Genomic DNA, 72,089 nt, shown 5'->3' on the forward strand with positions numbered 1-72,089 from the left:
ACTCAGCACGCGTCACCCTAGAATGTTTACAAAATGAGGTTCCTCGCTTCGTTCCCAGCGCACAATGGCCACCAAAATCTCCGGATTCCAATCCGTTGGACTATTATGTCTGGAGTATTTTGGAAAGCAAGGTTGGCATTAAAAAATACCAAATTGTCAATCACCTCAAGCAAGCGCTTCGCCGGGAATGTGCCAAAATACCGCAGAGCAACATTCGGGCAGCGTGTGACGGTTTCATAAACTTATGATATGATGCTATTCCAACATTTTTTGCTTTCATTCAATAAAATTAAAAAAATGTAAAAATTATGGAGTTGGACTTTGTTGCAGTTATTTTTATCTCACTCTGTATGTGTACTAAATGGTTCAAAATTTGGTACAGTTTAAATTTTGGGCCAACCGGCAGATTTGGAATCCTGGAATTTGAATATAAGATTTCTATTGGATTGTATGATGGAGGTATTTATGAAAATTATTATTTATATTTTTTTTAAATGGTATTAAATTTAGTACAATTTAGATTTTGGTGAACCAATAGTGCTGGTATCCTGAAAAATTGTAATAAGATTAATGTCGGATTGGGATATGCTGGTAGTTTGGAAAAATGTAGTACGGTACAATTTGGATTAAGGTAAATCCTGATTTTTGGAATTAAGATTACAGTTGGAATGTATGATTAGGTTGTGAAGGAAGTTTTGGAAATTCGTACTTATCTATGGCGAATCGATAAGGATGGAATGCTGAACTTTGGAATTGGGATAAATGGGGCATATAGGAAACGTTTGAAATACGCACTTATCTGTACTATATGGTGCTATATTTGCTACAATTTGTACCTAGGCGAAACGATAGGAATGGAATCCAGAATTTTACAATTGGGGCGGAAGTTTTGGAAGTGCGTGCTTAGTGTACTAACTAGTACTTAATTTGGAAAAATTAGGATTAGAATGAACTTATAAGGCTGTAATTCCGATATTGCGAAATGCGATTTCTGGATTATATGATGCAGGTTGTTATGGAAATGTGTACTTATGCATACTAAATGGTACTAAAATTTGTACAAATTGGAATTATGGTGAACCGATAGATCTGGAATTCTGAAATTTGGAAATAACATTTCCAAGGGGAGAATGATTGAGTTATGAAGGTGCTTTTGGAAATTTGAGTGTAGGTTTGAAAATTCGAAATTGTGTGTGATAAATTTGGTACAATTTAGATTTGTGCGAACCGATAGGGCTGGAATCTTAAAATTTGGAATTAGAATGACTGTAATGTATGTTGGGAGTTTTAGAAATACTTATTAATGTGCACTAAAATTAAAATTATTTTTTAGAAAAAATTACTGCAATAGTTTAAAAGGTAATAAATGGTACACAATTTAGTAATCAGTTTTGAATTTTGGTGTTGGAGTCAGAATTGGTGTGTTATATAAGTTATGGAGGTGGTATTGGAGAGACGAAACGTACGAAATGATAAATGAATTATGGTCGATATTGGTGTGTAGTAGTTTTGGAAATGAATACTTGGTAAACGAAAAGTACTAAAAGGTGCTAAATTTGGTATTGGGTCAAGGGCTAGGGGTGAAACGCTCAAATTTCATATTGAGATCTCTGTTGGTATATGGAATTGAGACATGTGGAAATGTGTCCTATAAAGGAATATAGCTGAGTCCTCAAATTTTATATGGGTGTCACTGTTGGTGTCTGTGGAGATATGGAAATTGTTTTGAAACTGTGTTGATGTTGAAATGGTTTTGGACAAAAAAATTTGATTTGAAACCATTGTGCAATGGTTTTACTAATATCCTGGTCCGTAAATTTTAAAACGAAAGATTTTGAAGACTTTTTGGTATAAAAGGTAAACATTTTCCTATTATTCTTTCCGAAAAAGGATATACTTGAATAATATCACTAAATCCTTCCAAGTCTGAAGATGTAGTCAAACTAAACCAATTTAGGTAATACATTGCTTTACGGGAAGAAAAATTGATCGCAATCCTTTAAAATCAACATTTCAGCCAATCAGAAGCTGACAATAATTCTACCATTGTTTTCTCGGACAAATTTGTCTGTTAAAAAGTTTAAAAAAGTTCTTTATTCGCCGCATTTTTAGCCCGGTTTGGCTTAAATTTCAATAAACGATATACTACTTTTTCGGAATATGAACTGTCTTCTAGAAAAAAGTTAAAAAAAATTGCAGGAATAGCAGATTCTGGCAAGTCCTAAAATGGAGTTATTATTCAAATATTTACTCTCATAGAGAGATATTCTTGCAAATTAGCTTATAGAGAAACTTATATATAATTATTATATCATGTTATAAATATATATTTTAACAAAATATCAACTTATTTTCTTTACAGCTTTCAATAACAAAACAATAAACCATAAAATTCAACTTCACCACTGAACTCTACCCCCCAAAAGTGTCAAATCAATAATTCGATGATATGAAGGCAACGGCCATAACCAACAGTCTAACGGCTCAGACGGCTCCCACATTACAACAGCAACAGCAACAACAATCAACAGATAATGCCACACCACTTGTAAGTCACATTGCAGCTGCCGCCTCGGCGTCAAGTAACGTTGCAACACCCACGAATTCCACCGCCTCTTCATCGACCTCATCAACGGCGAATACAACGAAATTAAAATCGGCCCTCAAGGCGCCGAAAGTTAGTTTTGCTCCGATTGATTTTATGCCCCCGCCGCACATTACGTGATACGAAAATATGCCGCACAACAATATTGTTTGCGAATGGCTGCGGGCCCTCGGACTGCAACAATATGCGGAAAGTTTTCTCGAGAACGGCTATGACGAACTGGAGATATGCAAACAAATCGGGGAAATCGATCTGGACGCCATTGGGGTCGATAATGCCCAGCATCGTAGCAAACTGTTGAAGAGTGTGCGAACGCTAAGGGAGAAGGGCGCAGCACTGGTCTATGTCATGATCAACGATCCCAAGGCGTTGAGTAGTAGTAATGAGATTTTGGCCACAGAATGTGATACACCGACGACAATGAAGGAATTGGAGGCGCTGGTTAAGCGACATCTTGAAGCGGATGGTATACGTTTGACGGCGCATCCGTATTCGACACCGGTGAGTAGGATTCAACATGGAAGTTAATTAAAGAAGATAAAGAAACGAGGTATAACAACTCCTTTATCTAAAGAAAAATGCATCTCCCAATATTAGGGCCGTCCAGTGTTTTTTTGGAAAAAGTTAGAGATTTAATATGAAATTTTTATAAGATTTTATATAAGATTTCCAGCAAGAATTTTAGGTTTTCTTCATAAAACGACATTGCGTTTTATTCATGGAATACCATTAGGCCTTCGATAAAGAAGGCGAATAAGATTTCATTGGTGGAATCCACATAGTCAGCTTTTCTGAATCTGGAGATAACATTTGTTTGGCAAAATATATGCATACATATACATACATACAGGGTGAGATAAAAAAAAACTGCAACAAATTCAAACGCCATTAAAAACAAACTAGTAAAAAAGCTATAAGTTCGGCCGGGCCGAACTTTTAATACCCTCCACCATTTGGCACAAATTTGGCAATTTCCAAAAAAAAAAAAAAAATAAATAAATAAAATCCGTTAAAAATTCTTAATCTTAAAAATACCGCATGCCTATACGACGACGTGGACCTCCATAGGCAACATTTGTCATAAGTTATTACAATATTTAAATACGAAACTTAAAGAAAAATCTCTTTACAATTTAGCTAAAATCATCCAAATAACGATTATAGGGGGGGGGGGGGGGTACTGTTATATGGGGGCTATACGAAGACGTGGACGAGCACAGACAATTTTCTGGCATGGGATGAAGTATCTATTACGAACTTCACATGCGAAATTTGAAACAATTCCGGTAAATAATGTCGCTAAAATCATCCAAATACTGAATATCGGAGGGTACCGTTATATGGGGGCTATACGAAGACTTGGACCTACATGGCTCATTTTCTATTTTATGCTGCACTATCTATTACGAACTTCAAATACCAAATTTGGAACGATTCCGTTAAATAATGTCGCCAAAAGCATCCAAATACCGAATATCGGAGGGTACCGTTATATGGGGGCTATATGAAGACGTGAACCTACATGGTTCATTTTTGGACTTAGGCTGTTGTATCCATTACGAACTTCAAATGCCAAATTCGAAACAATTCCGGTGAATAATGTCGCTAAAATCATCAAAATACCGAATGTTGGGAGGTACCGTTATATGGGGGCTATATGAAAACGTGGACCTACATGGCCCATTTACGAACTTAACCTGCCTACTGGCAAAATATACATGTGTGCAAAATTTTAGCCTTCTATCTCAATTTGTTCGAAAGATAGCGTGATTAAAACAGACAGACAGACGGACAGACAGACAGACAGACGGACATGGCTAAATCGTCTTAGAATTTTACGCTGATCAAGAATATATATACTTTGTTGGGTCTGACATGAGTATTTCGAGGAGTTACAAACGGAATGACAAAATTAATATACCCTCCATAGTATGGTGGAGGGTATAAAAATGTCGGAAATAGTATCAAATTTGAGAATAAGTTTAGATTTGTTCGAATTGGTCACCTTTGGCACGAATTAAGGTCTGCAAACGGCCAATGAAACCGTCACACGCTGCCCGAATGTTGCTCTGCGGCATTTTGACCCATTCCAGCGAAGCGCCTGCTTGAGGTGATCGACACTTTGGTATTTTTTAGTGCCAACCTTGCTTTCCAAAATACTCCAGACACAGTAGTCCAACGGATTGATATCCAGAGATTTTGGTGGCCATTGTGCGCTGGAAATGAATCGAGGAACCTAATTTTGTAACCTTTCATGGGTGGCACGTGCTGAATGGTCTGCAGCCGAAACGTTTGCGTGCCCAAGGCTTTAATATACCCTCCAAGATATTTTCGCAATAATATTCGAATGGAATATTGCGATATGTTCAGCTCACGAGCCATTTTTCGGCCACTGCGACGTGGGTTTCGATCAAGCCGCTTCTTAATTTTTGAACCATTTCTGCTGATGTTGCTATTTTCTTCCGTCCAGTTGCTTGACGTCGGGCTACGCTACCAGTATCACGGTAACGAGCGATGGTACGAGACACAAAAGATTTATTCACATTTAAATGCTGGAGTGCCCTAATGATAGCCACATGCGATTTTCCTGCCAAATATAAAGAAATCACACTATCACGCTTGAATTCCATCACGAATAACTTTTTTTCTGGAAAATTCTCACCAAAATGTTTTGTTCGCTTGTAGACAATAAAATGAGCTGTCACTGGAATAAATTTAACAGCTGTTGGACGGATGGCTTCGAAATGACAGCAGTCTGAAGTTGGTTGCAGTTTTTTCACCTCACCCAAATTACTGTGTTATACTGACCTTCAGTCGACCTTATTAAAATCCCTTAAACAACTATCAAAATTTCTTTCTCCTCTCCTCACTAAAGTTTTAAACAAAATGCGATAATAATTACTTAACAAGTTAATAGTTCTTACTAACTTCATTAAACGCCACGAACTTCATTGTAGCAACGCCGAAGTTAATATCCATTGTGATGTGAATAACTTGCAATTTATGACTTATTTTTTGTTGCTGCTGCACGTATTTTTAGCACAAATCCACAAAATCCCATAGTGTATTGACGACATCATTCTACAATGGCCAAGTCCATAAACATATGGCTTAAATAGGCCAATGGCTACTGAGGCAAATGCCCAAATGTTTTTATGGTAAGAGTATGGTAGCACGAACTAAGAGTAGCACATTAAAAAATTTCACAAAACTATCGAAAAAGATTATCGTTTACATGTATTAGTGGTCGAGACAGTGGAACAGGAAGCTGGAAACACAAGTTAGAAGGCATATAGACCTTTTAAATTTACAGACCATAGGCAACCCCAGATGTCCTTAGTTTGCTTATATTGCAATTTTGCAAAATTTGATAAACTAGGGCGACAAAATGCCATTTTCCAGCAGATTATGAAAGTAGAGGTAAAAACAGATGACAGCTTTATTGGCGCTTTGAAAGTTGCCATCACAAATTATCCACAATTGAGGGGTTAAATTCACCCCAATTTTACAATTTTTATTATCGGATTAAGATTCCCTGGAATCCTTAGATTTTAGGTAATCTGTGATATTTGAGAAAACAATACGAGGATTATTTTGGTGAAAATTTTGAACCCTTATTCCAGCCAACTCTCAGCCCTATGGCTAGAGAGAGTATATATCATTTGATACGGCCATAACGGCCCTCATCGAAATAACGGTTTTAGACCCTAGGTCTCTTTGGACCAAATTCGTTTCAGGACATTTGGAGTTGATCTAGCGATGTCCTACCGTCCATCTATCTGACTAGTGCGCACGATAACTCTCGAAGATTGTAGAGATCGCCCCATTTCTTCTGGTACCTCCCTCACAAAGTGTAAAAATTTTGAATAATTATAACTCTTATAAAATGCAATGTAAAAGAGCGATTGTCTTCAGATTACACACATCACAATATTTTTATTAAAAAAAGGTCTAGTGTGAAGATGTGATATATAGGTCTACTCCTTCTGGTATCTGCCCCACAAAGAGTCACAATTTTGAATATCTATGAAGCTCATACAACACGAAATTAACATCCGATCCCGTTTAGACTTGGTACATCTCAATATCTTCATAAACATAAGATCTGTTATAAAGATGGCAGAGATCGGACCATTTCTTCTGGTACCTGGCCATATAGGGTTCAACATTTTGAAAAATAAAGCGAAATAAGCATCCCACTCTCTTCAAATTTCACACACAGCTCATTCGATTTCTTATTTAAATGGTCCATAATCCTAATATGAACTCCATAACAGCGGTATTTGGAAAGAGTTATCCAATACAGTTCAGAAATACATTTGCAAAATGTTATCGATGTCAGTTCCTATTTGAGAGTAGCTTCAGCTGTGCACCAAGTACTCGAATTTAGCGGATTTGGCTCAGAATTGGTATGAGCGAAAGTGTGTCATTTGTGTGATTCTGTGAAAATCGGTTCAGATATAGATATATGTATTCTTGACGCGATCTGCTCAGAAACACATTTACTAAATACTATATAGTTCCGATTTGTATCCCACTCAGCCACCAGCAGTGACCCCAATACAAATATTTCAAATGTCCATCTCCTTTCGTCCAAATTTTACAAAGTTTAGTACCATTTACAGCTCTTAGTTACACTCTTACGAATTTCCAAACACACCTTCTCATTTCAACCCTACTTCCCACAACTTCACTCTCATACCAAATGTCTAGATTTTATAGCTATCCTTTCACATAATTCCAAAGGGTACCAAATTTTGTACTTTCACTGCACTTATAGTTTGAATGTCCACAAAAAATTTTGTTACCTCATAATTCCTAACTTCGGATTTGTAGCTTCATCCGTTTGCTCAATACAAAGGATCAAATTTATGGATCATTTAGTATACTTTTAGTGCGAATTTCGAAAAAAAAAAAAAACTGTGCGAAAACCGAAAAACCCCGAATTTCGAATGACCCGGTCTTATCTATTACCTACACGCCAACAGTGACCTACATGAAAATTTCGAAATTGTAGCTTCAACTGTATCGCCTGAGCTTTGATGAATCAGTCAGGCACTCACCGAACTATATTTCGAAATTAATGTACCAAAATCGCTGTAACCTATAAATCAATACACGTACCATTTGTACACATAAGCCTCGGAATTGACACCACCTTTCATATAAAGTTTGCAGAAGCAAAGTCGGCTCACACATTCCAGAGAACTTCAATTACTAACAAAGTGCACATTACTTTTGTATATGTGGATTGCTTATGTAGATCATCCGATGGGATATTATATTTTTTGGGTTTTCTTAAACATAAACGATGTACTCACAAGAACTTCCAACGTTCTTCTCTACATAGAATACCTCCTAAATTTGTTCTCTGCACTGAAAGTTAATTTATACATGTAAAACCTCCCAGATCACTGGGACATAAAAAGGTATAGTTTATATGTAAAATCTCTCAACTCTTTTTCATAAATAGCAAACTACCCGGTCATTTATACAGAACTACTTTCATCGGTCTTCTTTACAAAGACACTATCAATCAGCTCCTTTCAAATAAGCTTTACTTACGAAGCAAAATTTCCAACGGTCTTCCATATAAAGAAGACCTCCCCAAGGTCTTTACTTACAAAGGAAACCTCACAATGGTATTCTGAGTATGGGAGACCTCTTTACAATCTTCTTACCAACGTTCTTCTCTACACTGAAATTTTCTCGAAGGTCTTCTATACTTAAAAGTCTTCCCTATGGTAATGCGTGACAAAATCTAAACCTCCCCAAGGGTTTCCTCCTAAAGAATGTCGAAATCCTTCTCTAGACCGTCTACACATACAGGGTGAGATAAAAAAAACTGCAACAAAGTCAAAGGCCATAATTCTTAATTTTTTTGTTTTAATTTTGTTGATTTAAAGCAAAAAATGTCGGAAATAGCATCGAATTTTAGAATAAATTCAGATTTTTCCGAATTGGTCACCTTTGGCACGAATTATGGTCTTCAAACGGCCAATGAAACAGTCACACACTGCCAGAATTTTGCTCTGCGGTATTTTGGTCCATTCCGCGCGAAACACTTGCTTGAGGTGATCGACACTTTGGTATTTTTTAGTGCCAACCTTGCTTTCCAAAATACTCCAGACACAATAGTCCAACATATTGGTATCCGGAGATTTTGACGGCGATTGTGCGCTGGAAATGAAGCGAGAAACTTCATTTCGTAACCATTCTTGCGTGGCACGTGGTGAGTGCGATGGTGCTGAGTCCTGTTGTAATGTCCAAGGTCTGTGGGCAAATTGTTTGCGTGTCCAAAGCGTTAATACACCCTCCAGAATATTTTCGCGATGATATTCGTCATTTATGCTGATGCCAGTCGATTAATACGACCGGAAAGCGACCACCAGCTGGCCGGCGCTTGAGTTCTGGTGGCCAACCGAAGGTGCACATTTTCAGCTGACCTCTTTGGTGAGTAAACACGATCATTTTGTTTGTTTACAAACTGGTGGACAACTAACGTTTTCTCATCGGAGAAAATCAAATTCGACAGTTCACCACTTTCAGCCAAGCGAAGCAACTCCTTAGCTCTTTTGAGTCTATTTTCTTACTGTTGCGGTGTAAATTCTTGCACTTTTTGGAATTTCAACGGCTTTACCCTTAGCTCATATTTCAATATTTGCCGAATGGAATATTGCGATATGTTCAGCTCACGAGCCATTTTTCGGCCACTTCGTTGCGGGTTTCGATTAAGTCGCCTCTTTAGTTTTCGAACCATTTCTGCTGATGTTGCAGTTTTCTTCCGTCCACTTCCTTGACGTCGGGTTACGCTACCATTATCACGGTAACGGGCGATGGTACGAGACACAAAACATTTATTCACATTTAAATGCTGGAGTGCTCTAACGATAGTCACTTGTGGTTTTCCAGCCAAATATAAAGAAATCACACTATCACGCTTGAATTCAACCACGAATAACTTTTTTCTGGTAAATTCTCACCAAAATACTTTTGTACGCTTGTAAACAATATAATGAACTATCACTGGATAAATTTTAACAGCTGTCGGACGAGTAGCTTAAAAATGACAACAGTCTGAAGTTGGTTGTAGTTTTTTATCTTCTAAGCTTCATCCATATGTAACGGCCTTCCTTGGGGTCTCATAAAAGGCCCTTCTCTTTACATAAGAAATTCCTTTGTGTAATTTTAAGTAAGACATTCCGCACTAAGAATACGTCCTAAATGTTTTCTATACAAGGAAGTCATCTTCATGATGTTCTATAAATAGAAGACCTAATTGTTTTTTATGCTTAAAAGGCTTATATGATACGCTTAGGATACAAAAAGTTATCTACCTACAATACCCCATAAAGAACTTTCAATTCCAAAAATTCCATATATTTTACTAATTTCACACTTCTCTCCCCTCTGTCACCACTGTGCCCAACTTAAATAATGACTGGCTGCTACTGTCGGCCAGGGCATTCGGTTACTGATGTTGGTCACTTGGCGGACGTTGTAATAAATTTATCACATTCACAAAACTGTGAAGAAAATCACCAACAGCCATGCCACCGCCACAACTTATGGCCAAGAACGGAAATAATCCTGAGGGACATAGATGTATGGAACGAGTGGAAAAGCGACACGTTGCACGATCACGTCGCTGTAAATGAAGAAGAAAAACTATTCTTTGTGCTGGAAAGAGAGAGAGGGAGGGAAGAGAAAAAACGACCGAAACAAACTTTCGATGCCAAGAGGGGTTTAAGTGAAAATTTATTGCCAGAACTTTATTAAGCAGTTGGTAGATGAACAAATTTTTTTTTGGAAAACACAAAAAAAAAAAACTTGGAGGCCATAAAAAGTCAAAGTTCATCAACTACTAGAGACGGATGGCTTGTACAAAGTTAAAGCAATAATCCACTTTACAGGAGCTGAAAAAATGGTCAACATAATTAGCTTTATAGAAATTAAATACTAGAAAAGGATTCAAACAGACATGCTCACCTTATGGATGGCTAAAGGACCTGCTGTTAAAAAATTTTGTTTATTTTATTTGTCAAACTCAAAAAGAAATCCCGGAAATGCATCCAAGATATTTAGCCATACTTGTTGGGTATCGAGGCATTTTTCAATCAAATTTATTGAACATTAGTTTAAGACTAAGCTAGGTACTTTTACGAAATCACTGCTGGTAATATGCATCTTCTCCATCCATACATCATACTCCCAAGGTGTAGACCTGGCAAATGTCAACAGTAAATCCTCCATCTTATCATTTCCTCAACCGAGTCTTAAGAAATGGATATATCTTTCATCAAATTCAAATGAATGACAGGACAGAATGCGTCGACATATCCTTCGCATATTTTCATTCATATTCCTCTCTTTCATTTTGTTTGTTTTGATTTGCCATGGTTTTCTTAATCGAGCCTTGCGACAGCCATTGCTTGTAATTATGTGAGTGAGCAAATGTGTTACACGCATGTCAATGACCGTAATATTGTGGTAGGTTGGCTTGTTTGGTGAGACAAACAAAAAAACGTTCACAGATTTTAATGTTGTTTTTGTCAGCTTTTCTGAAACGTTTCGTTTGTTTTCTCTTTGATTCTTCGTTTCTCACCATTAGTCCTTTAATCCTTTGCTGCGCCTTTTTTATTTGACAACTTATTCATATGCGGATGTTCTTAAGTGTCGGTGCGTGTATTTGTGTAATATACATGAATATGTGCAGAGATTTTTTGTGTTTGTATGTGTATGGTTTTTAAGTGGAATCAATTAAACAGTGTTGCATATTACACTCAAAGAAAAAAATCTAATCAATTAGTGCACAAAAAACTTGAAAGATATACATTTGGTGCACAATAAAACTGATATCGAATAAAGGTATATATGGGAGGTATATCCTAATCTGAGTAATCAGAGGTTATTTTTGAGCTCCATAAGTAATCGGGTACCAAATATTATTGTTGTGGAGTGCATACCGATTTTCTCCAAATTTTATATACTCGTTTCTAGACTGAATTGGGTCTGATGTGCCAAGATTCAGGTCATTTGGACATATATTAGGCATTTGGTGCACAAATAACCTGAAATCGGTTGAAGATATGAATGGGAGCTATACCCAAGTTTGAAGCAATTCCTACCAATTTCAATTTCGAAAAATTTCACCTCAATCGGATAATACATGCGACCTGCATTTTATTCACAAAAAATACAAGGTGAGATAAAAGTACTGTAACAAAGTCAGATTTTATTTTTTTTTTAATTTATTGAAGAAAGCAAACAATGTCGGAAAAAGCATAACAACACAATAGTTCAACGAATTGGTATCCGGAGATTTTGGTGGCCATTGTGCGCTGGAAATGAAGCAAGGAACCTCATTTTGTAACCATTCTTGGGAGGCGCGCGATGGTGCTGAGTCCTGTTGGAATGTCCAAGGTCTGCGGCCAAAATGTCTGCGGCCAAATGTTTCGCTATAATATTCAACAATTTATTCTGATGCCACGGTCGATTAATACGAGCGGAGAACCACCATCGGCTGTTGTGGAGGCACCATCACCATGGCTGACGCTTGAGTTCTGGTCGCCAGCCGAAGGTGCACATTTTTAGCTGACCTATTTGGCAAGTAAAAACCATCATGTTGTTTGTTTACAAACTGCTGGACAACGAATGTTTTCTCAACGGAGAAACCCGAATTCGGCAGTTCACCCGCAGTTTTGAGTCTATTTTCTTTCTGTTGCGTTGTAAGTTTTTACACTTTTTGGAATTAAAATGGATTTTCCCTGAGCTCATTTTTCAATATTTGCCGAATGGAATATTGCAATATATTCAGCTCACGATCCATTTTTCGGCCACTGCAACGCGGGCTTCGATCAAGTCGCTTCATTAAATTTCGAACCATTTCTGCTGATATTGCTGTTTTCTTCCGTCCACTTGCTGGACGTCGGGCTACGCTACCAGTATCACGATAACGAGCGATGGTACGAGACACAAAAGATCACGAGCTATTTTTCTGCCACTGCGACGCGGATTTCGATCAAGTCGTTTCTGTACTTTTCGAACCATTTCTGCAGATGTTGCTGTTTTCTTCCGTCCACTTTCTTGACGTCGGGCTACGATACCAGTATCACGGTAATGAGCGATGGTACGAGACACAATAGATTTATTCACATTTAAATGCTGGAGTGCTCTAACGATAGCCACTTGTGGGTTTTCCAGCAAATATAAAGAATTCGCATTATCACGCTTGAATTCCATCACGAATAACTTTTTTCTAGGAAATTCTCATCAAAATGCTTTTGTGCGCTTGTAAACAATATGAGGAGCTATCACTGGAATAATTTTAACAGCTGTCGGACGAGTGGCTTAGAAATGACAGCAGTCTGAAGTTGGTTGCGGTTTTTTCATCTCACCCTATATGACCTTGAAATATGGAGATTGTTCTGAAAATGCATACTAAAATGGGTCGAAAAATACTTAATGCTACTAAATTTGGTACTGAGTGAATTCAATATAGAGCTGAAATCCCTGTTGGTATCTTGTGGTGGTTTTTCAAAGGTGTACTAATAAATCACTAAATGGTACTATATACATTTAGTATCGTATATCTAAATGTAACTAAATTTGGTATTGGTGAAGGTGGAATCGTTGAACTGGTTTCGGACAGAAAATGTGAGTGTGTGTTCATTGTGCAATTATTTTAATAATATCCTCCAAGGTAAACTTAAAATTGGAAGATTTTGATGACTTGCGAAAAAGATAAACATTTCTCTATGCTTCATATTTTCGTGCTTTATATTTTTAAATGGTGTTTCGCATAGGTTTACGTTCCCATAGTTCCCATATTGCGGTACCTCCAGATTTTCGGTATTTGGCCATATTTTTATACCTCAGCCATATGCCTATTGACAATATCGGTCAACTCCTTCTGGTACGTCCCCCCCCCAAAGGGCAAAAATTTAGAATCATTACAACTCTTAGAAAATGTGACGTAAGAGACTAATTGTCTTTAAATTTCACATATCCCAATATTTATATTAACCCAAAGTCTGGTGTTAAGATGGACAATATCACAAAGGTCGAAATTTTGAATATCCATTAAGCTCATAATACGCAAATTTAACATCGGATTCCATTTACTTTTGGCACATCTGAATATTTCTATCGACACAGTATCTGTTATAAAAAGGTAGAGATTGGACCATTTCTTCTGGTACCTTCCCCACAAAGGGTCAAAGTTTTTGAATAACAAAAAGGTTTATAAAATCCGAAACAAGCATTAGGTTATCTTTATATTTTACACATCCCATTATTTCCACTAACAAAAGGGCCGTTGTGATATTATATTATAAATATTATTATATTTATTAAGGTCCGATACGAAATGGCCGATATTGGCCCATTCCTTCGGAACCTACTGCATAAGGGGTTAAACATTTGAATAATCACAACAGAAGTCAAAATATTTTGAAATAATCGAACATTGGCTGAGGGTATACATCTATCGGCAAAACCGACCGATACTTTTATACTTGTTTTTAATGGGTTCTGTCTTCTGTCGCAGTCTTCTGCTTGAATAGCAACATGATTTCTCATATCACCCATAAAGCGGATCTGAATTGTTGGTACCATTTTAGCAGGAGATCGGTACCATCGGTACGGTATATTTTCTTTATCTCATGATTGATGCTGTTAACAGTTTAGCCGGCCGAACTTAAAACGTTTTTACCTGTAAATGTTCAGATATACAGGCTTTTGAAAAAATAGTCCTTCTTTAACGTTCTTAAATTGAGTTACTTTGTTGCGGCGAACATTTTCTGAGTGTTGCATGTACTACTTAAAAATTTCGTTTCTTTTTTGTTCTCAGTGGCAACTTCTCTTCCGTTTCGACTGCAATTCGAAGAAGAGGAAACACACACTTGCAGCCTGGCGAAAACAATGTAATTATTTTTTCAAGTTGTCGAACGTGCGTGATTATCTTCCCATTTGTTGTTCGTGTTCGCCATCAACCTCCACCACCTACCACCTACCGACAACCAGCAACTTGCTGTTGATGTTTTCTTTTACCGCGTATTTTTGCGTAGAACTTAACGATTTTTGGGTTATTCTTTACTTACAATTCATGCAATTCCATCCGTATGTATTTCTGGCCCCTGCCCCATGAGGAGAGGAAGAAGAAGAGAAAGGAGATTGTCTTAAGAGATTTTTAAGTCAGCTAAAACAATATTTACAAAAGTAGAAAAGTTTAAAGTGCATTATGGCATAATGGGCACGTTGCAGCTTAACAACAGCGACGTCGAACAAGTGAACGCGGTAAAGTTGTTGAGTTAACCGCTGATGCAGGGGGTGGCCAAGAGAGAGCAGCAGCAGCAGCAGAGGATGGTTAAAAGTTGTGGCATAAAGAAATTAATAACAAGATATTTATTTCTTCTTTGTAGCAAAAGAAGTCGAAGAAGAACAAAACAAAAAAAACGGAACTTTGTGGCTTCCTTTTTTTGGGGGAGGGGTTGGGTTTCAAACCGAGTTAGTTACAACAATTATTTACTGCAAAAAACTTGATAATTATATTTATATAACCGCAAGCCGGCAACGAGAGACCGTCAAGCCGTCATTATTACTACTCTGCTGCTTCTTCATTCATCCATCCGTTCGAGAATTTGTGAAAGTAAAGATTTAATCTTTAACTTGCTGCAACCTAAAGCCATTGGCAGTCATTTTTGTTCTCAATTCGGTCTAAATGTGTATTTGTGTGAATGTCAATAGATTTGAAATATTCATTTGTATACTCAAATGGACTTTCGTTCCACATTCATTCATTCATTCATTCGTGATGCATTAGGCCATTGAGCCATACAAAGAAATGCATGAATTGCAAGATGTCAGGCAGGTCACCGGGTGTGTGTGTGTGTGTCTTCTTCCTCTTCACAGGCCAAATTGCTGCTGACTGGCCCTGAACCAGTGACATATTTCATATTCATACGACAACGGTCCAACATACATTTCAAAATTTGTCTTCTTTTGTGGACGCAGCAGAAAACAAGCAAGTCAACTGTCACTCGATTCCTTAAAACTGCAGCTCAAAGACTTAGAGACACTAGTTTTTATGTTGTTGTTGTTTTTTTTTTCATTTCAGTTCATAGTCTCTTTTCTGGTTTATTTTCTCGTCAAGAGACGCACTTGCTATTACATTTGTATTCGCATTCATCATAATTTCAATTCAAGTTGCCATCGTCATCATTGACATATCCATGAGATGGCATACATTTGTGATGGTTATTCATTAGCCTGCACTTGGTTCAAAAAAGATGACGTCGCACAATGGGTCAGTTGGGTACAAGTTATAAAACTCCGGATAGTGGAGAAAAATTAATTAAAACCTTTTTTTTAAGAAGGGACCTCTAAGCGACATACCTTGGACAGAATGCCTCAAGAAGTCATCAGAGATAATGAGCTCATATAAATGGTCTGCTATGGTTCGAGACCCTCAAAGTGGCATTCAATTGACAGACAACTTCTAGGTTTTATTTAATGGATAAGCATTATCTAACGTCTCTACTAAGGATAAGAGACCTCTAAGAATGGCCTTCTATGAGAAAAAAGAATCTAAGCAACTTATTTGAGATGGGCGGTAAGCGGTGTTCTACGAATATAATACTTCTAAATGGTCTAAAATATATAGAAGATCTCTAAAGAGTATTCAATGAATAGAAGTCGTATACGCCCTTCATATGAATAGAAGAATTAAAAGGAAACATCAATCGTTTTGAATTGAATACCTTTTAGACATTCTATATTTTTATACCCTACACCACAAGGAGGTCAGGGTATTATGTCTTTGTGCATTTGTTTGTAACAGGCAAAAGGAAACGAGATAGACCCATAGTTCTTTTGATGATCTGCATAGAATCACATTCTGAATCGATTTATGCATGTCCGTCCATCTGTCCGTCTGTAAACCAGTCCGTCTGCCCTATCCAGACGAAATGTTGCACAAATCATTTGTTTGGCCCAAGGATGAACCCTATTGAAATTGGAGATAATCGGTCAAAATTTAGATATAGCTCCCATATATATCTTCTTCCGATTTGCTTTTTATTGTGCACCAAACGTGTAACGTGTTCAGATATAGCTATAGCACCCATATATATTTTTCATCCGATTTGCTATTTTTGTCCTCCGCAGCCCTAATATGCACTCTATAATATACAATATTTGAGGAAATATATCAAATGCAGCTCAGAAATTCCTTTGCTAAATTTTATCAAGATCGGTTCAGATTTGGATATAGCTCCCATATATAACTTCGTCCGATTTACTTTTTATTGTGCACAAAACGTCTAATATTTGTCCAAATGAAATGGAATTTGGCACTTACGAACGAATTGAGTCTAGAAGCTAGTATGTCAAATTTGGGGAAGATAGGTTCAGATAAAGCTATAGCTTCCATATATACTGCTCATCCGATTTGTTACCCACAGCCGTAATATGCACTTCGTAACAACCATATTCAGGGAAATATATCAAATACAGCTCAGAAATATGTTTGCCAAATTTTATCGAGATCGGTTCCGATTTGGATATAGCTCCCATATATATCTTTATCCCATTTCAAATTAATTGTGCACCAAATGGGCAATACAATTCCGAATTTAAAAGATACAAATGCTTCGGCATATTTAGTCCTTTGAACTTTAAATTATAATTAAAATCATAGCGTGTTTGATTGAATTCTCCCATAAAAACGTTTAATTGTTATGCGGAGCTCTACTAAATTAGCAAAGTGGCGTAGGGTACCATAAAGTCGGACCCGCTCGACTTTAAGACTTTATTTACTGGTTAAGGTCTTCTATGTATCAATAAAGCATTTTCTAACTAGAATATCCCTTTTTTCCATTGATAGATGATAAATACAGGGTGAGATAAAAACAAGAAAAAAATGCTGTAAGTTTGGTCGGGCCGAACTTTGAATACCCTTCACCATTTGGAACGAATTTAGCAATTCTCAAAAACAATAAAATCCGTTAAAAATTCTGTTAAAATCTTACAAATACCGAATGTAGATGTTATATTAGGGTCTATACGACGACATGGACCTTCATATGCAGCTTTTGTCATAAGCCAATGCATATAAATTATTATAAAAAATCGGTGAATAATGTAGCTAAAATCTTCAAAATACCAAATATCGGGAGGTACCGTTATATGGGGGCTATACGAAGTCGTGGACCAGCATAGACAATTTACTGTCACAGGCAATAACATTCATTACTGACGTCAAATACGACATCTCAAAAAATTTCATTGGGTATTGTACCTACCTGCATAGACAATTTTCTGTCTTAGGCTGTAGTATTCATTACGAACTTCAAATACCAAATTTGAAAAAATTCCGGTAAATAATGTTGCTAAAATCATCAAAGTACGGAATATAGAGAGGTACCGTTTATGGGGACTATACGAAGACGTGGAACTGCACAGACAATTTTCTGTTTTGAGCTGCATTAGCCATTACGAACTTTAAATGCCAAAATTTGAAACAACTCCGATAAATAATTTCCCTAAAATCTTCAAAGTACCGAATATCGGAAGGTTCCGTTATATGGGGGCTATACAAAGACGTGGAACTGCACAGACAATTTTCTGTTTTGAGCTGCATTAGCCATTACGAACTTTAAATGCCAAATTTAAAACAACTCCGATAAATAATTTCGCTAAAATCTTCAAAGTACCGAATATCGGGAGGCTCCGTTATATGGGGGCTATACGGAGACGTGGACCTGCATAGACAATTTTCTGTCTTGAGCTGTAGTAGCCAATACGAACTTTAAATACCAAATTTGAAACGATTCCGGTGAATACTGTCGCTAAAATCATCAAAATGCCGAATATCGGGAAGTACCGTTATATGGGGGCTATACAAAAACCTGGACCTATATGGCTCATTTTCAATACCGAAAGTCCTGCAGACATATACATTTGAGTAAAATTTTACCAATCTACTTCATTTCCTTCGGAAGCTAAAGTGATTTACACAGACGGATAAACGGACAGATGGACACACAAACGAAGGAACCTCATTTTGTAACAATTCTTTGGTGCGTACTGAATGTGAAGGTGCTGAGTCCTGTTGGAATTTCCAAGGTCTGCGGCCAAAATGTTTGCGTGCCCATGGCTTTAATACACCCTTCAGAATATTTTCGCGATAATATTCGGCATTTATTCCGATGCCACGGTCGATTAATACGAGCGGAGAGCGACCATCGACTGTTATGGCGGCCAACACCATCACCATGGCCGGCGCTCGAGTTCTGGTGGCCAACCGAAGGTGCACATTTTCAGCTGACCTCTTTGGCAAATAAAAACGATAATTTTGTTTGTTTACAAAATGCTGGGAAACGAATGTTTTCTCATCGGAGCGGAGAAAACCTAATTCAACAGTTCAGCCTTTTCGGCCAAGCGAAGCAACTCTTTAGCTCTTTTGAGTCTATTTTCTTTCTGTTGCGGTGTAAGTTCTTGCACTTTTTGGAATTTCAATGGATTCTCATTCTCATTCAATATTTGTTCCGAATGGAATATTGCGACATGTTCAGCTCACGAGCAATTTTTCGGCCACTTCGACGCGGGTTTCTTTACTTTTCGAATCATTTCTACTGATGTTGCTGCTTTCTTCCCTCCACTTCCTTGACGTCGTGCTACGCTACCGGTATCACGGTAACGAGCGATGGTACGAGACACAAAAAATTTATTCACATTTAAATGCTGGGATGCTCTAACGATAGCCATATTTTTTTCCAGCCAAATATAAGGAAAACACCCTATCACGCTTGAATTCCATCACGAATAACTATTTTTCTGGAAACTTCTCACAAAAATGCTTTTGTACCTTTGTAAACAATATAATGAGCTGTCACTGAAATAATTTTAACAGCTGTCGGACGAGTGGCTGAGAAACGACAGCAGTCTGAAATTGGTTGCAGTTTTTTCATCTCACCCTGTATATATTTATCCAAATTTAGGTTTATTCTACACCAAATGTGTAGTACCAGTATAAATTGCTTGGATTTTAGTACATGCGCCCGAATTCAGTCTAGAATTGTGTTTATCGAAAATCGGCATAGAGGTCGATGGTTTAGTTTGTTAAGGGCTCTCTGAATTTTCAACCGAATTTTCGGTAAATTGGTAGTTTATGGAATATGAAGGAAAAACCTTAGAAAGAACTGCCCATGAACCTAACATGTTGTGGTGTGAAGTACCTACCCGTACTCGTTATTTCGATGATTTTGGTCTCATTTGAGTTCACAATAGTTACTATGGCAGATATTTCTCTAAACAGATCCATGTTTTCGTACATATCCCTTTTAACGATATCCCTCCATGCTCGGCATATTCTTATGGAATTGTTTAGAAGTCTGAGTTCGGCACGCCCGAACTTAAGTGTCACATTAAATATTAAAATTGACTGTACACCATGGACTGTTTTCTTTAAATACCATAATAATACCTCTTTTTGAAGATCCCTCCACTGTTTCTATTGGTAAAAATCGACAAAAGATTAAATTTAATTCTAAGGGGATAAACTTTTTCCATTGTCTTCCACTGTGCATTTCGCATTTCATGTGAATATAATAAACCTCGTGAGTGTATCCCCCTCGCAACAGCTTTGTCGAATCATCCCGCACAAATTGTGAATGTAAACAAAATTTAATTTTCATGTACAAATCTTATGGCGACATGACGTGTGGCACCCATGTAAACACGCACTCTTGAATGCAACGCTCCCTTGATGCACCAAGATTCGAACGATGTTCCACAAATATCCAGCCATCCAAAACTGGCGCCCAATGCACTGCGAGACCACCACTCTCACACTTTGTTGTTCATTCGGTGAGCAGTTATGAATTCCGACCATTTACTCTGATTGGCATTGCGTAGCTAGGTTTTGACTTGGATCTGTACCCACATAGCCATATACCACCCTGTTGGTGTGTGTGTGTCATGGAGTAAACATTGAATTTACGTCCGTGTTTTTCCTTTTCGTATTCTCATGTTTACATTAATCCATCTTTCTGATGTTTGGGGCAGACCAAGGACTTGCCATAAGCCAATGGCTGAGTGTTGTTGTAACATTCTGATTGACCTGTACCAAACAGTTGGGAAACGTGGGGGGAGGGGGTTTGGCAATCAGTTTTTTAGACTATTTACTTTGTGTGTGTGTGTCATGCCGGTGCAGATGTAAGTAATTGGGTGTTGATGTTGCATGTTTGCAGGTACCAAACGTGGGAGAAGCCTTTGCACAGTGTTGCGACATATATGAGAATTTCGGTAAAGGTCTTTTATCTTTTGAAGACCCTTGAAAGGCCTTCCGTTGAAGTTTCCTTTCTATATTTTGAGCCTAAGTAGTCTATTATTTTTTAGAGTTTTGGTTTCGGACCACTGTGATAAGTTTCATAGCCAGCTTTAATGAAACTCTTGTATTTTGACAGTCTTCACAGTCAGAGAGTATTCGTTTAAAATTCCCACTGTATTGAAATCCATTTTTTTGGAATGGTTTCCCTACACCCCATGAATGTGGGTGGGATGGGTTCATTGATTTTCCTGCCAGTTAGTGTCACATCCGCATGTCCAAGGGATTATCTTCATCGGCAGGGGCAGTTGGTGTGGTTAGCTGTGTGTATGTGTTTCTTTACATTGCGGTTTTCAATACCAACAGAAAAAATTAAGTAAATCTTACTGACCTGCCGACCGTGCTTGGACGGCTTCGGCAAATTGTAACAACAATTACGTGTACTCAGCAGTGGTAAAAATTAAAAAAAAAAACAAACACAGAGGTAAGGTTGTACCATATTTTCAGTTGAGGCTTGGGAGAATTATTTTCCTTGTTTTTGCGTACTTTTGTCCGTGGTTAGGTCATTTGATAATTTTTCGAAAAAGGATATTTTTGGCCTAGGGAAATGAGACAATTTTTTAATATAAAAAAAGCTCTTTTCATAGAAGAGCACAAGCCTCTTCATGGAAGAGCAGAAGACCTCCTCATAGAAGAGCAGAAACCCTTCTCATAGAAAATCAGAAGCCCTTCCCATAGAAGAGCAGAAGCCCTTCTCATAAAAGAGCAGAAGCCTCTCTCATAGAATGAGCAGAAGTCTTCTCATAGAATGAGCTGAAGCCCTTCTCATAGAAGAGCAGAAGCCCTTCTCATAGAAGAGCAGAAGAGCAGAAGCCCTTCTCATAGAAGAGAGCAGAGGCCCTTTTCACAGGAAGAGCAGAAGCCCTTCTCATAGAAGAGCTCTGAAGCCCTTCTCATAGAGGAGCTCTGAAGCCTTTCTCATAGAAGAGCTCTGAAGCCCTTCTCATAGAAGGGCTCTGAAGCCCTTATCATAGAAGGGCTCTGAAGCCCTTCTCATAGAAGGGAGCAGAAGCCCTTCTCATAGAAGGGAGCTGAAGCCCTTCTCATAGAAGGGAGCTGAAGGCCTTCTCGTAGAAGAGAGCTGAAGCCCTTCTCATAGAAAGGAGCTGAAGGCCTTCTCGTAGAAGAGAGCTGAAGCCCTTCTCGTAGAAGAGAGCTGAAGCCCTTCTCGTATAAGAGAGCTGAAGCCCTTCTCATAGAAGGGCTCTGAAGCCCTTCTCATAAAAAGGGATCTGAAGCCCTTCTCATATAAGGGCTCTGAAGCCCTTATCATAGAAGGGTTCTGAAGCCCTGAACATAGAAGAAAGCTGAAATCTTTCTCACAGAAGAAGAGCAGAAGCCTTTCTCATAGAAGAGCTGAAGCCCTTCTCATAGAAGAGCTCTGAAGCCCTTCTCATAGAAGAGCTCTGAAGCCCTTCTCATAGAAGAGCTCTGAAGCCCTTCTCATAGAAGAGCTCTGAAGCCTTTTTCATAGAAGAGCTCTGAAGCCCTTCTCATAGAAGAGCTCTGAAGCCCTTCTCATAGAAGAGCTCTGAAGCCCTTCTCATAGAAGAGCTCTGAAGCCCTTCTCATAGAAGAGCTCTGAAGCCCTTCTCATAGAAGAGCTCTGAAGCCCTTCTCATAGAAGAGCTCTGAAGCCCTTCTCATAGAAGAGCTCTGAAGCCCTTCTCATAGAAGAGCTCTGAAGCCCTTCTCATAGAAGAGCTCTGAAGCCCTTCTCATAGAAGAGCTCTGAAGCCCTTCTCATAGAAGAACTCCGAAGCCCTTCTCATAGAAGAGCTCTGAAGCCCTTCTCATAGAAGAGATCGGAAGCCCTTCTCATAGAAGAGATCTGAAGCTCTTCGCATAGAAGAGTCGTGGCCGAAGAGGAGCCGAAGCCCTTCTCATAGAAGAGAGCAGAAGCCCTTCTAATAGAAGAGCAGAAGCCCTTCTCATAGAAGATAAAAAGCCCTTCTCATAGAAGATAAAAAGCCTTTCGCATAGAAGAGCTGAAGCCATTCTCTCAGAAATAGTCTATTTTTAAAGGCTCATTTTAAAATCTCTATAAACCGAATACTTGTATTATAGTACCTAAGAAATTTCTTTAAATAATTGACAACCATTTCATTATTCCATCTTTTCGACAGGAAGGAAAACGCGGCTATTTGGAGGGCTTGGCCAGCCACTATAGCAAAGAAATCAATATGCCTTATGAAGATGTTCTGGATGCCATCGAGCTGGCGCGTGTCTCAAAGTGGAAAGAGCGACACATTCGTATGGGCAATACGAATACGGGCGGTTCAAATACCTTGCGAAGGGGTGCCAGTGCAGGTGCGGGCACAAGCTGTGGCATGGGCGTTAGCGCCATGATAACCGGTAACATCGCCCATCAATCGATGATGCCATCGAGTCACAGTCAGCCGTTGTATGTGCCTGGCAAATATCTGGTAAGTGGTTAAGTGAGCTTCAATATCCAATTAACCATCATTCATTGAACGTTATCTCTCTCTGCTCCGTTTCTTTGTTATATTTTATAGCCCTCCAGCTGTTTGTCGAATCGTGAAGAGAATGAAATCTATAGCTATGCTCAAAATGATTTGGCCAATCGCATGGCACGTAATGTTATCGATTCCAAATCAACGGTTAATTTGAGCAGTGGTACGACGGGCGTTGGTGTCGGCGGCGGTGGTGGTATTGGTGGCATGCAGCATAGTTATCCTGGAGCACGGTCAAATTTCTTTTATGAATTCTCGGCAACAGGTAGAGTAGAGCGTAGCTCAGTTGAGCAAGCCTCCGGGCATTTTCACGAAATTATTATTTTTGAAATTGTTATCATTTCCGTTTCCGTTGTGACATTTTTGTTGGTGCCCCTCGTCTCATGCTTTGCCCTTTTTTGCAGAAGGACGTAATAAACGTAAACGACACACCACAGTATTTGCCCGTTTCCTGAATGGTTTACGGCAGGGTGCCGACGAACTCAATCCAGCCGAAGGCATGCAATTAAAGGTACGTGGAACGTGGAAGTGTGAGTGTGTATATGAAAACAATGAATTTGACCAGGAGTGCCAGTACCAGAATAAAACAAGTTAATTTTAGAATTACAATGACATGCTTTTTTTGAGGACAATAAGGCATTGAGTTTAGTGGATGGGAATGAAGACATTATTTTCAATTTAATTGCTTCTTATCACAAACTACTGTATTATTATTATTTTTTATACCCTCCACCATAATATGGGGGGTATATTAAGTTTGTCATTCCGTTTGTAACATCTATATATAAATACACATTTTAGACCAGACAATCAGCATAAAATTCTATGTCGATTTAGCGATGTCCGTCCGTTTATTCGTCTGTGGAAATCACTCTAGCTTCCGAATTGAAGAATTGAAGTAGGTTGATAAAATTTTGCTCAAATGTATGTTATGTCTGCAGGTCCACGGTTTGATATAGCCCCCATATAACTGTACCTCCCGATATTCGGTATTTTGATGATTTTAGCGAATTTCTTCACCGGAATTGTTTCAAATTTGGTATTTGAATTTCATAATGAATACTAAAGCCTAAGACAGAAATTTATCTGTGCAGGTCCACGTCTTCTTAGAGCTCCCATATAACGGTACCTCCCGATATTCGGTATTTTGATTTTATCGACAATATAACCGATTTTTTTAAGTTTCGCATTTGAATATTGTAATGGCTTATGACAAATGTTACCTACGCAGGTCCATGCCGTCGTATTGACCCTAATTAAACGGCTACATTGGGTATTTCTAAGATTTTAACGGATTTTATTGTTTTTGAGAATTGCCACATTCGTTCCAAATGGTGGAGGGTATTCAAAGTTCGGCCCGGCTGAACTTGTTTAAGTTATTAGTTAGTTTACTTTTGTGTTACTTTAATACTATATTGGAAAGCATGAGGAGTCTTTATTGCCCTTAAATTTAAACATATCTCATCATAAACAGCATGTCTAGGTATGGATTAGTCCCACCATGATAGCCTGTTGTATTTTCTTATCAGATCATCTCGAATCTTTGAAACGTTTCGATTGGTATTAAATCAAATCAAAAATATATTTAGAGTATTGAACTCCAAAAAAGTCAATTATACATATTTCCTGCCTGTATCATGTGGTTTAAAAAAAACTTTAAAATATGTCAGCCAATATCACAACCCGGAAAAATCGAAAAAATTTAACATAAAATTCTATGTCCATTTAGTGGTTTCGGTCCGTTTATCGTCCATGAAAATCACTCTAGCTTCCGAACATAATGAAGCAAGTTGAACAAATTTTAATCAAATGTTTTTTATGTCTGCAGGACTTTTGGTATTGAAAATTGGAAATGTAGGCCCACGTTTTGGAATCGCTTCCATATAACTTTACCGGCATATTTAAGGTGGTGTCTTAGGCTCCGAATTTAACCCAAATTTGCTGTAATTTGACAGTTTGTTTTTTCAGCATGTAGGCAACATCCTTGCATAGAACTGTCTATATAAGTCTAAGTTGTGGTATAATCCCCAAGTTTTAGGGTAGTAATGGTAATAACAAATGTTAAATTACCAATCTTTTAATGAAAATATGCGCCTTCATCAGGCCAGAACTACCAGTTCTACCGTTCTCATGCTTTTACAATGCCTAAGAGAGTTTTTTTGCTATTGTCTTGGCTACAATATTTGTGTTAATGTTAGATCGAAAATTTCAATGATTTGGCTGTTAAAGCCAAAATTATTACAAACAAGTTTAAAAGTATCAGTCAGTTTAGCCGACAGGTGTATACCCGGAGCCAATGTTATATTATTTAAATATATTTTGACTTCTGTTATGATTTTTCAAATGTTTGACCTTCTATGTAGTAGGTTCCGAAGGAAAAGACCAACCATGTCCATTTCGTATTGGAGCTAAATAAATATGATATAAATATTGCGAAGTGACAGGTTTGGTTACTTCCTTCACTATACATGAGATATGTGATAATTTTTAGAAAATGTTAAAATATGCGTGAGGTACCTGATGTAGTCGACCGAGGTAATCCATTTCATTCCATTTCATTCTTCATCTGAAACAGATAAATTGATAGATATTGGTATGGGCAAAATTACAAAAAAATCGAACATTTATATCAAATTTTAAGCGAAATCATAAATATCATATTGATCCCAGTTTTTTGGTTGAGAGAAATATTTAGGTATAGCAAGCTGTATAGAATCGCTTGCTTGTTTCGCAAGCTATGGCAAATAAGAGTATTGAAAATTGTGACCCCTCGTGGGTGAGGTACCAGAAGGGGTTCACAGATATATAATATCTTCAGAACAGATCTTGTGTTAGCGAAAATGTATGTATGAAATTTGAAGAGGGTTATATGCTTAATTCGCTTTCTTTAAGCGTTTTGTGTGTTCAAAATCTTGAACCCTTTGTGGGGGAGGTACTAGAAGGAATGGCTCGATCTTGAATGGTGCTGATAAAAATATTGGGATGTGCCAAGTCCGCATGGAAGTGGATGTTAATTTGACGTTTTATGAGCTTAATGGATATTGAAAATGTTGACCTTTTTGTGGGGGTGCTACCAGAAGGAATGGTCTGATCTTCACCTTCTTTATAATAAACCTTGTGTTCATAGAAGTGTTGAGATGTGCCAAGACTGAATGGAATCGGATGTTGATTTCTCGTTTAATGAGCTTCATGAATATTCAAAATTTTTGACCCTCTGTGGGGAAGGTTCCAGAAGGAGTGAGCTCATATATTTCATCTTCACACTAGACCTTGGGTTAATAAAAATATTTCGATTTTTGAAATTTGGTGGCTCTTATTGTGCAATGTGCAATATTGTGCAATATTTTATAACAATAACCGATTTTCCCTTAATGATATCAAAAATTCAATATTCTATATTAAAGCAATATTTTATTGAAAATTTTCGGCAATATGAAAGTGTCAGCCACATTTACTGGTTGTAGTTTGGCATTTTAGTCACTAAATATATACTCCACCTTCGAAAATATCTGTAATATAGATCAACTATAAAATTCATTAAAATATTCTACTTAAATGTGCGTCGATTCAATTAGTTACCAAAGTCCCGAAGCATTTTCCTGTCAAAGTATCAATAATTTTTTGTCGACTCATTCCAAAAATTATTAATTCATGATCAGTATAGATATTTAGAGTTGTGTCAATCTAGTACGATCGAACGAACTAGTTCCTTATCTAGTTCCGTAGAGTCCGGTCGTTTCTATGAAAAGTCTGCGTATGAGTGATATGAAATATATGAAATCACTCATACGTTTAGGAACTGGTTTACTGAATTATGAAAAGGATTGTCAATTATAAAAAACATTTGGCCTATGTCAACCTCTTTTAAAATTGAGATAATACACACATTATTTTATGAATTCGATGAGATTCCCATTCTGTTCATTTTTTTATATACGAACCCTTCAGCGGTAAAGGTACTTTTAGGTGTCTTAATGGTCCTGGCCACATCCTTCTACCCAAAAAGCTTTAATTTAATATGTTAATAGTCAGAACACATCTTCCGAGAATGGCCCCTTAGCCTGACATTTTATTTATTTTATTTTTTTTTTGTTTTCTTTTCTCATCTCAAAGACACCTATGAGAGGACTCCGTTCTGTAGAGAAGGTCTACTATTCGGAAAAGACCTTTAAAGCCGTTTTATTTGCAGAAGACCATTCTCCTATTTATAAAGGATATACGCGATTTGGAAAAGTAAGATATCTTCTTACTTTTACTCCGGTCATCCTGATAAAAGATCCTGGTCTTACTTTGCTTTTTACTTTTTCTTAATAAATAAAATATTAGTATAACTTTGGTATAACTTTTTGAAGATTTATATATATATATATATATATATATATATATATATATATATATATATATATTTGCCAAAGACCTATTAGTGGCCTTCTGTTTGTAAACTGGCTGTTAGAGGTATTCTATTCATATAAGGTACGTGGGATGTATTGTGGCAGGTTTACTACAAGACCAGCAGAGCCTTGTCAGACATATGTATATTCTGTAAGAGATTTGAGATCTAAAAAGGAAGTGACGTTCCAGTTTTAGAAGATTTGTTAAAGGTAGTCTTTCTATCGAAGATTTGTAAAATCATAGAAAAAAAACTTTGAGATTATTCAGGTAAAGAAGATATAAACGAGATCTTCGCTGCGAAGCATATCTGTGCGATGTTAAGAGTAATAAAAAGTCTTATTACAAAAAAATTTACGAAACAATATTTTAATAAAAAATCTACTATTATAGCTTGGTTTTCTTTAAACCATTCGTAGTGGCGATATTTGCTTAAATTTTTTTATTTAACGTTTCACGTTTACAAAATTTGGTCTGCTGTTTTTTTTACTCAAAATTCAAAAAGCAAAAAAAAAAAAACAAAGAGAAATGGTTTTTGAAAAAAAAAAAAAAAAATAAATAAAAAAAAATTGAAAACGTTTTAGAAAATGTTACAAAATTATGGGAAATAATTTAGAAAATACATTAAATTTAACACCCTCCACCTTAGGGTAAAGGAAACATTAGAATCCATTATGACCCACAAATTCCAATTTTTCGACATATTCGTGCGAAAATGTGGCAAAAATCATCAAAATATCAAATATCGCGAGTTATCGCTATATGAGGCTATACAAAAACGTGAACCTAAACATACAATGTTTCGCCAACGTTATATGGGAACTATACTAAAACGTGGACCTATACATACAAGGTTTCGCCAGCCAGAACCCAACAAATACCAATTTTTAGATAAACCCATGAAAAAATATGACAACAACCATCAAAATACTGAATACTGGGAGGTACCGTTATAAGGGGCTATACCAAAACGTGGACCGATAAATCTAATTGTCAATACAAACCCTCGTAGACACAATACAAATTACTCTTCTAAATTTTGACGCTCTATGTTAAATTATGTTGGCTGTATCGTGATTTCAACAGACAGACGGACAGACAGACGGAAGTGTTTTAATCGTCTTAGAATTTTATGCTGATTATGAATATTTATACTTTACGGGGTCTACGACGAATATTTAGGGATGTTACAAACGGTATGAAAAAGTTAATATACCCTCCTTTCAAAGGTGGAGGGTATAAAAATATCCTCAAATTCATTTTCATACTTCAACTAATACAAATAAAACAAGTAAGCAAATGCTATAGACGTGCGGGCCGACCATGTGATACCCTACAACATAACAATATATTAAAAGGTCACTTATGTCCAAATCCATTTTTGATATGATGTCATAGAGCATTACTTAACTATCTTCTCATGCCGTGTCGATAAAATTTTAATTGTGACCTGTAGAGCGACTGCAAAATCATGGAAATTTTAAATTTTTTGATCCATTTGAACCCCTTAGGTACATCTTCACACCTTATGTACATCTTCTAACACCATGCAAAATTTCGTGAGCATTCGCGATTTTCTTAGATATTATCCTTTTCTGGCGAGGAACCATTCCGAATTGATAAGATTTGTGAAAATCTGTCCAACGGTTCTTAACCTATAGAATTTTTTGCTGATTATGAATATATATATATGTTATGGGGTCTACGACGAATATTTAGGGATGTTACAAACGGTATGAAAAAGTTAATATACTCTCCTGATGTTAATTGGAAAAATATTTCTGATAGTTCTCGACAAAAGGGTTTTAGAAAAATCATTCCATAGTAATAGAAAAATATATATTTTATTTGATGTTGCTTTTTCTTGGGATTCGACATCTTTGTTATCCTTTTCTGCTCTGAATGAACAACAAATACGCAAGTGTGTGTGGTGTGTTTACGTTACCACCAATGTATGCTTCGTTGAACATTTCATCCATTCATTTTAAAATTACTTAACGAACAAATTGGTTTCTCCTTCACTTGCAAATGCATTCATTGCCTGGAATTTTCAATTCTTGGCCAACCATTCTTGGTTTCTTTGTTGGTGTTGGTGTTGACGTTGTTGTTGCTGTTGTGTTTTCTCTCTTTGAATTCACATACCATGAAAATGGTCAAAGTGTTAAGAATATAGATTATTACAGCACTTTTGATATTATTATCTAACAATGGGAGTGAACGAAGCGAAAACGCAAAAAAAAATTGGATCTCAAGCATAGAAAGCAACTATGTATCTACACAGCTCAGCTCAATGCAGCTCCGCAAAATATCCTTTTGGTTGGAAAAGCCAAGTCCAAAAAACGAGGCAAAGGGAAATCAAATAAGCGATGCATGAACACCAACAAACATATACGCACACCCAGAGAAATTGTGCTTAAATAATAAATGTGTAGTGTAGAGTAGAAGGACAAAAACAACGACAACAGCAATAACGTCAGGCAAACAACAACAACTACTGCTACTACAATGAGAATAAGATTGCAACAAAATGTGGCACAAACAGCAACAACAACAACAGTAACATCGACACAGCATTAATTACAAAGATAGTACATTCAAACAGCCAGCCATGGACCAAAAGACAGAAGGACAGACAGACCAAACAAAAAAAAAAAACAAACAAAACACTTTAATGGACTGCCATTCGACACACACTGACACTTACAAACACAAACTTTGGCCAGCATCCATCCAAACTTACACACACACTCACACACACAAACAATTTATCGACTCACGTTAAAGGACATACTGGTCGGTTGGGATGCGCGTTAAATAAATAACTGCGAACGAATACAAAAGGACAACGGGCGCACACAAACACACACAACAAACCTTTATGTCTTTCTTGTGTTGTTGTTGCTGTTTTTTTCCTCTCTCTCTCCATCTGTAGCGGTAAGGATATCCGAACCGAGATATCCTACAACAAAAAATTGAGACAATGCAACAACAAACAAATGGTTACATTGACAGCAAAAACCATAACAAAAGAAACAACTTTTGAGCAACAAAAAGGCAGGGAGAGAGAGCGGGAGTGTGAGAGAGAGAGCGAGTGAATGCCAAAGCGAGAGAAAGAGTGAAAACACTTGTAGACAAAAATGTACTTGAGCGGCAAATGTTTCCTCTACAATATCCTGGACATTTTCACAGTAAATTTCAAAGGGCACTAAAGGACATCAACAGAGGAGACAGGCACCTTGGACAATGCATCCGCAGGACTGTCTGTTGTGGTCATTTGCATGCACTGTGCATGCAACAACAAAAACAATAATTAAGAAATAACTTTAATTTACTGGAAGACATAATTGAATGACAATTACTAGGTTGTACTTTTGGGTATGTTTCTCCTGTATAGGGTGGGAAATAGGATTAACTGATATCTATGAACAAGTACAAATAGAAAAGAAATAGTTGGACTTGCTGATGTATATTTTTGAGGCGAGATTTACGTGGGTAGACAATGTCGGCCCACAATTTTAAAAATTCTAAAATAATCACATACCTTAAAAAAGGCAGGGACCATTTGATTTGTTTCATAACAATTGTACCAGATTAAGCTAAGATGACTTTTAGTAAGTTTGGAATAATAACTCAACTTTTTTTAACTAATTGTTATTCAATATTGTTTTTCATTTGAGATAAAACCACTCTTACTGGTAACTTACCATTAACCGGTTATAAACTCAAATACCTTATAGGATGCGAAGTATGTGCACTCTATTTTGTACCTACCCTACAAACCTTCAACATTTGTACCAAATATAACTCAAATCAAATGAATTCCATTCCAAATAATCTTAACTTTTACGAAATAGTTTCAAATAACTACATACAAATTTAAAAGATTATAAGAGTAGAGCTATCAAGTAAAAAAGCAGTTAAGTTCGGTCGTGCCGAACTTTTTATACTCTATCTGGGGTGGATTTTAAGAAAATTTCATTGAAAAATTTGGCTAAAATCATCGAAATACCGAATATCGGGACGTGCCGTTATATGGTCGATATACGATATCGTGGATCTATTAGACAATTCTTTATCAGGGGGTAAAGTACTCACAAGGAACTCCTTGTGTGGATTTTCAGGCAATTCCGTTGAAAAATGTGGCTAAAATCATCAAAATACTGAATATGGCTGGGTACCGTTATATGGGGGCTATACGATATTGTGGGCCGATGAAGTCCATCTTCGAACTTGATCTGCCCTCAGACAAAATTTGCAAAATTTTAGCTTCCTACCTTCTTTCGTTTCGACTCCAGCAAGATTACAACAGACGGACAGGTCTAAACTGTCTTAGAATTTTACGCTGATCAAGAATATATTTACATTGTTTGGGTATGACGAACTTAATATACACTCCATACTATGTATGGTGGAGGGTACACAAATAACAGACTATGAAAGAAGAGCGTTTTGAAATATTGCATTAGGTCACTTTCTAAATACAAATGGATAAAGATTTCTTCGAATATATACATTTTAAGTCCCATTTTAAGTTCGCCAAAGCGATTTTTTATTCATTTTTCAAAAAATTATTTAAAAGTTCCTTTTAACGGGATCGGATCAAGTCAAAACATTCAACAAATGTATTTGTCATTTAAGAAAGATTCAGACTTTTAATGTCTTTTAGGACCTGTAATAGAACTGTATGACAAATAAATTTACGAACTTGGCTTTAAAAGGGTGTTTAAACGAATTAATTATTAAAAAACGAACCAAAAACCTCATTTGTTGATTCACTTTCAAGGTTTGCAATTTTTATACCCAATACGTGCCTCATGGAAATAACTGTTTTAGACCCCAGGTCTCTTTGGACCAAATCCATTCGTCCATCGTTCTGTCTGACTGTAACTCTCGATGGGTTTATCGGATTTGACAGTGGTACATTGTAGTATTATTGTCAAAATTAGATCTAGTTCAGAGATAAGCAATATCTTTTTACTCTTACTGATACCTCCCCCATCCAAGGTCAAGATTTTCAAAGATAATTTGCCTCATAGAAATTGATAAGATCATTCGATTTTGTGCAAACTTTGCAGATCCCAATGCTTTTGAAAGTGCTCGGTCAGGTGTGAAATTTTCTTTAAAGTTCTTTGTCAGCAAATTAATCATATATATGATGAGGATGAGATAAAAAATGCAACAAAGTCAAACGACATAATTTTTACATTTTCTTTAAATGTTATTGAATGAAAGCAAAAAATGTCGGAAATAGCATTAAATTTAAGAATAAGTTTAGATTTTTTCGAATTGGTCACCATTATGGCCTTCACGGCGGTATTTTGGTCGATTCCCGGCGAAGCGATTGCTTGAGGTGATCGACACTTTGGTATTTTTTAGTGCCAACCTTGCTGTCCAAAATACTCCATACACAATAGTCCAACGGATTGGTATCCGGAGATTTTGGTGGTCATTGTGAGCTGGAAATAAAGCGAGGACCTCATTTTGTAACCATTCTTGGGTGGCGCGTGCTGAGTGCGATGGTGCTGATTCCTGTTAGAATGTCCAAGGTCTGCGGCCAAAATTTTTACGTGCCGAAGGCTTTAACCGTCCACTTCCTTGACGTCGGGCTACGCTACCAGTATCACGGTAACGAGCGATGGTACGAGACACAAAAGATTTATTCACATTTAAATGCTGCAGTGCTCTAACGATAGCCACTTGTGGTTTTCCAGCCAAAAATAAAGAAATCACCCTATCACGCTTAAATTCCATCACGAATAACTTTTTTTCTGAAAAATTCTCACTCAAATGCTTTTGTACGCTTGTAAATAATATAATGAGCTGTCACTGGAATAATTTTAACAGCTGTCGGATGAGTGGCTTAGAAATGACAGCAGTCTGGTTGCAGTTTTTATACCCACCACCATACTATGAAGGGTATATTAATTTTGTCATTCCGTTTGTAACTCCTCGAAATTCTCATGTCAGACCCAACAAAGCTTATATATTCTTGATCAGCGTAAAATTCTAAGTCGATTTAGCGATGTCCGTCTGTCTGTTGTAATCACGATATCTTTCGAACGATTTGAGATAGAAAGCTAAAATTATGCACACATGTTTATTTTTCCAGTAGGCAGATTAAGTTCGTAAATGGGCCATGTAGGTCCACGTTTTCATATAGCCTCCATATAGCGGTACTTCCCCATATTCGGTATTTTGTAGATTTTAGCGACATTATTCAGCGGAATTGTTTCAAATTCGGTATTTGAAGTTCGTAATGAAAATTTGAAGTTCTGACAGAAAATTGTCTATGCAGGTCCAGGTCTTCGTATAGGCCCCATATATCAGTACCCCCTCTATTCGGTATTTTGACGAGTTTAGGTACAAAACTCACCGAAATCGTTTGGGTTTTCGTATTTGAAGTTCGTAATGGACGCTACAGCCTGTAACCGAAAAATTATCTATGCTGTTCCAGGACTTCGCACAGCTCCGATATAACGGAATATACGATATTTTGATGATTTTAGCTACATTATTCACCGTTTATTTCAAATTTCGAATTTGAATATGGTAATGGCTTATGACAAACAGTGCATATGTAGGTCCACTTCGTAGAGACCCCAACATAACGGCTATATTCGGTATTTTTAAAATTTTAACAGAATTTTTTAAGAATTTTATTTTTTAAAAATTTCCAAATTCGTTTCAAATGGTGGAGGGTGCGCAAACTTCAGCCCGGCTGAACTTACTGATTTTTAACTTGTTTCATCTTACCCTGTACATGTAGAGAACTCTATGCTGAGCAGAAATATGAGGTCACATATGCATTTTTGGAAGAGTTAACAACTGAATTACAATGAAATTTTTATATGCTTTGTTCCAGAACATGCGCGAATGTAAAAATGTTAGTACGATAACAGATTTTCCCTATCAAAAAAAGTAGATTTTTGCTGGTATTGGAACAGAGCAATAATACTTAACAAAATTATTTATGTTTTTTTTTTATATTTATTCGGGTGAGACTTGCTCACAAAATTTAATGGGCTAAAATCCTGTCTTAAGACACTGTGAATCTATTCAAAATATCTTTGTCTACCGTGACAGTTTTAGGTTAGCTGGACATGTGTATGGGGTACTGTATTATTATTATTTTGTTTTTTTTATAATGAACTTCAGGTGGTTATTGTTGGTGCTTTGTTTATTGTTGTTGCTGTCGTTTTTTTACGGTTTAGGTTACATGGTTTACAGGACATTGGTCAAAAAATGACAGGAAATAAATAAGAAGACAAATGTCCACACCAACAAGAAACAAAAAAAGGCTACGTAGCATAAAATTGAAAACGAACAACGAAAACAAAAAACAGCAGCATCCCAACAAACGACACACCGACAAAGGTTGCAGGTGATGATCATAAAATACTCACTCATCAGAGAACCAAGCGTAGTAGTAGTAAGCCTAACCAACTGATGGCTTACTACTACTACACAAAAAACAAGACAAGACAACAAAACAGCAACCATCAACAGCATCGCCATCATCATCCTCGGCCAGCCAGCCATCCAACGATGAACGACCACAAACCCAACCACAACAAAAAAGGACATTAATAAGACGACCAAAGGTATTCATATTTCCAAAGCAGGACCCGGACAGCCAGACCACCAAAAGACGACGACTGTCACTCCGAACACACAGTTGGCAACAATTGAAGCCATACAATTGTCATCATAAAACTAGTTAACACTTTTTAACATTGAAAGTTGAGTGGTAGTAATTAGTGGAGTGTGCAAAGTAGGGGTGGGGTTGGTGCTGGTGGTCATTTTCAGTTTTGCAAAAAAAAAAATGTTTTAGGGATTCTTCTCAAAATCCTGTGTTTTTTTTTTGTTTTTGATAACTCCCTTTTTAATCTGTTTCGTTTTTATGTGTTTTTTTTTTGTTTCTTCTTCTTACAGACATCGGAGAAACTGAAAAGCTGTGGCACCATGAAACGTGTAGAACCCCATCAGAATTTTGAAGAAACGATACAAAGGGTAAGGGTAAATAAGCAAAACTTTTAAATGAAATTTATCTGTAATTTAATATAAACACATTCGGAATTATCAAAGCATATCGTTGGTATTGGTGGTGGGGGGAGGATTGGGAATTTTTGGGGATCGGAGGTTTTTTTTTTTTTTTTTTGTTTTTGCTGTAGTCCGAAAATTCCAACCACAAACAACGGAATAAAATAAAATAAAAATACTTTCAAATAGGATTAAATGCTACATCAAAGTGCCTGTCAAAAACATATTTTGAATATTCGCCATTGTAATGGGATTTTAACATTTCACAGATCTACCCTTGCGGTTGGTGGCAGCCGAATAAGATTTTATCGTAATTTTTAAATTTAATTTTCATATTTTTCAAAATGCTATTTTGGTAATTAAATTGATAAAAGGAAAACAGCGATATGAACGAATTGTGGTAAGGGAGAGCTGCTATTGTTGGTTCAGACGTATTAGAGGTTATCTAAGGACATACACTCTATTGATTTTAGGATGGTTGGTATTGAAAATGAGGTATATCGGCCACGTTTTTGTATAGTCCCCATATAACGGTACCTCCCGATATTCAGTATTTTGCTGATTTCAGCAACATTTTTTCACGGATATGTCTAAAAATTGGTATTTGAGGGTCGTAATGGGTCATAGCTCCTGTGGTTAAATATTGTATGTTTGGGTCCACGCTTTGGTATAGCCCCCATATAACTGTACCTTCCGATTTTTGGTATTTTTATGGCATTGCTCCCATATAACGGTACCTCCAGATATTCGGTATTTTGATGATTTTTGCCACATTTCTTCGCGGAGTTGTTTAAAAATTGATATTTGTGTATCCTAATGGGTTCTAGCTCCGTTGGCGAAACATTGTATGTATAGGTTCACGTTTCGGTATAGTCTCCATTTAACGGTACCTCCCGATATTCGGTATTTTGATGGTCTTTGTCACATTTTTTTGCACGGATTTGTCTAAAAATTGGTATTTGTGGGTCATAATGGGTTATAATGTTTCCTTTAACCTAAGGTGGAGGGTATTAAAAGTTCGGCCCGTCCGAACTTAATGTTTTTTACTTGTTTTATTTAGAACACTGTTTCTGAACATAAAACCATATTTTTGGTCAACGTTGATATTTTTGAAATAATGTGAATAACCCCGCGAAAATTATGGGAAAAGTACTGATTTAATACTCAACTTTTTGACAGGCTTCTAGGGTGGCCTGATCCCCAGTGCGTGGGCTCTTTCGTTTCAAGTTATAGGAATGTTTAAATGATTATTTTGGCTATACGATGGTATGAAGCCAGAGGAAAGCGTATGTACAGAGTGAGATGAAAAAACTGCAACCAACTTCTGACTGCTGTCAGTTCTAAGCCACTCATCCGACAGCTGTTAAAATTATTCCAATGACAGCTCATTATATTGTTTCCAAGCATACAAAAGCAGTTTGGTGAGAATTTTCCCGAAAAAAGTTATTCATGTTGGAATTCAAGCGTGATAGTGTGGTTTCTTTATATTTGGCTGGAAAACCACAAGTGGCTATCGTAGGAGCACTCTAGCATTTGAATGTGAATACATTTTTTGTGTCTCGTGCCATCGCTCGTTACCGTGATATTGGTAGCGTAGCTCGACGTCTAGGAAGTGGACGGAAGAAAACAGCAACATCAGCAGAAATGGTTCGAAATGTAAAGAAGCGACTTGTTCGAAACCCGCGTCGCAGTGGCCGAAAAATGGCTCGTGAGATGAACATATCGCAATATTCTATTCGGCAAATATTGAAAAATGAGCTCGGGGTAAAGCCATTGAAATTCCAAAAACTGCAAAAAATTACACCGCAACAGAAAGAAAATAAACTCAAAAGATTCGAAGAGTTGCTTCGCTTGGCCGAAAGTGGTGAACTGCCGAATTTGTTTTTTTATCCGATGAGAAAACACTCGTTGTCCAGCGGTTTGTAAACAAACAAAATGATCGGGTTTACTTCCCAAAGAGGTTAGCTGAAAATGTGCACCTTCGGTTGGCCACCAGAACTCAAGCGCCGGCCATAGTGATTGTGTGGGCCGGCATAAGAGCCGATGGTCGCTCTCCGCTCGTATTAGTCGACCGTGGCATCAGAATAAATGCCGAATATTATCGCGAAAATAATCGGGATGGTGTATTAAAGCCTTGTGCACGCAAACATTTTGGCCGCAGACCTTGGCCATTCCAACAGGACTTAGCACGCGCCACCCAAGAATGGTTACAAAATGAGGTTCCTCGCTTTATTTCCAGCGCACAATGGCCACCATTTACCATAGGTAAATGGGCTATGTACGTCCACGTTTTCATATAGCCTCCATATAACGGTACCTCCCGATATTCGATATTTTGATAATTTTATCGGCATCATTCTTCGGAATTGTTTCAAATTTGGTATTTGAAGTTCGTTATGTATACTACAGCCTATGACAGAAAATTGTCTGTGCAGGTCCCTCCCGATATTCGATATTTTGATAATTTTATCGGCATCATTCTTCGGAATTGTTTCAAATTTGGTATTTGAAGTTCGTTATGTATACTACAGCCTATGACAGAAAATTGTCTGTGCAGGTCCATGTCTTCGTATAGCCCCCATAAAACGGTACCTCGTAATATTCGGTATTTTGATGATCGTAGCCTCATTATTCAGTAGTAGTATTCGAATTCAGAGTAGTTTCGAATGATGTATTTAGGGTTCGGAACTACAGTTTGTGGTAGAAAATTGTCTGTGCAGGTCTTTGTATAGGCCCAATTATCAGTACCTCCCTATATTCGGTATTTTGACGAGTTTAGGTACAATACTCACCGAAATTGTTTGAGATGTCGCACTTTTTTGTGACAGAAAATTACCTATGCAGCTGTATTTTTATGACTTTAGCTATATTATTCACCGTTTGTTTAAAGTTTCGAATATAAATATGTTATGACAAACAATGCCTATGTAGGTCCAGGTATAAATCCCAACATAACGGCTTTATTCGCTATTTTTAAGATTATAACAGAATTTTTAACGGATTTATTTTTTTGAAAATTTCCAAATTAGTTCAAAATAGTGGGGAGTATTCAAAATTCGGCCCGGCCGATCTTACTGCTTTTTAACTTGTTTTATCTCACCCTAAGCGAGCTCTTACTTTGGTTGGTCTATACCTGGACCTTTAGTTTGCGGCATTCTATGAGGACTATATTTTTATATACTACTCCGCACTGTGCTACAGGGTTTTATGTTTGTGTGAATATATTTGTAACCTTAAAAAAAACGAAATTGACCCATAGTTCCTCTGATGATCTGCATAGAATCACATTCTGAGTCACTTTGTGGACGTCCGTCTGTGGGTGGTGGTAATCGGTCCCAATTCAGATATTGCTCCCATTTATACCTTAGCCAGATTTTTCTTGTACCCAACCTCAAATATATGACTAAGTAGAACAGATTAAGTCACGCAAGAACTGATTCAGTTGAAAAGTAAATTTGTAAAATTTGGTGAAAGTCGGTTTATATATAGATATGGTTCCCATATTTGTTTCATCAGATACCGCCTATAATAATGTTTGTCATACTTTGAAGAAATCGGTTCAAATTTAGTTGTCTTCTATAAGGTTCTGGCTAGAATAAGGTCTAAATAAGGTTGATATAAAGGGTCACATGTGGCGGAATAAAATACCTCTTTAGCCCATATATTAATACCGTCCGATTTTGTAGTTCACCCGCGCTCTAAAGCTGTAATACTCATTCAATGCCGATCAGGGTGTAAATAAATCACAAATTTCCAAAATATATTTTTTTACAAAAAAAAAACTGATTAACATGTATAGAGGTGTAACCTATCTTGTAGACGAACTCGTCCTATATTCAGCTCTCCTTACAGGTGGGTTATAGAGTGGGTGCCGTATCATAATCCCCATTACAATTATGGGGATTATGCCGTTTTTTTCGGTCATAACCCGGTCATAGAGATTATGTCCAAGAAAAAATCGGTCAGATTTTTTCCCCAGAAAATAGAAGACATAATCCCCAAAACGAATGCGGATATAAAAGGTTGTGCGAAAAAATCGAGATTTTTATACCCCTCACCACAAGGTGGTCAGGGTATTATGTCTTTGTGCATTTGTTTGTAACAGGCAAAAGGAAACAAGATAGACCCATAGTTCCTTTTGATGATGCATGTCCATCCGTCCGTCCGTCCGCCTGTCTATTCATGTATTCTTGTATCCATATGAAATTTTGCACAATAATTGGTTTGGCCCAAGGACGAACCCTATTGAAATTGGAGATAATCGGTCAAAATTTGGATATAGCTCCCATATATGTCTTCGTCCGATTTGCCTTTTATTGTGCACCAAACGTGTAATATCAGCCCAAATAGTATGGAATTTTGCACATACAACCAAATTAGTCCTGAAAATAAGCATGCCAAATTTGATCGAAATCGGTTCAGATATAGCTCCCATAAATACTGTTCATCCGATTTGTTATTTTTGTCATCCGCTGCCGTACTATGCACTCTGTAACAACAATATTTGGGGAAATATATCGAATACAGCTCAGAAATACATTAGTAAATTTTATCGGAACTGGTTCAGATTAGAATATAGCTCCCATTTATAACTTCGTCCGATTTACCTTTTATTGCGCATCAAACGTCTAATATTTGTCCAAATGGGATGGATTTTGGCACTTATGACCGAATTCTAGTATGTCAAATTTGGCGGAAATCGGTTCAGATATAGCTATAGCTTCCATATATAATCTTCATCTGATTTGTTATATTTGTTACCCACAGCCGTAATATGCACTCCGTAACATCGATATTCAGGGAAATATATCAAATACAGCTCAGAAATATCTTTGCCAAATTTTATCGAGATCGTTTCCGATTTGGATATAGCTCCCATATACATACAAGTCCGAATTTAAAAGATACAAATGCTTCGGCATATTTAGTCCTGTGAACTTTAAATTATAGTCATAGCGTGTATGATTGAATTCTCCCACAAAAACTTTTAATTGTTACGCGGAGCTCTACTAAATTAGCAAAGTGGTGTAGGGTATCATAAAGTCGGGGCTGCCCGACTTTAAGTCTTTCTTTACTAGTTTTCTCTTGGTATGTCCAGTATCGACTAACGCGAACCTAAGTTTTCTACATTTTAAACTTCCTCTGGGAATGTCCGGCTAAGGTGAACCCGAGTCTTCTAAATTTTAATTTTTTTTGGAAGTAGTCGGTCTTTGGTCGGATCCTAAGATTTTTTCCTCTAAGTATGTCCAACAGCAGCTAACGCGAGTCACAGTTTTCTAAATTTATTTCATTCTGTAGGAAGAGGGCCTTCGCCGGGGCTTGGGATTTTTTCCTATGAATATGTCCAACAGCGGCTAGATGCTTTTCTAAATTTGCTACATTTTGTAAGAAGAGGGCCTTCTGCCGACGACTAACGCGAGCCATAGTTTCTAAATTTATTTCATTCTGTAAGAAGCGGACCTTCGGCCTGGGCTTGGGATTTTTTCCTTTAAACAGTGGCTAAGGCGAACCAAAGTTTTTCTAAATTGGATATATTTTTTGTTTAAGAAGCAGGCCTTCGGCCGGGTCTAGAAAATTTTTTTCTGAGTTGCCAACTACGGCTGACGCGAACCGAGGTTTTTTAAATTTATTCCACTTTGTAAGAAGACGGCCTTCGACCCTTGTGGGAGCGGACATAATCCCTACTTAACTATGGAGGTTATGACCGAAAGAACACGGTCATAATCCCCATAATTGAAATGAGGATTACGTTCGGGCGCCATAGAGTCTCTCTCCCTTAAAGACGTACATTCTGCGTTTTGTTAGCCTAAAAAGTTGAACAGTTTCGGCCATCCCTGAAAAAATATAACTTAATAAAGCCTCCGAATTTTCCTAAATTTTAATATTTATTCCACATTTGCATTTGCAACAGCTAATCAAAATTATTTAAAGCACTCATCTGATGTGGCATGCAGGAAATCACCGAATTCGCATTTGATGAATCAGGTTGGCATATTATTCCACTGCAGCAAAACTATAAAAATTCTCCAACCGCCCCATAAAATATTTACCATAAGTTACTGGTCAATGTTTTTCCTCCTCCTCCCTTTGCCAAGTGACATCCTTTGGCGATTGATATGATATTTACTATTCGATTAAAAACTACTTTATTTAACGACACAGATTCATTCATGCGATTTTAACTACTTTCTCGCCTTCTTCTTTTTCATATTCTCTCTTCCTCTCTCTCTCTTTTCCCTTTGCCTTCCATTGCAGCTAAAAAATCAAAATGCACGAAAAAAGTCACAACATGACCGAGGAATACATGACCGCAGTAAGGATATCAACACGCATAGTGTGACAACAAATGACATGTCCTTAAATAACTACACCAAGCATCCATAGGCCGGTGATGGCCAAGTGAAGGAGGCCGAGGCGGATGGGCAACAGGGAGGAGCTGAAGGAGGAGCAGTAGCAGCAATAACGGCAATACAACGTTGATGGAGAAGAAGATGAAGACGAGGATACATTTTGAATTGACAAATGTGAATGCAATTACTGTGGGCCAAGAGATGCGAAGCAACAACGGGGACAACAACAACAACAACAAGGACATCAACATTCGTTCATTATGTAATCATAATCATTCATTCGGACAATGACAACAAGAAGGATAACCGAACGGTAGGTTGACATGTAAACACTTTCGAGAGACACACACACACACAAGATAGTACACAAACACACACACACACACACACACAGAGATATACACCCATACACCTTAAACAAGAATCATATGCAGCGGTAGGATAAACAAAATCCACACATGCAACAGAATCAACAACATTTCATCGTCCTGCCTATGTTGATGTTGTTGCTTTTTGCTGTACAACAACACCCACAACATGATAAGTAGAGAAACCATATCTCGGTAGTATCACCATAGCTTTCCGTTTCGAGATGCAAAATCAATAAAGTCCTTTTTATGACTTTATCATCAGCCGGCAACCGAAGCCATGAGTCCTTGGGATCGATCGCTCGTTTCCTGGTGAACTGATGATTGAGTTGTTGGCTTGATTTGTTATAACTATGATATGTTTTCAGTTTATTCAAGCAGATCCTTTCCGTCTCTCTTCCCTCCTCACTTCCTTCCTTCCTCCTTTGGCAATATATGCGTAAAACGCACTGCCAACAAACATAGCCAAAGAAGTGTCAATGACTGGAAATATCTAGTGCATGCCAAAAAGCCTCCTATGCCTTGGTCCACACTATAATTTTTTGTTGTTTTTTTTATGCGTCTCTCTCCGGTCGATGAGGCCTGCTCTCACCCTGTTTGTGTTAGTGTGGTCGTAATAATTTCATTTCATTGCATAATCTCATCGAAAATTGAATGTCTGTTGCTGTTATTTATCGACTTAACTGTCTGCTCACATGCATGCATGGCTGAAGGACGAAGATTTGGATGGATTTTGGCAACCGCAATTTATTATGCTCAGGTTGGGCACTGTGGTTCGGGATAGCACTTGGGATGGGAGGTATTCTATTTAGGTCTTAAAAATGTATTTTCTGGAAGGAAGAACTTTTACAAGCCTTGAACGGTCAGATGTTTCCTTAGCGTCTTCTTCATGTCCATGTCCTTTAAGATGTCCTTTATTCATGTCCTTCATTTCGTTTATAAGGATGTGCTCCAGGTCGTCTATAGCGACGTCCTTCAGGTCGTCTATATCAGAGACGTCCTTCATGTCGTCTATATCAGAGACGTCCTTCAGATCGTCTACATCAGAGACGTCCTTCAGGTCGTCTATATCAGAGACGTCATTCAGGTCGTCTATATCAGAGACGTCATTCAGGTCGTCTATATCAGAGACGTCCTTCAGGTCGTCTATATCAGAGACGTCCTTCAGGTCGTCTATATCAGAGACGTCCTTCAGGTCCTCTATATCAGAGACTTCCTTCAGGTCGTCTATATCAGAGACGTCCTTCAGGTCGTCTATATCAGAGACGTCCTTCAGGTCGTCTATATCAGAGACGTCCTTCAGGTCTGTCTATATCAGAGACGTCCTTCAGGTCGTCTAGATCAGAGACGTCTTTCAGGTCGTCTATATCAGAGACGTCCTTCAGGTCTGTCTATATCAGAGACGTCCTTCAGGTCGTCTATATCAGAGACGTCCTTCAGGTCGTCTATATCAGAGACGTCCTTCAGGTCGTCTATATCAGAGACGTCCTTCAGGTCGTCTATAGGGACGTCCTTCAGGTCGTCTATAGAGACGTCCTTCAGGTCGTCTATAAAGACGTCCTTCAAGTCGTCTATAGAGACGTTGTTCAGGTCGTCTATAAAGACGTTCTTCAGGTCGTCTATAGAGAAGTCGTTCAGGTCGTCTATAGAGACGTCGTTCAGGTCGTCTATAAAGACGTCGTTCAGGTCGTCTATAGAGACGTCCTTCAGGTCGTCTATATCAGAGACGTCCTTCAGGTCGTCTATATCAGAGACGTCCTTCAGGTCGTCTATAGAGACGTCGTTCAGGTCGTCTATAAAGACGTCGTTCAGGTCGTCTATATCAGAGACGTCCTTCAGGTCGTCTATATCAGAGACGTCCTTCAGGTCGTCTATATCAGAGACGTCCTTCAGGTCGTCTATATCAGAGACGTCCTTCAGGTCGTCTATAGAGACGTCCTTCAGGTCGTCTATATCAGAGACGTCCTTCAGGTCGTCTATATCAGAGACGTCCTTCAGGTCGTCTATATCAGAGACGTCCTTCAGGTCGTCTATATCAGAGACGTCCTTCAGGTCGTTTATATCAGAGACGTCCTTCAGGTCGTCTATATCAGAGACGTCCTTCAGGTCGTCTATATAGAGAAGTCCTTCAGCTCGTCTATAGAGACGTCCTTCAGCTCGTCTATGGAGACGTCCTTCAGTTCGTCTATGGAGACTTCCTTCAGTTCGTCTATGGAGACGTCCTTTAGATCGTCTATTAAGAAGTTCTTCAGGTCGTCAATACTTGCAGTCAATCTTACAGTGCTTCTGAAAGATTGGATTGACTCCCTCTCTTTTGCAACGTATCCTAATTATTCTTTATGAGGCTCCTACACAACTTATCCTATTTCACCTCAAAATCGTTCCCACTATATCGAAAAATGTTCGTTCCCAAAACACATGTTGATATCTACCAAAGTGCCCAAACTCACTCGCCCAAAAAATGTCGGAACACTCCACCAGACCAAAGTGTTACCACAACTATTTTTCTATTCGTAGTTCGTGCTGCTTAGCTGAAGAGAGCTATATATGCGGCCCGAGTTGTGAATGTAAATTAAGTCGAAATGTGGTTGTGCGCGAATGCTGTAGACATCATAGGTTCTCCGCATAAATGCCCAGACAGCTGGAAAGCACGCACACCACCAATACCCCAACGTTGCGCCGCCAGCCATGGTTATGGTGTATGGCCACGGTTTGTTGTGTACCAGTAAAATCAACCAACCAGCAGCCGAAGCAACAGCAGCAACAATAACGCATTATCAGCAATTGCATCAAAGCTATTTGAGTTCTATTTGCAAATTTTAATTGCATCCATGTACAATGACTGTTTGGAACTTTAATGGTGCATCGATGGTATAACATACAAATACGGTTGGTTGTCTAAAATATGGGGTGCTGCATGTAAGGCGAATGGATGTGGACTATTGCCAGACAAAAGGGTCTATTAGAGGGCTATTCTAGCTTTTTTACTAGCCTTTTTAATTCCTACAGTGATTCCTTTAACAGTTCTAAGTCAGTTCACAGACATCTTTAGAGACTACCTTCTGATAGCTAATATTGCCTTTATTTTAGAATCCGTCACAGAACCTTCTGATAGCATAAGTAGACTCCCTTTTGGTTGTCTTTACATGACGTCTAGTTCGACAGCCTTCGGGATGTTTATATGATTCCTTTTTATCACCTAAAATATGCCCTAATTAACATCTATACCAAAACTTTCTGGTCGTCTATACCGATGACCATGAGAGGTATCCCTATTGTCCCGACTCTCTATTGATCGTCATTATAGACATCGTTCTGATCGTCTATTTAGACAACCTTCTTGTTATTCATGCATATTTCGTTGAAATCGTAACAAAAGGCGTCCTTCGGTCGCTATTATTATACGTCCTTCTGGTTGTCATTATTTATTCTGTTCGTCTTTATAGACCTTTGAGTCATCCATATAGATGTCCTTCAGGTCGTATATATAAACCCATTCTACCGGTTGTCATTTATGCATACATCCTTCTGGTCGTAGACATCCTTGTAATGATCTATATGGACTTTTGAGGTCACTGATGCCCTCCTGGTCGTCTATACATAGGTCCATCTTGTCGTCTATATCATCATCTATATAGACATCCTTTGATTCGTACATATATGCGTCCTCCTAGTTATCCATATAAATGCCTTGTAGTCATCATAAATGACGTCCTTCTGGTCGGCATTATGACATCTGGTCGCTTGTACAGACATCCTTGTAGTTATCCATTAGGATAACCTTTTGGACGTTCTTTTTGTCATCTATATAAACGTCCTTCTTCCATTTCTTCTGGTCGTCCATTTGGACGTCTTAGTAGCTGTTCATATAGACTTTTAAGGTGTTTTATAAGAATCTGCGGGAAACTTATATAGGAGTCCCTTTAACATCATTACAGATACGCCCTCCTGGTGGCTGATAGAGACGGGTTTCTAGTTGTCAATACACCACCCTCCTTGTTAAAAAAAGGAAGTCTATCTCTGGGATCGTATATACATACCCTCCCAGAGTGATCTGTACAGTCTTTTTCGGGCAGGTCTTCAGAGGTTCAAAGTTTCAGGCCATCCACAGAAGTAGTTCGTATACGGAGATTGCCACACATGTCCTCTTTAAAGACTCCCTATTTCAAAAGCAACTTCGAAGTCTCTCTGCTTACATTAAGTCGTCTGTGGAGACTTATTGTAGGAAGTATTCTTTAATTACCTCCAGCTTTGTCTACGTCGATTTCCTTCTTCAACATTCACGACCGTTCATTGAATCAACAGCTCGTCTATGGAGAGTTCCTGGAGACTCTCTACTCTCTTTTTAAGCAGGTTTTCTATGGAAACCCTTTCTTCACCCTGTCATCTATGGAGGTTTTCTAATTCGATAGTTCGTTACTGGAGATTGTCGAAGGCTCTCTACTTCACCAAATCGTCTATGGAGACTCCCTGTATCGATAGCTCCTTTATGAAGATTCCCTGCTTCAGTAGATATTCTCTGGAAACACTTTGCTTCAGCAGATCCCCTGAGGAGACTTCCTGATTTAGTAGCTTATTTATGAAGACTCCCAGCTCCAATATCTCCTTTATGGAGACTTCCTGTATCACCGGATGCTCTGTGAAAATTCCCTGCTTCAGCAGATCCCTTGTAGAGACTTCTTGCTTCAGCTGTTCCTCTATGGAGACTTCCTGCTTCAGCACCTCCTTTATAGAGATTCCTGCTTCAGAAGCTTTGTGGAGACTTCCTGCTTTAACCGGACCTTTGTGGAGACTACCTGCTTCAGCAGATCTTTTGTAGAGACGGCCTGGAGATTCTCTGATTCATCAGATCGTTTATGCTCCAGCGGCGTATCTGTGAAGAGTGCCTAGGGACATCAATAGCTTGTCTATGGAGACTCCCTGTTCTAGCAGTCTTCTATGGAGACAGCGGCAAAACAGCTCATTTATGTAGATTTTCTGTTTCAACAGTTCGGCTATGGAGCCAGCCCATTTCAGCTGCTCGTTTGTGGAGACTTTCAGCTTCAGTAGTAGTAGAAACTGACTGATTCAACAGCTCATCTGTGAATAATCTCAGAATCTATGGAGACACCCTGAATCAGCAGCTCTCATATGGAGACTCCCAACTTCAGAAGCTCGTCTATGTAGATTTCGCCGCATCAGTAACTCGTCTGTGGAGATTCTCAGAATTTCTGTTTCAGCAGTTCGGCTATCCACGCTTCAGCAGTTCGTTGGTGGAGACTTTTTGTCCCAATGGTTTGTCTATGGAAACCCCCTGATTGAATAGCTTATCTGTGGAGAATATCAGCATCTATGGAGATAACCTCGATCAGTAGATCTCATAGGGAAAGTCCTTGCTTTAAGAGACTCCCAATTTCAGCAGCTCGTCTATGAGGATTTCTCAGCATTAGTAACTCGTTTATGGAGATCTCAGCAATTCGTCTTTGGATATTTTCAAACATCTCGCCTATGGAGACTCCCCGCATCAGCTGGTCTATTATAACGTCAAATATGGAGACTCTGAACTTTATAAGATCGGCTATGAAGACTCTCAGACTTTCTGTTTCAGCAGTTCAGCTATGGAGAATCCCTGCTTCAGCAACTCGTTTGTGGACATCCTCATAGTTTGGGGACACCCTCATAGTTTGTCTATTGAAACTCCCTGATTAAACAGCTCATCTGTAGAAAATCTCAGAGGATATGGAGACATCCTCATATGGAGACTCTTTGCTTCAGGAGACTCCCAACTTCAACAACTCGTCTATGGAGATTTAACAGCATCAGTAACTCGTCTATGGGGACTTATAGAAATTCGTCTTTGGAGATGTTCCAGTATCTCGTCTATGGAGACTCCCCACTTCTGCTGGTACAAGGGAGCTCTCTGCTTTAGCTCGTCTATTACCTCCAAGCTAATGCAATTATTAAAAGTAATCCCCCATAATATCGCCTAGATATATTTCCAGACACACATACATACACATCTATCTACATAAAGACATGTTTAGATGGATGGCTAGATGAGATGTTCTGAGGGGTGTTTATGTTCAAGACCGGGGTGGTGTGGTAGATTTCCATCCATCTAAGATGCATTTCGAGATTAAAACATTTGCATATAAATGCAGGCGTTTGTAATTGTTGTTGGTGTAGCATTTTAATGCTGTTGCTGGTCGTGTTGTTGTGCGTGCTGGCGACGATGGTGATGCCGCTGCTGCTGGTGTCGTTATAGCAGCTGATGATGCTGATGTTGCAACTGTGCGCTCCTAAAAGGCTTTGTGAAGTAATTAACTGAATTAGAAACTGCTTTACAATGCGAATGGTTGGATGTCTGCCGACTAGAGCATGAACGAGCAACCAGCCAGCCAGTCAGTCAGCCAGCACAACATATGCTTAGACCTAATTTTTGGTACTTTGGTGGAAAACTTTTCCCCAGCATGCAATCAGACATTCAGTAGCTTCACTCATTTGCATGCTCACGCAGTTGTATGACGTCGTTCGCATTGGTGGTACATTGGCCTCAGCTTTCAGTTTCATTGCACACACACACACCATGAAGAAGTTGATGATAGCTGCAAAAGATACAAACAGCGGAATGTGGTGTTTGGTGGTGGGGGTGGTACCAGCAGAGTGGAATGTGAGGTTTAATGTATTTCCTTGCATTCGGCATGCTTGTACTTTTCTCACCAGCAAATTATAGTTGTATCTGAAACCCCTCCCCCCTCTCCGAGACCGCTAGCTTCCCTGCCTTCTAATCTTCTAAGCTAAGCCATTAGTCAGCCACACACATATGTCCGGTATGGCTTGGCATCATTTTCATGTAGCCAAGCTCACTAAGTTTGTTACCCGTTTTAGATTGCGGTTGCATCTTTGGTTGGTTGGTTGGATGGCTCGCTCGCTCGCTTTGCCTTGATGCAAACGTAATGTGTGATGCGGCCAGCATGGGATAAGAGAATGACAACAAAACAAAAAAAAAAAAAAAAAAACAAATAAGTTGGTCAAAACTAGAACTACTCTCACTCCTCTACTAACATCAGAGAACATAACAAAACTGAAACTAAAACTAAAACCATTTCCATGCCAAAGGAAAACAACAACAAACACGGGTATACAAACAACATTTCCCACGAAAAAAGGGAAATAGTTTATACGGTTTATAAATCATAGAGGGCTTTTTCTGGGTCTCTTTTTCGTCGAGAGTGTGCGTTCGCGGAGTGTTGTAAGGATGTGGGCTATTTTGTTAAGTAGTTTCGTAATTGAAACTATAACATAATTGTCGTATAATGAGCTTCGATTAGCCTATTTGCTGTGAAGTTCTAATATTCTAATGAGGAAGTAAAGCTAGGTATTTCGTGTTTAATTAAAAAATAGGGTATTGAGATTAAATATGAAGCTATTATAATATTAGAGTTTTTATTCATTGTCAATAAGGGAGGAAATGGTCAGAAATTAGGTTTCAAATTACTGATCGGAATTTCAATGACTGAACGGTTTTTAAAAGATTTGGATAAGACCTATTTCAATTGATTATTTTTGAGAAGTTTAAAAATTTTTAAGGCTATAGTCGTGCGTGGTCGACCATGTGATACCCTATAACACTACAATATATTAGAAACCCCCTTATGTCCAAATCCATTTTGGAAAATTTTGCTTTTGAAACTATGTCATAGAGCACTGCCCAGATATTAACCTTAGCTTTTTTACCAGGGTCATTTGTCCAATATTTACGCACTCCGTCAGGTAAATATAACCCAATGGTCATCCAAAATGCTAGACTTCTTCTCTGTCCTTAATTCTATTCTCAGGTCATATATAGCTAGATCGACTCAGCTCGGCGGGATAGGATGACCCATATATACCTTCTTATGTGGGAAATCCATATTTCAAGGTGTTACATAATTGTTTAGTGCAATCAAACGTATAATACCCCAACACATAATGATGCAGACTATAAAAGCATTAAGTTCGGCAGGGCCGAAATTTTAATATCCTCCACCTTAGGGGCTATACAAAAACATGGACATATGCATACAATGTTTCGCCAACGGAGCTAGAACCCATTAGGACCCACAAGTACAAATTATTAAAAATCGGAAGGTACCGTTATATAGGTACTATACAAAAATGTGGACTGATATATCTCATACCAACACCAGCCATCTTAGACACAATACAAAATGTTCTGCTAAATTTTGACGCTCTACATCAAATCAAATAATGTGGTCTGTATCGTGATTTTGGTTTTAACTTGCCGAAGAACTAACCTGACAAAAAAAAACTATTCTGATCGAGTTTGAGACCTTTTGGATTTTTTTTTTAATTTTTGGATAGTTTTGGGAAATCCATATTTTAAAGTGACGTACAGTAGTTTTTCATTCGAAGACCGAGGTACCTACATTTTTTGGAAATATTTACTTTAAAGGCTCAAAGAAGTACTAAAACTATTGTTATTGAATGACAGAATTCGAACTTTGGGAACAACTCCAGTTTAGTAAGAACTCTTCAATTTTTTTTCGAAATTTTATACCAGAGGTAGGTATTTTTACCCTGATTCTGTGAAACTTTTTCTTTTTGGAGGGGCGGGGGCACGGCAACCCAGATTTTTGACCCGACAGTCCGGGGCTACATCAGGATCGTTTGAAACCTCATTAAAATACTTATCCAAAAAGTGGTCACATGGTGGGGTTTGGTTAAACCCAAAAAAAAAAAAAAATCGATAAAGGGACCCATTGTAGGGGTAAACAAATTTGATGTCAAATTATAGCAAAGCTGAGTATGTTCAACCTGCTACGCGAACTAAAGTTTTTCTCAGTTTAAAAGTTTTGTAAGTAGACGGTCTTCGGTCGGGGCTTAAGATTTTCTCCTCTGGGTATTTATTGTTTACATCGGTATATATTGTCCTACCACTGAAAAAAAAAATCAAAAAATTGAAGAGTTTTTACTAAACTTTTAAGTCGAACCTTGAAAACTTGCCTGTTGCTCACACTTGGTGTGGTGTATATGTGGGACTTTTGGAAAATTTTACCGAAAAATGAAAAATGGCACATTATAGATTCTGAATCATCGATAAAAGTTATTTTTATAAAAACATCGGCATTTATTGCTTATTGTTCTAACTATACTCCCCGCAACCAAATGGAAAACATCTGTTTATGAAATGTATCGGACGTTTTCTCATATGATGGACATGCGGGCATTAATAATTTTAATAAATTTGACAGGACATCTGTGCTTCTCATTGAATGAAAAATGATATTACATATATGGTGAGCAATATCGGTAAAAGCGGATAAATATATATATCGAAGCTATAAAAAATTTGAACCGATCTCGATTTGGCAGAGATATTTTCGACGAGTATCTGATGCCCGTTGTCAAATATCATTGATGTGGAGTGCATATTACGCATGTGAGAAACTTTAGCATCAAATCGGATGAAACATATATATGAGAGTTATAGCTATATCTGAACCGATTTTCACCAAATTTGAAGTAATTGTTTCTAAAAGGAATTCAGTGGGAGTGTAGGAGCTGATATCAGCCATTTGGTGCACAATAAATCTGATATCGGAATCAAATATATTTATGGGAGCTATATCCATATCAGGTCCGATATCGATAAAATTTAACAGAGGTATTTTAAAGCTCCATAAGTTATTTGATACGAAATATCTTTCTTGGTGAGTACCATATAACGCATGTGAGGGATTTGAAACCCCAAATCAGATTAAACATATATTTTGGGAGCTTTAGGTACATCTGAACCGGTTTTCTCTAAATTTGATGTACTTGCTTCTAGTCAAAATCAGACAGTCGGGCTGATATTGGCCATATATATATTTATGGTAGCTATATAATAATCTGATCCAATCTGGATGAAATTTGACTGAGGTATTTTTGAGCTCCATTAGTTATCGAATACTAACTGTCATTCTTCTGGAGTGCATATTACGCATGTGGGGGACTTGAAACCTTAAATTCGATGAACCATATATATGGGAGCTATATCTGAATTGGTTTTCTCCAAATTTTATGTACTTTCTTTTAGACTAAATTCGGTCGGATGTGCAAAATTCAGATCATTTGGACCGATATTGGCTATTTGGTGCACAATTAACCTGAAATCGGTTGAAGATTTAAATGGGAGCTATATCTAAATTTAAACCGATTCTCACCAATTTCAATAGGGTTCGGCCTCGGGCCAAACAAGTATTGTTTGCAAATGTTCATCTCAATCGGAAAATAAATTCGAAACATATTTTGTTCACAAAAATACTTGGACAGACGAACGGACAGACAGAAATTGATTATATGAAGATCCTCAAAAGTAGCTATGGGTCCATATCGCTTCCTCCTCCCTGTTACAAACAAATGCACAAAGTCATAATACCCTTACCACTATGTGGTGTAAGGTATAAAATTAGTGACAAACAATAACAGATTTTGTGAGGAGAATTTTATACAGCAGTTGTTGTTAAAAACTGATTCAAATTGATTAAAATTACAAACTTATATTGAATTAAGTAAGCAAAGGCTATAGTCGTGCCCGGTCGACTATTTGATACCACACAGCACTATAATATATTGGAAAGTATCCTAAGGTACAAACCCATTTTCTTTGAGTTTTTGAAACAATACCGTACAATTCTTGAAAAATGTTACTATTGGCCAGGCTTCTGCCCTGTCCCAAAGTCTAACTTCATGCGAAATTCGTTGTCGTTGTATAATCCAAAATTGAAAGCGAAATTTGAACAATGTGTGAAGTAAAACAATATTGACACTTGTTTGACATATTTTTACACGTTTTTTAAGACTTTTATACTTTTTTAAGTTAAATGCGTAGAAACTAACATAATTTTCTTTTACATATAAATTTTACATATTTTGTACATATCCGATATCTTCTATTAGAAAAAATGTCAGAAGTGACGTTTTCGTCTATTTGTGATTTCGTCGGCTCAAAAAATATTCGAGGTTAAACGCAACTTTTGCTATTTTTTTAACAAAAGGGTATGGTCCTTTTCACCTTCTTAACATTATCCGGTGATCATCGAAATTGATAGGCTTTTACGCTGTCTTCAACTAATGCAAAATTCGGCCTCGATTGATCTATACCTGTGACCAGTAGAACAACTGAAAAAATTATTAAACAAATTTGGTCCATTTTAACCCCCAAATACTTCCGAATTATCTTGAAAAAGGCTTTTATTCTCACCCCAACTCCATGCCCATGAGTCTATGATTTTTGGAAGCTGTGCCTAAAAAATTCCTTTTCTCCAGCGACAGTACATTTTTATCTCCCATATATAACAGGTATAAGGCCGGCTTTCCCGACTGTTGTCCTTTTTTGTGGCTATAAATATCTCATTTCAGCTTTGTTCGTATATTTTTAAAGTCTTTTTTTAAGGCTTTTAAAATTCTTTTCATATTCAAAAACCTTTAAAATTCTGCCTTAGGCCATTATGGCTTGGGATTGATAGTAGTAGTTCGCAATTACTTTTAAGGCCTTATTAAATATCTTGTTTAATAAAATTCACATTAATTTTCTTTAATTCTTGGTGCAATGTTAACAATACATCCTAATTATGCAAAATCCAACAACAACAACAAAAAACTTACATTTGTAGCTGTGAATCATTTGTTATTGTTGTTTTTTTCTTAATTAATTAAATTTTCATATAATTAATATTTAATTTCTACTCTTGTATTCATTGCATTTATAGCAGTTTCGTTTTTTGCCATTGGTGTTGTTGTTGTTGTTGTCGGTGCGACTAACTAGTGATATTGTATTAGCAATTAAATATTTAAATTTAGTTTTTATTGCATTATCATCAAATCCAATTCTTGTGGGTTTTTGTTGTTGTAGTTGTTGTTGTTATTATTGTCTGTCCCCATTCAAGAGTATTATATATCAATTGCATATTAAATTAAATCGACAACAAATGCATAAAATTAATTTATTATTATTTTATTTTTCTATTACGGAGAAGTAGATTAAATGAATTACATTTTCGTGAGCAAGTGTGTGTGTGTGTGCACACACACTAATGCAATGTGTGAGAAATTTTCTACTTGATTTAATCTGTCATTAATAAATGGGCCAACAGGAAATATATTTGTTTATAGTAATGCTTTAGAGATGCTATGAAATTGTTATATTATTAATTACTTAATTATTAATTTGGATACAATCTTTAACTTCTATTCAATTAGGACTTCTTTAATATCTACACTTTTTCTTGCATATCAATTGAATAACTTGTAAACATATTACATTCCTAATTTTATAACAAAGGGCTATTTTTCAAAATAAAGACAACGCCAGAAATGTATAAATCATTTTAAAATTTAAAAAGGATTCTTCTTCACAGAAAATCTCGTAATTTGAAACTACAAACACCTTACCGCCTTTTTAAAGGTTTTCATCAAAATATGGGACATGGAATATATCGGTCCTAAAGTAAAAATGTTGAAAAATTAAAAAAGGGTAAACATTTGTTTCTAATATTCCTAGACTTTATCCTATCCTGACATATCGCTTACAATTAGGTGAAAAGCAACCCCCCAACAAAAAAATAAAAAAAAAAAAAACAAGTAAGCAAAAGCTATAGCCCTGTGGGGCCGACCATGTACACCCTACAACACAACGCTATGGTAGAAGTCCCCTTAAATCCAAATCCATTTTCGAAGATTTCGCTTTGGAAATTGTGACATAGAGCACTGCCCAGATATTCCCTTAGCTTTCTGATCAGAGACATTTTCCCAATATTCACGCATACCGTCGTGCTGTTAATTACAGCTAAATATAATCCAATGGTCATCCAAAATGCTAGACCTCTTCCTTGTCCATAGCTCTCTACTCGTGCAAAATTCCATGTCGATTAGTTTCAATAGCGTGATCAGAAAAATTTTTCTGTTTTTGGTTCATTCGAACCCCTAAATAATTTCAGCGTTTCGGTAGAATGGAAATATTGGTATTTTTTTCACACAAAAGTAGTGGTCCATTCTACCCGCTGTCCTAAACTCTAACTTCATGCTAGATTTCGTGTCTTTTGGTTTCTATTTGTGACCTTTATAACGGCTTCAAAATCAGGATAATTTTTATTTCAATCCCTTAAATATAATGCGGACATCTTTAAAAACAATAGGCCTAGCCCTTCTGAGCCTAACCCTATCCTTGTGAAAATTTTCGCGAGGATGGGATGATAATTTCAATCCGTATAAAATAACCCCAACCTGTTTTGTAAGGCGAAAAAATATTACAAAATATTACTTTAATATTATAAGTCAAATTGAAGAAATGGCATGCGATAAAAAAAAATTTAAAAAAAAAATGAAAAATGTCAAAAAATACTACAAAATCACATGTTGACCTTCCTATGTTGCTATCTCACCGAGCTGAGTCGATCAGCCATGTGTGTCCGTCCCTCTGTCCATATTAATTTGTTAGCACGCTAAAGGTCGTAATTATGGTCCAATTCGCACGAAATTGAGTATGAAGTTTTCGAAGAATTTAGCATGAGGTAAGAGATTAGAGCAGAAAAAAAGTGTAATTTGGAGGGTCATCGGAAAATATATAGCGGCTGAAATAAACCATATCTTTTATGAAAAAAAAAAAAAATACAAAAATGTTCATTAATTCGCGAATATTTCAAATCGCTGCGAAGTCACAAATTCGCGAAAAGGTCACTTCTGACCGTAAGATAGATGCTGATATCGGATATATCAAAATGGGGATGTTAAATAATAAAATCTAGACAATTCGCATAAAAATATCCATAAAAATAATCGAATATTTAAGGATAATGTACCAAAAACCGAACATTTTCCTGCGTTTGAAGTTACTCTTCAAGTTACAATTAAAAACCCAAAAATCGACGGAATTTCTCATGAACAGAACAGGGCAGAGCAGAAGCCTACAATTTTGGTTGGCCATCTTATTAAATGGATCACAACTTTTGAGTGAATAATTTTTGAACGCCTATTGGCTCGATAGAAGACATAAATATATGGCAAATACTACAGGTTAAATAGGCTCTGCTTCGTTGTTTAGAAATATGTTTTAATTCAACTTTTGAGTTTTAACTATTAAGTTCGTCATTCCGTTTTTAACTCATCGAAATAATAATTTTAGACCTAACAAAATATATATACATATTTTTGATCGTCGCAAAATTCTAATTCCGTTCGTCTGTTGTAATCACGCTGTAGAGGCAAAACGAATGACGATAGGAATCTAAAATTTTGCACAGATCAGCCTTTTGTCTGCAGACAGGTCAAATTCGAAGATGGGCTATATCGGTCCACGATATCATATAGCCCCATATAACGGTATACCCGATATTCGCTATTTTGATGATTGTAGCCAATTTTTTCAATGGAATTGTCTGAAAATCCACACAGGAAGTTCCTTGTGATTACTTTACCCACTTGAAGAATATTGCATATATAGGTCGACGATATCGCACAGTATTCACCGGAATTGTTTCAAATTTCGTATTTAAAGTTCGTAATTGGTACTGCAACATATAACGGGTTTCATCTGAGCGGTATTTTTCGACGGTATTTTTTTGAAAATGTTTAAGTTTCTTCTAAAGGGTGGAGCGTACAAAAAGTTATGCCCGGCCGGTCTTAACTGCTTTTTTACTTGTTTTATTTGTTTTTCGAAGCGAGCTTGTAGTGAACAGAAAGCCAGACTGACACTAGCACATACTTATCAATATGCGACGGTATTCGCCGTTCGTTAACCGACTCATCAGTGTGAATTTTTAAAAACATTTCCTCAAGGAATCGAATATTCTTAAAATTATTTTTTATGAACTTCCTGGCCAAGAATCGTGTTTTTAAGAAATTCTAAAACAACTGTGCGATTTTGGAGAAACTTATGTGAGGGACTTTTTGGAAAATAATAGTGCATTTTTAAATGTATTTTTCAAGGACCTCTAAACAAAGAATCATGGATTTTATTTTAACAACTAATTAGTTTTTAAAACATTTTTTTAGAACATCCTTGTCAATAATCGTATTAAAAATATCAAGGACCACCTAACTGAAAGCCATGCATTTTTCGGAAACATCAGCTTGTTGTGTTAGGTTGACGCTGGCATTCGGGATGTTGGCGATTTGAAGATAATCGGAAACTTGTGGATAGTCGCCGGGTGACAGTGGTTGATGTTGATGATTATCTGGAACTTATTGTCGTCGGTTGTCGACGGATTAAATGTAATCAGGAATAACGATGTTGTTTTTGGAGGGATGTCGGCACTCGAGTAGTTAACAAATTGAAGGTAATCAGGAATTTATAGTATCGCTTATCGATGGGTTGAATATTATCGGGAATGAAGAGGTTGCTTTTCGGAGTTATGTCGGCGTTCAGGATATGGCGATTTTAAGGAAATAGGAAACTTCAATAATCATCGGGCAGACGACAGGTAGGAAATCGGAATTTACGATGTAGGTGGTTGGAATGTTGACGTACAAGTCTTTGGAGACGGGTTGGGAGCACGTGGTATAATCGTTCGGGAACAGCAGTTCACTGTAGAGATACTCGGAAGAAGATATCAGGGTCGTCCTAAGTCCCTTCCGGAGCCAACGAATACTGGCGTGGTTGATTGATCCTGTTATCATTGATGTCGTCGCATTTTCTTATGGTCTTGATATTATAGACGTACAATCAGTCCATCCTCGCCTAAAATGTAATATACGATCGAATACGAAAGTTCCACAGTATCCTATACGATATCCTAAACCGATGCATTTATTAGATTTGAATATAAAGCGTTTAAAAAAAAATCCTATGAATTCCGAATTCCTATTTTCTCCACATTAAATTCCTGAATGTTCTGTGAAAATTTCAGAAAAATCTATTCTTTGGCATATAATTGTAAATTTTTCAAGAATCTTCAATGCCCTTCATGGTTATAGAAACCATATCCTTGACTCACGTAGCAAGAAAGATTCTTTCTAAACTGTTATATGAACCATTTGTAATATATTTTCTATAAAAAATTATATGGGGAAAATGACTTCTTTAGTTCTCCCAAAAAAATCCTTTATTTTACGACCATCAGCAATTGCACTGCAGTTTTATTCAAATTCAATTTAAACACTCTGTGCATTCAATTAATTAATTACGTCCGACAAATTATCCGTGAAATATTCTAGTGATTATTGAATTGAACAATTAAATTTTTAGCGCATTTCGAAATAATTACTCTAACGACTAATAGATAATGAACCGCGGAATTAGAAATGCAGAATATTAAATTATGCGATACCCCAATGAACTTCAAATAAATTCCACAACAATGACTCCCCTCCCTGAACGATGAAAAACAACAATGCAGATTTACTGCAATCAACAGCTCCACGGCGACCATCCTCCTCAAAAAAACTAGAAAAGCTCTCCCTCTCTTTATTACTCTATTCTACTGGCACCGCCATTTAAGTCCACAGTTAGTGAAAAGGGATCAACGAAATATGATTTAATGATGTGTAAATCTAAAAACCACAACGTTTTTATTTTGTTGTTGTTGTTCTAGCTGCTGTTATTGTTGTTTTCATTTTAATTTTTATTTCATTTTTTTGTTGTGCCTCAGCTAAATGCCAACGTTGAATATCAATGTGAAGGCAAAAAACAATTAAATTACGATACTCTCATCTAAACAATAACATAGAAGCAGTAGCGGCAACAGTGGGGTATAGAGGGGCATAATAATGCCACAAGGATAATGATATACAAAAAACGCTTTGCCAGGACATGCTGGGAAGAGAGGGGTGTTCCTGCCTCTTAGGGGAAAATTATAGTGTGGATGAGTAAACTGCACAATTATGGAATGTCATTGACACAACCACAGCGATTTGAGTGTTTTGTGTACATGTGTTTGTGCCTCCCTACATATTTCTTCCCCTCTCCCTCTTTCTCTCTCTGTGCCTTTGCCTGTCCTTTATCATGACATTCAATTAAAGTGCATTAGAAACTAAACGAAGGACGTTTTTATTGCTTTTGCATTCGGAGTATATCTATGAATTTAAATGCATTTGTTTAACAAAAAAGGAAAACAACAACAGACAAGTGTTGCACGTCTGTGTGTGTGTATTTATTTTGGTATTTCAATACTATTTAAATATTTATAATAAACTAAACTTGAAGTGGACAAACAAATAATCAAACAAACAATTCAAAAACGAGACACAATTGTGGATGAGAAAAAAATAAACTAACACTCAGACAACAGACATGTGGAAATAATTGTAATAACAGTTAGACAACTATTTGCATAGCTAGCTATGAACGTACAAATGTGTGACAGAGAAAATATCGTTTTGTATGAATGTACATATGGGACATCATGTTACATGGCATTTTGATTAATATTTAATTTTATTAAAATTATACTTGTTACTTTTAGACGTAGCACGAATTAAGATATTTTTAAATTACTGTAAGTAATAGTAAGCCGTAAGCAAAGCCTATAGATGGACGGGACTGACCCTATATATACACCCATATACTTTGCGGTAAAGCTTCCATGAAACCATAAATAAATCTCAATACAGAATGAAATACATACAAACTATGGATGGAGGTGGTCAGGGTATTATGACTTTGTGCATCTGTTTGTAACGAGATCGACCCATAGTTTATTTTGATGATCTATATAAAATCAATTCCTAAGTTGATTTATGCATGCCCTTCCGTCCGTATGACTGTCCGTGTATTTTTGTTAACAAAGTATAGGTCGCATTTATTGCCCGAACCTGATGAGATTCTGCACAAATCATTTGTTTGACCCAAAGACGAACCCTATTGAAATTGGAGATAATCGGTCAAAATGTAGATATAGCTCTCATGTATATCTTCGTCCGATTAGCTTTTTTTGTGCACCAAACATGTAATATCAGTTCAAATAGTATGGAATTTTACACATCCGGCCAAATTAGGCATGAAAATAAGATTCTGCACATATGATTTGTTTGACAGAGGGACGAACCCTTCTAAAATTGGAGCTAATCGGTCAAAATTTCGATATGGCTCCCATATATATCTTCGTCCGATTTGCTTTTTATTGTGTACCAAACGTGTAATATCAGCTCAAATAGTATGGAATTTAACACATACGGCCAAATTAGATCTGAAAATAAGTATGCCAAATTTGATCGAAATCAGTTCAAATATAGCTATAGCACGCATGTATACTGTTGATCCGATTTGTTTTTTTGTCCTCCGCAGCTGTTTATCAAATACAGCTTAGAAATACCCTTGCTGAATTTTTGTCGAGATCGCTCCAGACTTGGATATAGCTCCCATACAGGCTGAGATAAAAAAAACTGCAACAAAATCAAACGCCATAATTTTTTCAAAAAAAAAAAAAAAAAAAAAAAAAATGGAAGCAAACAATGTCGGAAATAGCATCAAATTTTAGAAGAAGTTTAGATTTGTTCGAATTGGTCAACTTTGACACGTATTACGGCCTTCAAACGGCCAATGAAACCGTCACACGCTGCCCGAATGTTGCTCTGCGGTATTTTGGCAAATTCCCGGCGCAGCGCTTGGTTAAGGTGATCGACACTTTGGTATTGTTTAGTGCCAACCTTGCTTTCGAAAAGACTTCAGACACAATCGTCCAACGGATTGGTATCCGGAGATTTTGTTGGTCATTGTGCGCTGGAAATGAAGTGAGGAACCTCATTTTGTAACTATTCTTGTGTGGTTCTGAGTCCTGTTGGAATGTCCAAGGTCTGCGGCCAAATTGTTTGCGTGCCCAAGGCTTTAATACACCGCCCAGAATATTTTTGCGATAACATGCGGCATTTATTACGATGCCACGTTTGATTAATACGAGCGAAGAGCGACCATCGGTTGTTATTGCGGCCCACACCATCACCATGGCCGGCGCTTGAGTTCTGGTGGCCATCCGAAGGTGCACATTTTCAGCTGACCTCTTTGGCAAGTGAACACGATCATTTTGTTTGTTTACAAACTGCTGGACAGCGAATGTTTTCTAATCGGAGCGGAGAAAACCAAATTCGGCAGTTCACCACTTTCGGCCAAGCGAAACAACTCTTTAGCTCTTGAAATTTTTGGAATTTCTATGGCTTTACTAATTTTCAATATTTGCCGAATGCAATATTGCGGTATGTTCAGCTCACACTGTGAGCTGTTCGGCCACTGTGACGCGGGTTTCGATCAAGTCGCTAATTTATTTTTCGAACCATTTCTGCTGATATTGCTGTTTTCTGTTTCCACTTCCTTGATGTCGGGCTACGCTACCAGTGTCATGGTAACGTGACTAGACAAAAGAGATTTATTAACATTTAAACACTTACGACCAAATTTAGTTTAGAAACATTTATGTCAAATTTGGTGAAAATCGGTTCGGTTATAACTATAGCTCCGATATATATAAAATTCATCCGATTTGTTATATGTGTTCTCCACAGCCGTAATATGCACTCCGTAACTACGACTTTCGGGAAATATATCAAATACAGCACAGATATATCTTTGCAACTATAAGACTTTGTTTATTGGTTGGGGATTGTTTCGAGCTTATACTAAAGGAACCTATTTTCCATATCCTCACCCATACGGAAACAGAGGGTAAACATCATTTGGCCAAAACGTGTCTCATCGAAATAACGGGTTTGGACTCTAAGTCTTTTTGGACCAAATCCTTTTTAGGAGACGATCTGGAGATGACCGTCTGTCTGTATGGCCCGATTTGGTCCAAACTTAATACATCGTAATACCATTATCAAACTTAAATCCAGTTCGAAGATGGACAACATCGGACCACTCCTTTTCCTCATAGAAAGACAAAGGACCATTCGATTTTGTGCAAACTTCGCAATCACCAATATTTTTCTCAGTGCTAGGTCAGGCATAAAATGGACAATATCGGTCCACTCTATTAAATACCTCCTCTACAAAGGATCAAAGTTTGGAATAATTATAACTCTTATAAAATGTGAAATAAAAATCCTATTGTCTTCCAATTTACCATATCCGCACTCTTTATGGTATTTAAAAAACTTAAACTACATTCTCCAACAAAGTTTGCTAATATTTGCTTATTTAATATCAAACTCGTTTAAATATTGAATCCCAATTCTATCATCTATAAAGGTTTTCTTACTTATTAAAAGTTCGGTCCATACATATGCTTATGACGCTTCATTACAAGAAAAACATTAACCATAACCATATAAATGGTGAAATTAGTACAAGATTTTCGCCAAAAGATGGCATTCCAAATATTTGTTATAATATTTCTACCGGACTTATCTTCTGATGTCAACCCCAAAAAAGGCCATCAGAAGGATATATATAATTTGATAGGTCCAAAACGTGTCTCATAGGTCTCTTTGGACGCAATCCGTTTCAAGATATTTTGAGTCGATCCAGCAGTGTCTACCCGTGCGTTTGATTGTTTGCCTGGTGTGCCCGATAACTCTGGAAGGGAGTATCCGATTTCATAAAAATTGGGTACATCGTAACATTATTATCAAACTTACATCAAATTCAGAGATGGGCAATATAGGTACACTCCTTTTGACATCTCTCCACACAAAAGGTCAACTTTTCCATAGATAATAAGTTACCTCACAAAACAAAAATGGATCCTTCAATTTGGTCAAGTGCGGAACAGGGCAATATCAGTCAATATTACCCAGTAGGGTAACAATTTTGAATATTCATAACTCTAATATAACTCTTGACCTGGTATGAAGATGGGATGGTAGAGACCACTCTTTTGGTACTTCCTCTACAATGACAGAAAATTTTTGAATAGAGATAGCCTTCATAGTCATTTACGAAATATTTTTTGTTATTTAAAAATAGTGGGTTTCAATGAAAAATAAATTAATAATAATTAAGTTAAAATACAACAAATACAACAACAAATTAAATTAAATGCAGAAACCCTGATGTCGTAACTTCTTCACAGACCGTAGTATGTGTTGTCCAATGTAGATCTATGTACACATGTTTAACATGCCCTTTAATTTAAAGAAGCATTAATTGGAGTAAACATATTTATTAAAAGAAATAACATTAAATATTGGCATATTAAATTGTTGTCTTTGTTGTACTTTTACTTAATGTAATCAATCAAAAACATTTGATTATTTTATAATTGAAATTTAATCAATCAATGTGTAATGCCTCATATGAATATTCATTAAAAATTACTACACAGTGGGACCTCTTGTCATTGGTTAATTGTATTTTTAGCAATGCGGCAGGAATAAAAACTGGCAGGCTTTAAAATGGAACTCGGATGAACACTGCGGATGATAGGTTTCACTGCTTGCAGGTATCGGTACAAAAACCAGCCTTACATCTGATCTACACATAATACAAATACCAGAAATTACATACGGAAATATGTAATATTCAATAAAAAAAATATTTTACCAAATAAAATATCCGACAAAACAACACACACACCACTCACAGTGGCAGACAGGTGTGTTGTGGCCAAAAATCAAAATGACAAATGTACATTTTATGACAACTCAGACGAACGAAATAAGTATATACAGTATTTTAATATTTATTGCCTATGAAATATACATTCATATACACAAACATATATATGTTTATATATTTGAACATAAAAATTCATATATATTGATATACAACTTATACATACATCTGAATGAAAAATACAAAAAGAAAAAAAAAACAAATCATATTTATTTATATATACATGGCACATTGAACAAAAAAAAGCAAAGGAACATATTTATATACAAACCAAAAGAAAAAAAAACATATATAGAAATATTAAAATAAATAAAAAAATATATATAAAATAAAATATTATTTAAGGTCTTTTGGCCAGGAATTCCATTAACTTATAATAAAAACGTTTCACACACACACACACACTCACACAATTACACGCAGCAACGACCAAACAAAAATCGAATGGCAACAAAAAAATCAAATCCAACTGCAGCTCTGTTTTGGCATTAATGGCAGAGTGCATTTGTTTTAATGCAGAAACAAATAAAAACACACTCCCACATACATACATACAAACCAACAATGAAAACGGACATACTCACACATTTGCCCTCACCCACCCCCCATAACCATATGTATGTGAAGTTATTTAAAATCTCTTTGTGAGTAGCTGTGTAGGTCTAATTGTACAATCATCAAATATGTATACAGACACACACATATTTGAGTATAGTAATCTAGAGTTATATACATATATAAAAACATACACACACACATAAAGAAACTAACATACACTCATACATAAGTATTAAAGTATTAAAATTTGTTAACATTGAATGACGATAATAGCAAAAGAATGAGCAAAAACAAAAAAACAAATGACGATAGAACAAGAGAAAGAGAATGAGAAACAAAAAACACATCAGCAATAAGTAAAACGAGAGAGTAAACAGAAACCATATAATAATAATTTTAATTTTAAATTGACCAAAAAGAATAAATACATCTACAGATATGGGCTTTTCCATAGCATTTCGAAATCAAATAACACAAAAAAAGAAAAATAAAAACAACAAGTTACATTTAATCGAAAGAAAAGTGGATTTTTATTTAAATTTAACAAAATGGTGAGTATGATATGTATAACAAGTAAAAACATTAAGTTCGGCCGGACCGAACTTTCAATACCCTCACCTTAAAGGTAAAGAAATCATCTTTTTATAGAAGTATCTAAATTCAAGCGTGTCTCACTTTAGACTTCATATACCAGTAAGACCTTTTGCATAATGCAGTTAAACTTATCAAAAAACCATAATGTGGGTGAGGCCGTTATATGGGACCATACCAAAACGGGAGCCTCTACAGACAATTCTGTATCAAATCTTCTAAAATGAAAATAAGTGACTAGGATTATCAAAATACCGAATATCGGTGGGTATCGGTTTATGTGCGCTATTGGAAAACATGGACCTAAATATTTAATGTTTCGCCACAGGAGCTAGAATCCGTTATGACACATAAACACCAATTTGTCTAAAAATTAGTGAAAAAATGAGGCAAAAATCATCAAAATACCGAATATCGGGAGGTACGCTTTTATGGGGGCTATACCAAAACGCAGACCTATACAAACAATGTTTCGCCACAAGAGCAAGAACTCATTATGACCTACAAATACCGATTTGTAGACCAATCCGTGAAAAAATGTGGCAAAGATCATCAAAATACCGAATCTCGGGAGGCCATGGGTCGATATGGGTCGATTTTGACGCTCTACGTCAAATAATGTGGGCTGTATCGTCATTTCAACTGACAGACGGACACTGTTAAATCGACTTAGAATTCTATGGTGATTATGAATATATATACATGCCTCACTTTCATCGTTATTAGTAACTTCTATATCTACAGGGTGAGATGAAAAAAATGCAACCAACTTCAGGCTGTCTGCTGTCATTTCTAAGCCACTCCTCCGACTAATTGTTTACAAGCGCAAAAAAGCATTAAGGTGAGAGTAAAAAAAAGTAAAGAAACCCGCGTCGCAGTGGTCGAAAAATGGCTTATGAGCTGAACATATCGCAATATTCCATTCGGCAAATATTGAAAAATGAGCTCGGAGTAAAGCCATTGAAATTCCAAAAAGTGCAATAACTTACACAGGAATAGAAAATAAATAGACTCAAACGAGCTAAAGAGCTGCTTCGCTTGGCCAAAAGTGGTGAACTGCCGAATTTGGTTTTCTCCGATTAGAAAACATTCGTTGCCCAGCAGTTTATAAGCAAACAAAATGATCGTGTTTACTTGCCAAAGAGGTCAGTTGAAAATGTGCACCTTCGGTTGGCCACCAGAACTCAAGCGCCGGCCATGGTGATGGTGTGGGACGCCATAACAGCCGATGGTCGCTCTCCGCTCGTATTAATCGACCGTAGCATCAGAATTAATACCGAATATTATCGCGAAAATATTCTGAAGGGTGTATTAAAGCCTTGGCCAAGCCAAAATACCGCATAGCAACATTCGGGCAGCTTGTGACGGTTTCATTGGCCATTTGAGGGCCATAATTCGTGCCAAAGATGACCAATTCCAACAAATCTAAACTTATTCTAAAATTTTATGCTATTTCCGAAATTTTTTGCTTTCATTCAATAAAATTTAAAAAAAAAATGTAAAAGTTGTGGCGTTTGTCTTTGTTCCAGTTTTTTTATCTCACCCTGTAGTAGATCTTCACAAACAAATAAATTTGTGAGAATTAAACCATACCAACTATGAATATAGTTATAATTCAAAGTCCAAAGGAACTAATATATGAGAGGAATATCCTGCTATGTATCGATTTGGGATTCAAGCTTGTATTACCCATTTGGTGCACAACTAACTTGATATCGGATAAAGATATATATGGGAGCTACATACAAATTTGAACCGATCTCGATTAAATTTGGCAAAGGTATTTCTGAACTGTGTTTGATATATTTCCCCGAATATCGTTGTTACGGAGTGCATATTACGGCTGTGGAGAGCAAATATAACAAATCGGAGGAACAATATATATGGGAGCTATAACCATATCTGAACCTATTTTCAAATTTAATATCCTTGTTTCCACACTCAATGTGGTTTTAACTGCCAAATTCCATCCAATTTGGGCTAATATTATACGTTTGGTGCACAATAAAAGGCAAATCGGACGAAGATTTATATGTGAGCTATATCCAAATCTGAAGAGATCTCGATAAAACTTAGCAAAAGTATTTCTGAGCTGTATTTGATATATATCCCCATATATGATTGTTCCACATTGTATATTACGGCTGCGGAGTCACAATAAATCGAGGAACAATATATATGGGAGCTATAGCTATATTTAAACAGATCTTGTTTCTAGGCTCAGTTCGGTCGCATATGCAAAATTTCATCCTATTTAAGTTTATGTTACACATTTGTTGTCCAATAAAAGGCAAATCGGACGAAGATATATATGGGAGCTACATGTAAATTTTATCCGATTATCTCCAATTTCAATAGGATTCGTCCTTGGGTCAAACAAAAAATTTGTGCAGCATTTCATCTGGATCGGGCAATAAATGCGACCAGTACTTTGCGACACTACTTTAATTTTGAAAGTTTTAGAAATAGACTTTTTTTTGGAAAATATTCATAATTTATGATGAAGACCTATTAATCAAAGTGGCTGCTTTTAAATTAGAAACGAAGCATTACTTTTATATCCCTCTGATCAAAAATTGAGAACAAACCTTGATGTTTCGAAGACATTTTTAAGTAGTCCAATTCTCTTCCAAGGATATCACATCTGCAGAAACTTTACCTTAAATTATAGTATTGTAGGGTATAATTTCTTTCACCCCGACCAACTAGGACCTCTGCTTCTTTTTTTTTCGTTTGCAAACGTCGAGTCTCGAGCTGCCAACCTTCGGTTTTGTAGTCAGTTGGACGTGCACAGAATGTCCCAACTTTACTCATTGCTTGGTAATGAGAAAAATAAGCTATTTTGCTTTGTAATTTTTCGATTTAATTGTGTTTTTCAAAATATTGACTGTTTATGGGCGAGGTACGTAAAAAAGTTGGCTTTTCCATACTTATGGAGAATAGATCGAAATCGATAACAGCTTCAAATTATATATACCCTCTATAGCTATAAGTCATAAAATGTAATAAAATCCATTGCATTGATTCCACCATATCCCGAGGCACTCACTACCATTAAATAACATATTCCCAAACAATATGCATTGTGGTAATACCAGATATGGTGACTGACGCTGGCGACTGCGGCTGCGGCTTATCATCAAATATTAATGCCGTATGGATATTTCAAGCACAAATTGGTCATATTAGTAACTGAAATGGAATTGGATGAATGAATCGAACCAACGCTCGAACGAATGCTGCGATGGATGATGAATCAGAGACCACAGAAGACAACAGAAAAAATGTCCACTCGTTGCTAGGATTTTTTACGACTATTTTCCGGTCTGTTATGCATCTTTTTTATGGGCGCATTAAGCGTAAATCGGCATAATTAAATGAAAGCAAATCGAATCAATAAAATGGAATCAAATCAAACGAAACGAAATGAATGAAATAAAATGCAATGAAATGTACGGCATCTATTGATTTTAGTTATTTATAGAAATGATGACAATATCAAATTATCAACGGGACGGTGGTTGGGAAAAAATGCGCATTTTTTATGAAAATCAAGACACGTAAGGGATGGAGGCTAATGAAAATACTCAAAAAAAAAACATAAACTTGGCAAAAACGACTGTAAGATGCATTATTCGTTTTGAAGGAAGCAATGTTATAAAAAAAAAGAAATTAAATAGTTTTACGTGAGAGATTTCATAGAAATTCTGGAAAAATATCGAACAAAAGGCCAGAAAATTGATTAAAAACATGTAAAAAAAGTTGTAAGTACGGCCGGACCGAACTTTGAATACCCTCCACCATTTGGAACGGATTAGGCAATTCTCAAAAACAATAAAATCCGTTAAAAATTCTGTTAAAATCTTAAAAATAACGAATGTAGCTGTTATTTTAGGGTCTATATGAAGACATGGACCTGCATAGGTAACTTTTGTCATAAGCCATTACAATATTCAAATGCGAAACTTAAAAAAAAAAAAACGTTGAATAATGTACCTAAAATCATCAAAATACCGAATATCGGGAGGCACCGTTATATGAGAGCTATACAAAGACGTGGACCTGCATAGACAATTTTTTGTCATAGTCTGTAGTGTCCATTACGAATTTCAAATACCAAATTAAAAAAAAAACATTCTGGTGAATAACGTCGCTAAAATCAACAAAGTACCGAATATCGGGAGGTACCGTTATATGGGGGCTATACGAAGACGTAGACTTTCACAGGCAATTCTCCGTCCTAGGGTGTAGCATCTATTACGAACTGCAAACACCAAATTGGAAACGATTCCGGTGAATAATGTCGCTAAAATCAACAAAATACTGAATATCGGGAGGTACCGTTATATAGGGCTATATGAAGACGAGGATCTGCAGAGACAATCTCATGTCATAGGCTGTAGAATCCATTACGAAGATCAAATACCAAATTTGAAAAAATCCGGTGAATAACGTCGCTAAAATCAACAAAGTACCGAATATCGGGAGGTACCGTTATATGGGGGCTATACGAAGACGAGGATCTGCAGAGACAATCTCCTGTCATAGGCTGTAGCATCCATTACGAAGATCAAATACCAAATTTGAAAAAATTCCGGCGAATAATGTCGCTAAAATCAACAAAGTACCGAATATCGGGAGATACTGTTATATGGGGGCCATACCGAAATGTGGACCTACATGGCCCATTTTTAATACCAAAACTCCTATAGACATAATATACATTTGAGCAAAATTTTATCGACATTGCTAAATCGACATAGAATTTTATGAGGATCTAAAATGTATATTTAAAAGGTGTTATAAACGGAATGACAAACTTAATATACCCTCCATACTATGGCGGAGGGTATAAAAACATATTTCAATGCCCATGGGAATATTATGAACCGATTTACTAACTTCCATAAATATTTAATTTTTTTTTTTTGCAAATCTTTCAATTGTCCATAGTGACCCATCCTATATCTATAAAATAGAAATATCTCTGCCTATATAATAACAAAATAAATAAACAATCGAAAATATTAATCCATTTAAATAATAAAAGAGAATCATATTGGTCGCAACTAAGTGTGTGTATGTGTTCTCGTGCAAGTATTTTTATTTCATTTCAATTCTTATGTTTTCCTTATTTTTATACCCTACACCACAAGGTGGTCAGGGTATTATGTCTTTGTGCATTTGTTTGTAACAGGCAGAAGGAAACGAGATAGACCCATAGTTCCTTTTGATGATCTGCATAGAATCACATTCTGAGTCGATTTATGCATGTCCGTCCGTCCGTCTGTCCGTCCGTCCGTCTGTCCGTCCGTCTGTCCGTCCGTCTGTCCGTCTGTCCATGTATTTTTGTAAACAAAGTACAGGTCGCATTTATTGCCCGATCCAGATGAAATGTTGCACAGATCATTTGTTTGGCCCAAGGACGAACCCTATTGAAATTGGAAATAATCGGTCAAAATTTAGATATGGCTCCCATATATATCTTCGTCCGATTTGCCTTTAATTGTGCACCAAACGTGTAATATCAGCCCGAATTGTATGGAATTTTGCATATACACCCAAATTAGGTCTGAAAATAAGTGTGCCAAATTTGATCGAAATCGGTTCAGATATAGCTATAGCTCCCATATATATTGTTCATCCGATTTGTTACTTTTGTCCACCGCCGCCGTAATATGCACTCTGCAACAACAATATTTGGGGAAATATATCAAATGCAGCTCAGAAATTCATTTGCTAAATTTTATCGAGATCGGCTCAGATTTGGATATAGCTCCCATATATAACTTCGTCCGATTTATCTTTTATTGTGCACCAAACGTCTAATATTTGTCCAAATGGGATGGAATTTGGCACTTACGACTGAAGTGAGTCTAGAAGCTAGTATGTCAAATTTGGTGAAGATCGGTTCAGATGTAGCTATAGCTCCCATACATACTGTTCATCCGATTTGTCATATTTGTTACCCACAGCCGTAGTATGCACTCCGTAACAACGATATTCAGGGAAATATATCAAATACAGCTCAGAAATATCTTTGCCAAATTTTATCGAGATCGGTTCAGATTTGGATATAGCTCCCATATATATATTTATCCGATTTCAAATTAATTGTGCACGAAATGGGCAATACAATTCCGAATTTAAAAGATACAAATGCTTCGGCATATTAAGTCCTTTGAACTTTAAGTTATAATTATAATCATAGCGTGTATGATTGAATTCTCCCATAAAAACTTTTATTGTTATGTGGAGCTCTACTAAATTAGCAAAGTGGTGTAGGGTATCATAAAGTCGGCCCCGCCCGACTTTAAGACTTTCTTTACTGGTTTTATTATTTATTTGTTATCTTTGGTAAAATGAAAATTAACAGAAACACACACATGGAGTAAAATACTCCGAAGAAACCATTTAATAGTTATAATCAATTAATATGAAACATCTTCTAATATTTATTTTGGCAATCAATGTTTGTTTTAATAACGTCCAGATCTTTCCTTTGTTGGTGAGTGATAATGGGAGTGGTTGGGTTTATGTAAGTGTGTGTGTGTGTGTGAGCATCCATATGATGCTGCTGTTCCGAAAGTTAACAAATGAGTTTTTGTTACTGACATATGTATCAAGTCAATTCGAAGCGTATGAAGAAGATATACAAATAAAATATGCGGGACATTCTATAGAAACATTGCAATAAAAATTCGTTTTGAAAAAATTGCCCTAAATTATGCAGTGCTTAAGTTAGAGCTTACGTATTTGGCAGTTTCATTTATTCTTTGGTATTGAACATTAACAAATTTATGCAAGGTGGATTTCCACGC

At 36.9% G+C, this 72,089-nt stretch overlaps 1 protein-coding gene across 1 annotated transcript; it reads left to right on the forward strand.

Moving 5' to 3' along the window:
* Window positions 1-2,585: 2,585 nt before the first annotated feature.
* LOC101894007 (uncharacterized) lies at window positions 2,586-42,578 on the forward strand. The gene is made up of 6 exons (XM_005191052.4): window positions 2,586-3,106; window positions 23,120-23,419; window positions 23,510-23,732; window positions 23,872-23,978; window positions 35,789-35,866; window positions 42,152-42,578. Exons 1-6 carry the CDS (start codon window positions 2,735-2,737, stop codon window positions 42,278-42,280), a joined length of 1,209 nt encoding a protein of 402 aa, XP_005191109.1. The 5' UTR covers window positions 2,586-2,734; the 3' UTR covers window positions 42,281-42,578.
* The last annotated feature ends 29,511 nt before the right edge of the window (window positions 42,579-72,089 follow it).

The sequence above is a fragment of the Musca domestica genome, unplaced genomic scaffold, assembly GCF_030504385.1.
Source record: "Musca domestica strain aabys unplaced genomic scaffold, Musca_domestica.polishedcontigs.V.1.1 1, whole genome shotgun sequence".
Taxonomy (NCBI): domain Eukaryota; kingdom Metazoa; phylum Arthropoda; class Insecta; order Diptera; family Muscidae; genus Musca; species Musca domestica.

Bases quoted from the DNA above. Each gene is read 5' to 3' on its own strand.
- LOC101894007 (XM_005191052.4), top strand. From the start codon at position 2,735: ATGCCGCACAACAATATTGTTTGCGAATGGCTGCGGGCCCTCGGACTG. The intron at 3,107-23,119 runs GTGAGTAGGATT...TCTTTTCGACAG, and splicing joins CGCATCCGTATTCGACACCG to GAAGGAAAACGCGGCTATTT. The intron at 23,420-23,509 runs GTAAGTGGTTAA...TATATTTTATAG, and splicing joins ATGTGCCTGGCAAATATCTG to CCCTCCAGCTGTTTGTCGAA.